The sequence below is a fragment of the Prosopis cineraria genome, unplaced genomic scaffold (assembly GCF_029017545.1).
Source record: "Prosopis cineraria cultivar Desert tree isolate PC_DT_omini unplaced genomic scaffold, ASM2901754v1 PC10, whole genome shotgun sequence".
NCBI lineage: Eukaryota > Viridiplantae > Streptophyta > Magnoliopsida > Fabales > Fabaceae > Prosopis > Prosopis cineraria.
In genome coordinates, this window is record NW_026555341.1 from 14496433 (window position 1) to 14567681 (window position 71249).

The 71249-nt window shown below is 31.3% G+C and overlaps 5 protein-coding genes across 5 annotated transcripts; 3 read left to right on the forward strand and 2 right to left on the reverse strand.

Annotated features, from left to right (window-relative positions):
• Nucleotides 1–7930: 7930 nt before the first annotated feature.
• On the forward strand, nt 7931–15380 carry LOC129322387 (uncharacterized). The gene is given in 2 exon segments (XM_054968713.1): nt 7931–8234; nt 14865–15380. Coding segments are annotated over 2 exon segments (465 nt in total). The 5' UTR covers nt 7931–7994; the 3' UTR covers nt 15090–15380.
• Nucleotides 15381–19093: 3713 nt separating this feature from the next.
• LOC129322386 (uncharacterized) lies at nt 19094–20653 on the reverse strand. The gene is made up of 2 exons (XM_054968712.1): nt 19900–20653; nt 19094–19818 (listed from the first exon to the last, which is right to left on the reverse strand). The coding sequence occupies exons 1-2, from the start codon at nt 20083–20085 to the stop codon at nt 19213–19215; spliced, it is 792 nt and encodes a 263-aa protein (XP_054824687.1). The 5' UTR covers nt 20086–20653; the 3' UTR covers nt 19094–19212.
• Nucleotides 20654–22522: 1869 nt separating this feature from the next.
• On the forward strand, nt 22523–30679 carry LOC129322247 (pyruvate dehydrogenase E1 component subunit alpha, mitochondrial-like). The gene is made up of 8 exons (XM_054968426.1): nt 22523–23442; nt 23539–23618; nt 24722–24799; nt 28219–28314; nt 28409–28480; nt 29024–29077; nt 29182–29247; nt 30178–30679. The coding sequence occupies exons 1-8, from the start codon at nt 22725–22727 to the stop codon at nt 30220–30222; spliced, it is 1209 nt and encodes a 402-aa protein (XP_054824401.1). The 5' UTR covers nt 22523–22724; the 3' UTR covers nt 30223–30679.
• Nucleotides 30680–61252: 30573 nt separating this feature from the next.
• LOC129322692 (probable galacturonosyltransferase-like 9) lies at nt 61253–63065 on the forward strand. The gene has a single exon (XM_054969028.1). It carries the CDS (start codon nt 61441–61443, stop codon nt 62716–62718), a length of 1278 nt encoding a protein of 425 aa, XP_054825003.1. The 5' UTR covers nt 61253–61440; the 3' UTR covers nt 62719–63065.
• Nucleotides 63066–67831: 4766 nt separating this feature from the next.
• LOC129284590 (germin-like protein subfamily 1 member 1) lies at nt 67832–68712 on the reverse strand. Its single transcript, XM_054920116.1, is given in 2 exon segments — nt 67832–68179; nt 68182–68712. Coding segments are annotated over 2 exon segments (666 nt in total). The 5' UTR covers nt 68678–68712; the 3' UTR covers nt 67832–68009.
• Between the last annotated feature and the right edge of the window lie 2537 nt (nt 68713–71249).

Sequence of the window (71249 nt, forward strand, 5' to 3'; positions counted from 1 at the left end):
AAATATCCATGGAAATGGTGAACAGTTTTCTTTCTCTATTTTTAAATATAAAAAAAATTATCAATTCTTACAACTTAAAAAAGTTGATCAAGTATAATGATTATATTTGAAATTAAAAAAGTTAGACTAAATTATTGTTGTAATTAATGAAATAAATTTGTCTCGTACCAATAAATATTACTTTATGAAAGACAATCTAAAAAAAATTGTGATAAATGCTTCTTAAAATTATAATTTTATTTATAAATAAAATAAAGAAATACAAAATATTTATTTTAATTTAAAAATGGGAAAAGTATCTTTCAGAAAGCAAAATAAAATACCTTGTTTTTGAGCTGCCCTAAAACTTTATCAATAGATCCATGTGAAGGAGGTTTAAAATAAAATTGTTGTGGAAAATCCAAAGCAATAAGCATGGTTTGGAAATTCAGACCAGACCGGTTGGGTCAACCCGATGACCCGATCCATTCTCCGATTTGGGTTATGGCTAAATCGGTGTGAGACTGACCTAGTTTACCTGATATAACCCAGTCAACCCATCAACTGGGTTAATTGGGTTGATTTTTTTTCAGGCTAAACCCTTAAAATGACGTCGTTTTGGGGGCTTTTTTTTTTCAAGCCCTGCCTTGAAGAAATGAAATGACCATGATGAATATTAGTTTTAGATTTTTAGACTTTTTAATGATTAACGGGTTGTAATTGTAAGAAATTAAGGATTGATATTTGAAATGTTGTATTTTTTATTGTTGGCTTTTGAGTAGTTGGATTTGATTGACTTTTTTATAATTAATATCTTTTTATTTAAATTGTATTATTTAATCATGATCGGTTTGGCATTGGTTCAACCTCCGATTGAACTACTAACCCTTGACCTAATATCATGATCGGTTCAATGATCGATTTGATTTACGTACCTTAGTAATAAAGAGAGAATGACTTTTGGCTATGTTTGGATAAGATCCAATAGTGGCTTGTGTGGTGCAAACCTTAATTTTGGTCTTAAAAGTTTATTGAAAGTTGAAAATATGAGTGTTTGGGCTTTTAGTTGCAGGTCAAATTGACTTTTAAGAAGGGGGGGCAATCAAAATATAACTTATAATCATTGATATCCTAATTCATTTTACAAATTTCAGTATATTCTAATTTTAATTTTACAACTTCTAATCCAAACACACCATTTATGTGTTGGGGTGAAGCAAATGATAGTATATATATATATATATATATATGTCAAGTGCATATTACAGTTAAATGACCAGTAAGTCAGTATCCATATTTTTTTAAAAAATAATTCTTCTAAACTAAAATCTAACGTGGGTTGTCTAAAAAAAAATTTCATGTGGGCTTATAATAAAAAAAATATAGGGCATAATATTTTTGATAATGTAGGAACTCTACTTATTATCTGTTGCTTGTATTTTATACATGTATAAGATAATTAATTGTATTATAAAATATAAATTTAAATAATGAATCATAAAATAGAATGTTTTATGAAAAAATTACATATAGGTCCCGTGGAGCTAACTTATTTACAAATAAATCCTGTAAAATTCAGAAATCATAGCCAAATCTCTTGAGACCTGATGCAATTTCAAATTAGATTACAAAGACAATAACACACCCTTATTAAATATGCATGACATTAATCAAATAATTAATTTACAACTATTTTATCAGTAATTTACAACTATGACTTCAAATTTTTATAATTGTAACTTTATATATTCAATAATAAATTAAATTGATCAGTTTAACTATTTAATTTGTGAATTTATAGTTATAAAAATTTAAATTATAATTTAAATTACTAATGAAGTAGTTATAAATTGATAAATGTAGGAACTCTACTTATTATCTGTTGCTTGTATTTTATACATGTATAAGATAATTAATTGTATTATAAAATATAATTTAAATAATGAATCATAAAATAGAATGTTTTATGAAAAAATTACATATAGGTCCCGTGGAGCTAACTTATTTACAAATAAATCCTGTAAAATTCAGAAATCATAGCCAAATCTCTTGAGACCTGAGTGCAATTTCAAATTAGATTACAAAGACAATAACACCCCTATTAAATATGCATGACATCAATCAAATAATTAATTTACAACTATTTTATCAGTAATTTACAACTATGACTTCAAATTTTTATAATTGTAACTTTATATATTCAATAATTAAATTAAATTGATTAGTTTAACTATTTAATATGTGAATTTATAGTTATAAAAATTTAAAATTATAATTATAAATTACTAATGAAGTAGTTATAAATAATTATTGTTAAACTTTGTTAGAAATACATAATTATTTAATTATTGAATATGTGAAATTATATAACTGTAAAAAGTTAAAATTATAATCATAAATTTGGTGGTAAAGTAGTTTAAAATTGATGTAAGTATATTTAACAAGGATATTATTTTTTTATAGCCTAATTTCAAATTGCACTCAGGTTCTAAGGGATTTGGCCGTGATTTTCAAATTTTATGAGACTTATTTATGAATAAGTCTATTCTATGGGACCTATTTGTAATTTTTTCATTTTTATTGTAATGAAATTACAAACTTAATTTATATAAATTATAAAAAATATGTGTATATTTGATAGATAATTTTTATTATTTCAAATCTTAACTCACAGAAATAAGAAATTCTATAAAAAATACTTTTAAATTTTATTTTAAAATATACATGATAATAAATTATAAAATAAAAATAAACTTATATGGGATAAGTACTGGCTTATTATTTAAACAAATTGCATGTTGAAAAATTATGTATGACTTATAGTAAAAATGATAGGAAAAACCTATCATAAGTTGATTGTATTTTTATTTGTATAAGATAATATCATAATAATTTTTAGTTTTACTTCTAATAATATCACAATTGACATGTACAGTCAAAACTTTGATATGTACGGTCAAACTAATTTTTATTATAGAAGAAATTATTATTTAATTTTAATTTATATAAATTAACAAAATATGTCATTTTGAGTACACAAAAATAATTTTTTTTTATTTTATCTTTTAAATTATTACCGCTCATCTATAGTTGAATGAATAATAAAATAAATTTTAAAATAGAATAAATTTTATTTAAATTTAAATATGCATAAAATAACATATCACAAGTACACAAAAATAAATTATTTTAAAATTTTTATTTTTATTTTATGCTTACCCTTCAAATGATAAAAAAATCCTCACAAATATTTAAAAAATATCTCAAATAGTAAGTTTTTACAATACTTATAAACAAGTAAAAAAATCATATTCCCATACATAGCAGGGGTCAAAGTCTAGTTGTTATTTAAAAGCTATGTATATATTGAAAAGAAACATAACAAATCAGCTTCTCTAATCGGACTAAGATGTGAAAACTAGGGCTTGTTTGATTTCTCTTCTCATTTTTATTTTTAAAAATTATTTTATAATACAATTTTTAAAATTATTTTTGAAACAAAATAAAATAAATTTTTTTTTGGTTATATCAATTAAAAAATAGTTTTAGAGTTAAAAAAAATGAACTGATAGTGATAATTATAAGTAGTTAATAATGGTGATTAATAATAAAAATGATGAAGATAACTATAATTTTCAATAACCAAATGTCGTATATTTTAAAACAAGAAAACTAAAATGAAAATGACTTAAAATTGTTTCTATTTTTTATTTTTAAGACAAAAAATGAAAATAGTTTTGAAAACACTAAATGAAAAAACACTTATTCAAACAAATTTTAATTTTTTTTATTTTCAAAAATAAAAAATAGTTTTTAAAAATAGAAAAATAAACAGATCCTAACTATCCATGAAAAGATTGTAACTTTTTCTTTGGCTGCAATTTATTGATTTCTTTGTTCATAGGCTTTACTGAGGCTAGTGGTGCTTGGCTATGATTAGTTAATCTTGTTGAAATAAAATTTAACATATGCAGCTAAACTTGTAAACATAAAAAAAAGTGTGGCCATTATTTAATTAAACATAGATAAAGTCATCTATTTAGATTAAAGTTTTAAGACTTAAGGGATGTATTGGTGTGGAATTAATGTGTAGAGACAAGAATAATATTCATATTTGTTGAGGGGTCAAATTGTAAATATTACAAACTTAAATTTATAAATTGGGGTTGTGGTCATGAATTGGCCGAGCAATTGCAACATCATCCATTCCCCTTGTTGGAAACATTCAGAAATTCTCTCTGGTGACAATTGAAAAAAACATGCCCATTTGTGAATTCAAAAATTGAATCAAGACAACAGATTCAGGTACACTTCCACATTCAATTCCATTCCTCTAAATTGATATCTAGAAGTTGAATATGAACTCGATTGATCAAGAACATCCTCCATCCTAACAAATCCTTCTTACATAACTTCTTTTTTCCTTATATCATGGCAGAGTGTTTGCTATGATAAAATTAATTGGATGAGCAACTTACAGAAGGTTAGGTGCCAAGATGTACTCAAATGAGAGCAATTTACAAGAGAATGTTATTTTTTTTTTTTTTCACACCCAAGTGGTATGATGAATTTGAAGACGTCAAATTCAAAGCTATGATGAAATTACTTAGAGGGGTTCATAAAGGACATGCAAGCTAAATAGAACCTGCAAACAGGTTGGGTCATGCTCTATGTGGATGGTTTTGTCAACTACGTGAAGAACCTAATTGTAGCAGCGTAATTCATGGCAATACATAAATTGATTGGTATCCACTCTCCCTCTTCTTAGATTTTATTCCCTAAGTTTTCCTAGTGGGGGGGTGGAAAGTGGGATTCTTTCAAGCCCAATTAACTCAAAATAAGATATGTTAGTAGTACAATTTTTTCAATAATCGAATTCTCAATGGCTTATCGTGACACACATCTTTGGAGTTCAATCTCACAACCTCTTCTACAAAACAAAAAAGTAGATCACATTCGTATCACTCAACTTACATGAAATGCACATAGTCCAAACTAATAGTTAAACATGATTTTGGAACCATTTGTAGAGTGTATTGCCTTCATGGGTTACAACCTCAGTCATGGTCCTATAGATCTAAGTTGACTTGTTACATTTTTTTTCTTTTTCAAAATGTATGCTTTTGCCTTCACTTGTAATCCCAAAGGGGAAAAAAAAAGATGGAGTATTGATTTTATTAGAAAACTCAATTTTATTTCCAATACCATGATTTATTGGTAAGGACTCTAATTAATATCTATTCACAATACTCTAGTAAAACTCTTTCAAAGAACACCATCAACGAGATTTTTTTTTTTAAATCAAACAATGTACTCGCGTATTGAAACTGAAAACCAGCGTTCAAGAATATTACAAGGAGCAAAAAGATAAACGGGAAAAGAAAGTAAAGAAACAAATCTCAATCGACATTCCTTGGTTGCAGGAGAAGTGAACACATGCACTGACTGATTGACCCATCAAGCTTTTTACTGATAATTTTAATGTATTTATTTTGATATTTCGTTCCTTGGTTGTAAGAATTTTTTATACGCTAACATAATTCAATATGTCGGTTAGCACAGTCTTTATGTGGCCTCCCATTAAAAAAAAAAATCTCAATCAATGTCAATTATAGCACTGGAAGAAGGAATAGCTGAAATTCTGTTGAACCTTCCTTAGCATTTAAGATTAGGATAGTTGACAAAGAAAGCAATGTACAAAAACCTACCTATTGGGCACACTTCCTAAAAGAAAAATACTTAGACAGATTAAGTACACCATATCATTTTTATTCAATAAAAATATAATATTTAGATATTATTAAATATAAATTAATTTTAATATTAATGATAGTAAAAAAAAAAGTTTAAAAATAAATATTCCTTCTCTTATGAAAATAAAATTAATTAAAAACATGTCAACAGATTCTATTTAAATTACTTGGAGTATTAGAATTTGAAAGAAAGTCTCACATATAATATTAAAAGCTAAATCATAAATATATAAATTTAGAAAGTATTTAACCAAATGATTTAAGCTATTTTAGTAAAGTGTTCTATCTTAAACATATTTAATATAAGAAATCTAGTATGTAACATTTTAATTGAACATACTATAAATAATATTGATGTACCTGCTCTGCCTAAATATAGACATGTTTCTATGAATTATTTTGTACCATTTTCTGTTCTATTATAGTGCTCACTTTCCTCTTTTTTTCTCTTTTCTTTTTCATTTTAAATTGAGATGTTATTGGGTAGCAAAAATATGCTAATTTTTCTTTATTTTATTTTATACTTTCTTCATATCAAATATTTTAAAATATAAGACACTTTAATAAAAATAAAGTTTATTAATGATAACTTTTTAATATTATCATTTCTATTATATTCTCTTTCTTTAATATTTTTTCATAAATGAAGTAGTAAATGAAAAATATTTTTAAAAGTTTATATTTTTTTAAAAAATATAAAGTGTATTTTATGAGTTTTATTGATATATTTAATTTTATCTAAAAATAACTTATAATTTAAGATAGAGGAGTAATTATTTTAGAATGATTAATGATTAATGCTGACATTAATATGACAAAATCAATTAAGATTGTGATTAAAAAAAATGAAGAATGACAATAACATCCTAAAATAGATAATTTATGATGGTTAAATTCTTAATAAAATTTTTGAAAAAAAGCTAAAGTATATATTTATTTTTTAATTTTACATATTTTATTTTAATTCCTTAACTTTATAAAGTGCATTTTTAGTCCTTTAATCCTAATATTATTAGTTTTATCCTGACAAATTTTTATATTAAACTTTAAAATATTGATAAAATATTATCAAATGATAACATATTAAATTTAATTTATTTTAAAATAATAATGATTGATATAAAAAATAATCACTTGAGTTTACGATGTTAGGATTAAAGAACTAAAAATATACTTTATAAAATTAAAGGATCAAATTAAAATCTTATATAAAATTAAAAGATGAAAATATACCTTAACTTTAACCTTTAAAAAATAAGTCATAAATATTGATTTAGTTGCAAACAGGAATCCATATTACAATTTGATTGATAGTTATAATTAGAATTTAATATTTTTTTTTAAATATTTTATTTATAATTAAATTTTAAATTTAGAACTATTTAAATTAATATTTAAAACTAATTTTATAATATCTTTTAAAAATTTAACGATTATAAATTCATTATTTTAGGATTTCAATGTCATTTTCACTAAAAGACAAACTCAATTGAGATACCTAAAGTTAATGATGCAGGAATCTAGTACAACAGATTGAAATTTTATTTTTTTTATTTCTTCTAAATTATTTTTTAAATTTACCTTCTTATTTAGAGATTTTCAAATTTATATGTTCCCAAATATGACTATTCAAATTTTTTATTAATACAATGATGATTAAACAGTAGTCAATAAGAAATACATGTCTTCGTGTGTTAATTTAAATTGAAAGGTTATTATATTATTTGATTATGATTTTATTTTTGAGAGATCAAATAAAAAAAATATTTACTGAAGATATGAAGATAATTTAATAAAAAATAAAGTTTTAAAATACCTTATATATAAAAGATTAATTATTTTTATTTCTATCACCTACTATCAGGAAACAATGATAGTTTCACAAATATTTAAAAATATTTTTAACATTTTTATTATGTACGATTACATATTTCATGACTCAAATTTTAAGATAAGATGATGTAACTCTCACAACTAGCAAACCAAAGATTAATTTGATATTTATGATTATAATATTAAAATAATTGTAATATTTTTTTTGACTAAAACAAAAACAAAACCAAAATTAGGAAGAGCCGAAGGGATGAGCAAGAGCAAGTTTGACGGTGAGCGCAGCGTGGCGAGCGCCGCAAGAGCTGAGCAGGCGACGCTATCTCCTCTCAAATACAAATACTTCTATGAGGACCGTCCGATTTGCTTTTCACAAATTTGAAGATTTGTCTTTCTCGAGAAAGTGTTTCTTCTGAGTTGTTGACTCTGAAGATGAAGTCTACTTGGGAATTGAAGGAGCATATTGAGGAAAATGATGAAGTCGTTTTGAATCGACAGGACGAGGACAAGGACGTCTTGGATGAAGAGGAAGAAGACGAGGATGAATGACGATGATGAATGATGAGGAATGACGAGGATGGGGACGAGGATGAAGATGAGGATGAGGATAACGACGACGACGATGCTCCTGATGGCGAAGGCGATGATGAAGAAGACGACGAGGAAGAAGCGGCTGGCGAGCTCGGCGGTGACGCCGACGATTCCGACGACGACGAACGACGACGAGGAGATGCAGAGGTAACTTGAATAAGATTTTGCTTCATTATCACTATCAGTGCATAATTTCCGTAGAAAATAGTTAACAATCTGGGGGGGCTTTGCTCAATCTGAAATTTTAATTACTTTCTTTCTTTTCACCTGGTTCGTACAGCCTTTTCCTTTTACACTCCATTTTTCTCCTTCCTGATGTGTGGGAATGACTTGGCATCTTTCGACCATGCCCTTTTCCTCAATAAGTTAAATCTCAATGCGATTATATGGTATACGGGATATAGTGTGTGCGTAGCATAGCTTATCTGAATCTTCTTACTTTGATACCTTTATTCAATACTTCAATTCTTGATTGATGCATTTTTCTTAATTTATAAATCATAATATTTTTGTGTCTATTTCATTAAACGCTCATTGCTCAGTTATTAGTGTGTCCTGAATTTATCCTTCGTAGTTCTCTCAGAATATGATTGATGCATTAAACGCTCATTGCTCAGTTATAGGATGTAGGATCATCTTGAATTTTGATATGTCATGAATTTGTAACCCTTGCACGGTTTTAACTGTATCTTTTATTCAAAAAAAAAGAAAAAGAAAAAGAAAAGAATATGAGATCACTCTTGCAGGGCAGGTCAAAATAAAGTTAAAGAAAATTGATTTAATCCATGAAAATGTTATGATGCCTATAGTGAACTTCTGGTTTAGATGGCAGTGGTATTGTCGCGTCCACAATATCCAGATTGATCTGACAATGATAACAATGCCAATTAGGCATGATCCTTGTACATTTCAAGTACGAAAAAGTTACATGTCAATATAATATTTGAGTTTCCTTACAAGACCAAATCTATCCAAAGATCCAATTATGTAATGATGTTGTACCCTGTGTACCTGTATTTTTTCTCCACTTCACTGAATATGACGTCTTCATCAAATCTCTAGTTTTAAAAAATCTTTTAGCAGTTCTTGAAGGGTGAAGAAAACGCTTCCTGGTCCCCTTGTTTACATAATTTTCGTGTGATGTTCAGCGCCTACTAGAAGCTTAAAGATGTCACGGAGTATGTGTGGGGATCCCTGTTTTCTTCGTCAACATCTACTGTTCAGATGCTTTAGTGAATTGATAGTTTGTAACTAGACATTACTTGCATGCTTTAATATGAGTATATGATTAAAATAAACAAAACCATTGTTGAAATCTCTGGTAAGTAAGTTCAATGCTCTCTGTAAATGCATTAGGTATTTGGAATTTTGGATAATCTGAATACCTCATCACAAATTCAACCTGTCTGCTTGACTGGATTTGCTGTACGGATGAGTTGAACCTCTTTGAGCGATGCGTAACCTGCAATGGTTAGCCACGTAGCTTGAGCACGAGTAATGTCAGAAAACTTGAGTTAGCTATTGACTATTATTAAGCAGTGACATCAATCTGTGCTAACAATCTCTTCCTAAATCATTTTGTGTAGCCGACTGGTGCTTCACTTATTTGCATCACACAATGCATTGGCTTTTCTAATATAAGTAATGGGAGGAAATATCTAAACTGTGTCTTTATTTCCCTATCATATAGTTCTTGATTTTTGGCAAGAGGGAGAGAATTTGTAATTCAGACAATGTTTAGTACGTGGAAAAGAGTTTTCTAGAAGTGAAATGGAAGATATATCTAGAAAGAAAATGAGATAGGTGCATTTCTCATTTCATTTCTAAAAGACATTTTTCTCTCTGTCAAATATTACATTAGTTTATCTGACACCTTTTCCTTTTGAACCTTTGGCCAATACTCCCTAATTAATTCATTTTTCTTAATTTATATCTTGGTACTTTCCAATATCCATTCATGTGACTTTGTTTTTTATTTTTAACAGATCCCCAGTCAGTACGTTGATTTGATTAGTTACCCTATTCGTTCTTGTTTTCTTATCCATACTGATTATCTGAAAAACAAACATGTTCACTTGAAAACTAATGCTTATAATACTAATAGTTTGTGGGATTGTTGAGAGAAGAAATATGATTTTTCATTGATTATAATAGAAGGATACAGGAGACTATATATACACAAAGCTAGGAGGTAAGAGAATAAATGGCTAATAAATACTAATAATTCTAATAAATCCTATTGACTCCTAATAATAAGATAAAAATTTTACAATAAATATAATATCTCCACACTCCCTCTCAAGTTGGATTATAGATGTTAATCATGTCCAACTTGCTTATGCAACTTTCAAATGCGGGCTTATGTAATCCCTTAGTCAGAACATTTGCAGCTTGAAGGTTTGTAGGTAAATAAATCAAACATATGATTTCATCTTCCACTTTTTCTCTAATGAAATTCCTATCCACTTCCACATGTTTTGATTTCTCATGTTGAACAAGGTTTAAGGTCATGCTTATAGCTGCCTTATTGTCACAATTAAGTTTTAATGGTGAGTCCACTTCAACATGAATCTCTTATAGGATTCGTTTCAGCCATAACTCTTTCATTATTCCTTGAGCCAAAGCTCTTAATTCAAGCTCAACATTGCTCTTAGAAACAACTCTTTGCTTTTGACTCTTTCAGGTAACCAAGTTCCCCCAAACAAGGGAACAATAACCAGAAGTTGATCTCCTATCAAGATGAGTTCCTCCCTAATTTGCATTTGTGTAGGCCTCTATGATTCTTTGTTTTGTTTTTGGAAGAATAACCCTCTATCAGGAGTACCCTTTAAATATCTCAAAAATCCTGTAGACTGCTTCCATATACTTCTTCTTTGGTTCAGACATGTATTGGCTAGCCATACTTATTGCAAAGGCAATATCCGGTCTTGTATGGGAAAGGTAAATCAACTTACCAACAAGCCTCTGATATCTTTTTTAATTATTAGCCTCTTCATTCTCATTGTCTTCTTCTTCAACCTCATCATAAGAATTTTTTTCTTCTTTTGACTCTTCCTTATTCTTCTTAGGCTTCTTTTTCTTTGGAAGCACAATAGGGGTTTCAGCTGGCCTACAACCTAACATACTTGTTTCCTTCAGAAGATCAAGTATATACTTCCTCCGAGATACATAAATACCTTTTATTGATCTCGCAACTTCTATCTAAAAGAAGTATTTCAAGGAACCAAGGTCTTTTACCTTGAATTGTTTGCCCAAAACAACCTTTACTCTTGTGATTTCCTCAAGATAATCTCCTGTAAGAATAATGTCATTAACATATACAATAAAGATACATCTTTTACCTCCCTCAACTTTAACAAACATTGTATGGTTTGACAATCCTTGCTTATAGCCTTCTCACTTGAGGACTTTTGAGAATCTGTCAAACCATGTCCTAGGAGACTACTTTAGGCCGTATAAAGATTTCTTCAACCTACATACTTGATCACCTTTGCCTCTATCAAATCTTGGTGGTAGAGTCATGTAAACTTCTTAGTTCTCTATTTAGGAAAGCATTCTTGGTGTCAAGCTGATGAAGTGGCCATTCTAGATTAGCTGCCATAGATAATAGAACTCTAATGGTGTTTAATTTTGCCATTGGTGTAAAAGTCTCTTTGTAGTCAATACCATATGTCTGAGTAAACCTTTTTGCTACCAAGTGTGCCTTTAATTTGTCAAGAGTACTATCAGCCTTGTACTTTGGGATGAAAACCTACTTGCGGCTTACAAGCTTCTTGCCACTTGGCCTCTGAACAATCTCCCATGTTCCATTCTTCTTTAGGGCTCTCATTTCCTCCATGACTACATTTCTCCATTTTGGTATTTCCAATGCCTCTTCGATATTGTTGGGAACTACAACTTTATATAGACTAGTGACAAAAGCACAATAACTTGGAGAAAGAGCCTTATAGGATTTGTGCTTATGTATTAGGTGTAAAGTACAAGAGCGAGATTGATTTTTGAGAGCAATGGGTAAATCAAGATCAAATTGATCACTCACCTATTTAGGACTTTGCTAAGGTGATTTAGGAGCTACCACTGGTTCTGACTCTTTTGGTGCTTCAGATACGAGTTGCTCTCCTCCCTTGGATTTATGCTTTCGAGAATAAGCCAACAAGTCTTTGTCTTTTTGCTTTTCTATATCTCCCCCTGATGTTGAGTTATCTTCTGTGACTGGCACAAGAGATGGTGATGGTGGTAAGGGTTTGGATGAGAGTGATGGTTCTGGTAATTGAGGTGGTAATGACTCTGTTGGTATGGACCAAGAATAAGGAAGCACTTGTTCTTTGTTAATCTCTTGTTCCCAAGTCTAAGATTCACCTATACTTTCCCCTTGAATTGAAGAATTGGAGTAAAAAGGCATTAAAGCTTACAAATGTGTTTGGAAGTAAGATCAAAACATTTGTATCCCTTTTGAGTAGGGGAATAACTAAGGAATATGCATTTTGTAGCACAAGGTCCAAGTTTACTAGATTGATAGATGTGGATAAAGGCTATGCACCTAAAGACACGAAGAGGTGTGTTGGTTTCAATATGAGATGTGAAGAGAACACTTTGCAATTTTTGAAGAGGAGTATCAAAAGACAAAATATGATTGGGCATTCAATTGATGAGATATGTTGCAGTTAAAATGGCATCCCCCCAATAAAATTTTGGGACATTATGGGTGAACATGAGGGCCCTAGCCACTTCAAGAATATGTCTATTTTTCTTTTTTACAATCCCGTTTTGTTGGGGTGTATGGGCACAAGTGCTTTGATAGACAATGCCATGCTTGTGAAGGAAGGTACTCAAGACTTGGTTGAAATATTCAGTACCATTGTCGGTATGTAGAACTTAGATGTTTGTGTTGAATTGGGTTTTTATTATGGTAAAGAAATTGATAAATATAGACGTAGTCTCAGACTCGTCTTTTAGGAGATACACCCAGCAAACACGAGTATGATTATCAATAAAGGTAATGAACCATTTTGATTTGGTGCGGTTTGGGATATGGGATGGACCTTATAGATCACTATGTATGGTAACAAATGGTTTGGTGGGTTTATACGGTGTTCTAGGAAATGATGTTTGTTAGTACTTTGCCAGTTCACACATTTCACATTTGACATCATGGTTAGTAGGGCAAAGGTTTGGGAACAAATGAGATAAATAATGGAAATTAGGATGTCCCAGTCTCTTGTGCCATAACAGAATATTTGTATCTTTAGAGGTTGATATAGAGTTACATACATTAGTGGTTTAATGGTGACTCATTCTAATATTTTCAAGGAAGTAGAGTCCCTTGCAATCTTTAGCACGTTCAATCATTGTACCCAATGATAGATCCTGAAAGACACAATGGGTTGGAAGAAAATTAGTACAACATTTATATTGTTTTGTTAGTTGGCTAACAGACAACAAATTGCATGCTAATTTTGGTACATGAAGAACAGATTCTAGAGTGATAGATTTAGAGATATGAATACTCCCTTTCCCCGCAATAGGAGCAAGAGAATCATATGCAATTTTGACTTTCAAATTTCTAGCACATGGAGTATATGTAGAAAATAATTGGTGGTTATTGGTCATGTGATCCGATGCTCCAGAGTCAACAATCCACAATGTTTCAGCCTTTGATGTTTTCAATGCTTGAAGAAAATTACCTCTTTGTGCTACGAAGACAGAGATTGACTGTAAAATCTGACTGACACATACTGCATCAGATTCAACAACTTTTGATGGTAGTTTTGCAAGCTTTATCACCCATTATTGAAAGCTTATGAGAAAATACAAATCAAATCAAAAAGGCCGAAACATACTACTTCTAGGATTAGAAGCCCCATTTCCCCTAGGAATTTTTGGGTGTTTGTGCTCTTTAGGTCCATTTTGTTTTGACAGTAAGCACATTCAACGAACAAGGTGAAGACTTGGAAGACCCACAGCTAGAAAATGTCAAGACTAGGCTTGAAAATGATCCATCGTTGCAGAAACAAGCTGCTGTTGTCAAAAACAGCGCTCCACATGCTCAGACTCTCCCTTTGATGCAGAACAGATAAGTGGTGTGTGTGATCGCCATGCATCGTCAACGCATGCCAAACTTTGAGGTTGTGCCGATTGGAGGTCTCTGGTCCTTCCTTGGCCAGTAATGAGATCCAGCAATGCCTCTTGTCCTCTATTAGGGTTTTGTCCATCAGCTACCAGTCTGAAACTATCCTATGTGATAGAACAAAAAACTAGCTAGGGTTTTGATCTAATGTGCTATGATATCATGTGGGATTTTTGAAAGAAGAAATATGATTTTCCATTGATTATAATAATAGGATACGAGAGACTATATATATGCAAAGCTAGGAGACAAGAAAATAAATGGTTAATAAATATTAATAATTCTAATAAATCCTATTAACTCCTAATAATTAGATAAGAATATTTACAATAAATATAATATCTCCACATAATTTATGAATTTTTACACTTTATATTTATGCTTTTTGATGGAGTATTAGATATTGTAAAATAGAATGAGTCTTAAATTTCCTCGTTAGATTATCTCTAATTTAATTGCTCCTACTGGATGATGAAGCGTGACAAAAATTTAGTTGTCTACATCTGTTGTGCTGCTTCAACGTTGTATTGTCAGCTGTCACTGTTTTGCTTCACTTAAACTACTGTGATGCATAAAACTTCTAGGAGGATTTGGGAACAGAGTACCTCGTTCGTCCTTTAGCCACTGCTGAGGAAGAGGAAGCATCTAGTGATTTTGAACCAGTGGAGAACGGTGAGGACGAAGATGAAGTTGAAGATGGTGAGGATAGTGAGAAGACTGAAGCTCCCTCGAAAAGAAAGAGGTTAGATAAAGATGATTCAGATGACGATGATGGAGGAGAAGATGATGAGAGACCCTCAAAACGATAGAGTGGGGTCATTCTTATTCGGTGGACTTTGAACAAATCACAGGTAGGTCAATTTCTCACCCTTCTTTTCTTCAAAGAAAGGATAGACTGTTTGATGAAATTATTTTTCTTCCTTTGTATTATTATGGTTCAGTATATTCCTAGGGTCGCTAGTTCATCTCATGGGTTCACCGTCAATGTTTGTGTATGAAAAACTCTTATTTAAAAGGCTGGTTGAAATTTGAGTTAGAGCCTAGAACTAAATTGGGTCCTTTGCGGGCTTTTTTTATAAAGGGTTTCTTGTGCACTTCAATTTCTGATGTTCTGGAAATGTTGGTGGATGTCGTACAGTTTTATGTTCTGTTGCTGATCTTACCATGATTCTAAATGGGTGGGAGATAGAATTTTATTTATTTGCTGAACACTTGCACCTGCCAAGCAATCGCCAATCTTTCTATTCATCGCATTCACCAGTGTAATATACTTTTTCGCTACTTTTTTTTTTTTTTTACAGCTTATGTAGGTCATTATTTTAAAGCAGAATAGAAAATTCTTTAGTACAACTTCTGAATGTTTCCATGTACAAATTAACAGGTTTGGAAGCTATTTGAATATGAAAAGGATGATATAATGTTAGTCCTTAAACTTTTCTTAATTATCAATTTAGTTTTTAAATTTTGATTTAATATAACTCAGTTCTTTACTCAAGTAAACTGCAAGGATTGGATTATACAGAGTGAAAGAGAAATATTATAAGCACTAAACTGTTCTGACTTCTGAGTCAAGAAAATATAAGGATTAAATTATTTTGAATTAAATTCGAGAATTGAATGGATACTTGAGAATAAGTTCAAGGATTGGAAGTTATATTTTTCAACATGAAATTACCAACTTTGTTGCTGCATTGATACCTGTGTTTTATTTACATTTATGGACTATTTCTTGAACTTAGTTTGTACTTCCGACTATTTTTTTTTAAATGATTTAAAAACAAGCATGTCTGGAAAATTAACGAATTGGTGCCCGTAGGAGTCACTATCTAACAGTGCATTTTTTTTTTTAATTGGCTAATAATGATGTTGATGATGTCCGGCTAATTAGCGTCTAATATTGGATTGGGCCAGATTAGTAATAAACAACTAGGCCAGACATTGGATCACCTCACAAATATTTTCAAGCAGATTGGACATTCTACTACTTACACAATATTATCCCCAATCTTGGATCCAATATATGGGTGTAAGCCCAACCACATTAGCATGACCATAATAGTTAGAAATGGAGAAGATGAAATGGAATATAAACATGATCACAACATGATCCCAGCTTCCTTCATAGCAAATGATTGTCCAATCTGTTAATGGCATAAAATGACCAGAGGTAAAAGATTTTGAAGCTAACCTGTTTGGGTTGAACTCATTCGCATCCTCACCTAAAAGCCCTGTCAAATAGTAAATGAATATTTATTTTGGTTCTATTTATAAATTATTTTTAATACTTATTTTAGAATAAAAAATCTTGAAACTTATTTTGTTTAAAAATATAATAATTTTTTAAGTTTACTCCTATTAAATTTATATAAATATATAAATATATATATATATATTAATAATATATTTTCTTTCACCAATACTCTTTTCGGACTATAATATAAGTCATAACTAACTAATTTATAATTTATAAATAATGTTAGTTGAATCTTAAATTGTTAAAATGTTTGCATATTTTCAATACTTGTATTGTAAAATCCTTGAAAATAATAATTAAAATTTTAATGTATAATTTTTTTTCAAAAAGATTGATAAATAAAATAGAGATATAGTTGAAAAAATAAATATAAAAGTTATCAAATGCTTTATATTTTGTATCAGGTAAGATTTTAAAAAGATATCTTCTATTGTGGTTCGGAGGGAGTTCTAAAAAGTTTAGAATATTAGACGCTCATATGTGAATAATTAAGGGACAAAAATTTCTTTTAATTCAAAAGATATATTAATTTAAATAAAATTTTATGGCAAACATTTAGAAAAATAATTTATGAAAAATTGGCCCATTGGACAAAAAATCTTGTGCCTAGAAAATATTAACCAAATTTTTAAAAATTAAAAAATGTGACTGGTTCATATTGATATACAAAGTAGTTATCATCAAAAATTTAAAAATTTATAAAATATTTATTATTAATATATAATTATATATCATTGATAAATATAATAATATTGGACTGTTTGTTTGGCTTGATTCTATAATATATATAGTTCCTAAAATTTTAAAGTTACATAAACTGTTAGTATGCGTTTGGTTTTCAGTTTGTCAAAAGTCAGTTTGATAAAAGTTCATTTGGCAAAAGTCAATTTCGTGAAAGTTAGTGGTTGTAATGAAATTTGTGTTTGGATATATTTTTTAAAAGTCAGTTTGACAAACTGAAAGTTGTTTGGATTAATAAAAATTTATGCTTTTTAAATGTATTTTTTAATATGTAATGACCAAAAAGGACATTGATTTATGATAATTTATAATTTTTATTATACAAATGTAATATATTAAAAAAAGGTGAAACAAATTTAAAATGACATAAAATTTAAAATGTTAAATATTAAGAATAAAAAAATAAAATTTAATTTTGGAAAAAAATTATGTAATAAATAGTTAAACATTCATTAATATTGAATAGTTACATGATTAATGGTTCGATCTATAATATACAATCTGATCTCTAATAGAATCTCGAACCCTATTCATTTCTCTATCAGAAGCTATGCTTGAAATTGCACTTAGAATTATTGATGAAAATGCAGGCTCATTAGTATCATCGATAGTGTTAACCATATTTTCATCCTCAAAATGCTTGAAGTCAGAATCAGTTACAGATTTTCTTCTAATAAAATTATGTATAGCCATTGTTGCACCAACAATACGAACTTGCTGCACAAATGGATAGCTAGGCATATGTCGTAAGATTGCGAATCTATTTTTCCAAACCCCGAAAGTCCTTTCAATCGTGGTCCTTAAGCTTGAATGATAATAATTAAAAATCTCATTATTATTTGCAAATCCAGATGAACGCCTGAAATCTGGGAGGTGGTACCTATGAGATCTATAAGGACCTAAATATCCACGTGGAGTTGGATAGCCAGCATCTAACAAATAATATTTACCTACCAATAAAAAAACAGAAATTATAAGATCCCAAAAAATATTAAAATAATTGTTTAAATTAGATAAATATGAAATATACCTTGGGGTGGGTGTGGAAATTTCATGTTCGGCCTTGTGAGAGCATAGTCAAATAAACGAGCATCATGAGCAGTCCCTTCCCATCCAGCCATGACATAAGTGAAGCACATATCCCAATCACATGCGGCCATTATATTTTGTGTTGGAATACCTTTCCTTCCAATATATTTCCCTTGCTCTTCAACACTAACCACACACGGGATATGTGTGCCATTAATTGCTCCTATGGCATCTTTAAAGAATGGCCAATATCGCGGATCATTTAAAATTTTTGGATGAATATCTTGAAAAGTGCGATCTTTTGGTTGGATATATTCTTTTGCTAGCTTCTCACAAGCATGCAATACATTTCTAAAATGCCTGTGAACAGTCTCTGCTGAATGTTGAAATCGTTCTTGTGCCATCCTATTCCCCACTCCATGTCCAACAATATTTAGGAACATACCGACCATTTCATGAATCCCTGTTCTTCTGGTTGGACGTAGGCCATGTTGCACTAGTTTGTCATAAAGTTAAAGAAAAATATCTTTTTCCATACGAAATGTATCATAATAACGTTGAGGATGCCCTTGCAAAATTTCTTGCACCTATGCATGACCTGATTGCGAACTGGTTCTACAAGGCTCTTTCAATAAAGTTGTTGAGTAATTGGATATTATAGCAGTAATAGCCTCAATCTCATCGTCTTCCGTATGTATAAGTAATTGTAATAAGTGAGATTGTGTATTGTCATCCATAAAAACTGCATAGCATAATTAAACAACCATTACACTATTTGTCCATGACTTAACGTAAGAAACACATAACACAAGAGTCAAATAACACAGTCAGTTTCAAAACAAATTAACAACATGAACGACACTAGCTAAATTTTAAAACATTAGAAGGCAAGCTAAGATGATCTAATTTCATTTTTTGCCCAAGCACCTCAAATAGGCCACTAATGCTCTTCTGTTGTCCCTAAGCCCAATATACATGTCCCTTGCGGTCTTATCTAGCAAGGCCACAGCACACTGTCCAAGAAGCACCTCATCATAAGCAATCTCCTCAATTCCATAAAGTTCCTTTGCAACCTCCAACACATTTTGGTCAACTGGTTTTGTTCCACCCTCTATGGAATTAAGAATTGACTTCAATGTTGAAACCCTATCCTCTTGTGTGGACACCAATCGACTCACTGAATCAACCATCACCGTTGCAAGACATTTTCCCTTTTTGTTTTGACCACTTTCACCTCTCTTTCGCTTGCTCCCTGAATTAGTACCACCACTATATGCATTATTCAAGTTAACCTGCCCAATTTTTGGGAGAGCTCCTCCATTAATGTTTCTTATATCATCACTGTCTCCTGATCCTTCGGTCAAATCCAATTGAGGCCTATACACATCTTGTGGATCATCAGCCGCAGGTGTCCACATGTAAGTGCCCTGTGCTGCAACTGGCTGGAACAACTGTGTCAATTCTTGTGCATATGGAAGTGGTCTATGCCTGAATTTCCTATACTCAGGATTCTCCTGCACATTTACAAGAACTGAGTCTAGTATATCTATAAAATAAAATATGAAATGTTTAGCATGCCATGTATAATTGTATACCTTAATCTTTTGACTCCACCACTCCTCTGGTGCTGAAACAGTATTCTTTTCACTATCCCATCCCAAACCGGTCTCTTTGTTTAATAGCTTGTCCCATATATTCCAATCTTTCCTCAAATTGTCCCATTTATTCTTCAACTGCTTCTTATCATAACTTCTTGAACTCAAAGCATTGAACTGTTGCATTAGTGCCTCCCAACCCTCCTTTGATAAGGTAGAGCCTTTACGCTCATTTTTCTTAACTTGCTGGAGAGCTAATTTAATAAACAATTCGGTCTATTTGGTAGTCCATAGTGCTTTCTCTTTACTCATTTTTACTATCAAAATATCACATTTTCAATACAAATGAAATTTGAGGAGTAAAAATCCATAATTGAGTTAGAGTTAAAATATTAAAAATTTTACTATCCTTTTTTATCCTTCTTAAAAATTTTACTATCCTTTTTTTGGAAACAAAAAGAAAAAGATTATTCGATCATAGTTAATTAACCACTTGTTATCTTAGCCACATATACTTGTTGAAAGAGGCAGTTATTGAAAAGCAGCCATAAGATAATTTCTGCACTCACTCAAAAATTCAAATCATATAATTCAATAGTATGTATTAAAATAAGCAAGTTTGATCAGAAATTTGTAGCCTTTCTCATCCCTTCATCAATTTTCAAAAAATAAATTAGCTCAAATTCTTATCAAAATGAAATTAAAAAAAAACAAAGCAACATAGAACAATTAATAGATCAATCACCAGAATATATTTCCAAAACACCGTGTCATATTTTAGAACATCAGCAGATCAACAGAATAATTACAAAATGCAGTCATAAATAATGTTCTTGCTTGCTTATTTTTTCTTGTTATGTGAAGCTATCAAAAGAAGGCAATTAAAAAAAATCACACCAGTCTGAAAAATAAAAAAAAACAGACCAGAATGCTTCATGGTGGTCTGAAAAACGAAAGAAACAGACCAGAATAGAATAATTACAATATGTAGTCATAAATAATCTTCTTGCTTGCTTATATTTTCTTGTTATGTGATCAAAAGAAGGTAATTAAAAAAAATTCACACCAGTCTGAAAAAGAAAAGAAACAGACCGGAATGCTTCACGGTGGTCTGAAAAATGAAAGAAACAGACCGGAATGCTTCACGGTGGTCTGAAAAATGAAAGAAACAGACCGGAACAGTGGCTTCACGGTGGTCTAAAAAAGAAAAGAAACAGATCAGAATAGAGCTTCACGATGGTCCGAACAAGAAAAGCAATAGATCACATCAAAGAGCAGAACAAAGCAGCACCATTTCCAGATCTGACAAAAAAAGCTTGAAGGCTATCATACCTTGTAGATTGAAGAGCAGATTGGAGAAGAGGATTGGAGTTCCACGAGCTGGTCGGAATGTTCACCTTTGCACTCCACAGGTTGCAAAAGCTCTTGGTCGGAGTTCTCTCAGCTACGAAATGCAGCCCAAGTCCCAAAATAAGCTTGATCCGTGAAAGAGATGGGGAGAAATTAATGGTGAAATGCAGCCACCGTTGATAAAGGAAGGAGAAGCTTAGGGAAGGAAGAGATTCAGATCTGTGATGGTAGAGGAGAGGCGAAGGAGAGAAGGAGAAGAGATGGCCAAATGGTGGACTAGCGGCGGACTAGTGGCGGACTAACGGCGGACGATCGGTGGACACAGAGCAGCAGCAAAGGACGAAGAACACTGATGTATCAGCTGCACAAATGAGGACCACGAGAGGAGAGTATGTGTGATATGTATCAGCTGCAAAAGTGAGGGGCATCATGGTCAATAAACAAATTAGGTACCAGCAATAAATGTCCATCCAACTGATCACGTTTTGAAAGCAACTGGGAGTAGCTTTGCAAATTTTTTCATTTCAAATGTATTTGAAAGTCAGTTTAAAAAGTACATTTTGTCTGAAAAAAAAAAGCCAAACAACATTTTACATTCAAAAAGTTAAAACTTACTTTTGGAATGTAAACGTAATCAAATCCAAACGCACACTCAAACTTTTAGAAATGGTTTTAAATTCTTCCTTTGCTAGTAAAAACATCACAATCATTTTATTTTATTTTTTTTCAATTTGTGAGCAATGGATTCAAAAATTTTATTTTATTTCAAGTCAAGGGAGCTCTAATAAAGCTGAAACTATTGATTAAGGCAGATAACATTATTTTAACAATAAGTTCAGTTATTTTGGTATTATTAAGGCGATTATTAAAAACAACTTTTACAATCTCCTTAAATTTTTTAATTTAATTATAACATAACAGTAGGCGAATACGGATGTACCCAATCATGGGAATAAACAAGTTATCGTGACATAGTATATCTCTGACATTTGTGAGGTGACCGAAATGAGCTGCCCATCTGCCATTGATCATAAGAACATGCTCCGGGTTAATATCTGAATAAAAGCTAATAAAATAATGCAAACTCACTCGATCTCATCTACTTTCCAATCCCACGCCACGCCACACCACACCACAGAAGACACAAGACGACGGAAAAATGGTTTTCAAAGGCTTTTTTTTTTTTTTTTAAATCTGTTTATAGAGTTTATGACGAAGTAAATTAGTAAAGTTCCCATTTTTGAGCTCATATTAATATATATTATCGTCTCTGGAATTGTGGATTCGATTCCTTAACCTTTTGTTTTCTGTACAGACCAAACCTGATAGTCAAGTAATCTCTTGTCAAACTAAGAACCCTCTTCCTCTCGATCTTTTAGCTTGGTCTGTGCCCTTTCTGTGGATTTCGGTTCAGTTGCTTTCTCTGAAAATCGTCTTGTCTGCTTAATCCCTGTCTGGGTTTATAGCATATCGATATGGCTCTTTCGCACTTGGCTTCATCTTCTTCCTCTTCTCGATACAGTCTCGTGAAACCCATGTCAGCCGCTTTATCATTCACCTCTTCTCTCCGCCGTTCACTTTCTTCCTCCGCCGATGACTCCAGCCCCCTCACCATTGAGACCTCCCTTCCGTTCACCGCCCACAACTGCGATCCTCCCTCACGCGCCGTCGAGACCAGCCCCAAGGAGCTCATGTCGTTTTTCCGCAACATGGCGTTGATGCGACGGATGGAGATAGCTGCTGATTCTCTCTACAAAGCCAAGCTGATCAGAGGGTTCTGTCACTTGTATGATGGCCAGGAAGCAGTGGCCGTGGGTATGGAAGCTGGAATTACGAAGAAGGATTGCATAATTACAGCTTATCGCGATCATTGTACGTTCTTGGGTCGCGGTGGAACCCTGCTGCAGGTATTTGCAGAGCTCATGGGTCGTCAGGCTGGTTGCTCGAAAGGAAAGGGTGGGTCTATGCATTTCTATAAGAAGGAGGCTGGGTTTTATGGTGGTCACGGCATCGTTGGAGCTCAGATACCACTTGGGTGTGGATTGGCTTTTGCTCAGAAATACTCTAAGGACGAGAATGTAACCTTCGCTTTGTACGGTGATGGAGCTGCAAATCAGGGACAACTGTTTGAGGCACTTAACATGGCGGCGCTCTGGGATCTACCAGCAATATTGGTCTGCGAGAATAATCATTGTAAGTAGTTTAATTGGTTTAAGGATGCTAGTTCAGTTCAATGAATTCAAGTTATTGTTGTATAATGAATTCAATCTGATCGAATTTAGTTATCAGATGGAATGGGAACTGCTGAGTGGAGAGCTGCTAAGAGTTCGGCCTATTACAAACGTGGGGACTATGTTCCTGGATTGAAGGTTAGAATGAGATCATGGTCATGTTTAACTTCGCTACATTGTTAAATTTTCCGGATACCAGTGTCCACATCATCTTTATGCTACATTTTTTTTATTCTTTGGTGTTCAGTAATAAAGTTCTGATCACTCTCATCAACTTGATAATATAATATTCAAGAAAGTAATGGATAAATGTTTGTGAAATGATTACTTTCTGTGACTGAGAAAGCAACCTGCTTGATTATAGAAAGTTGTTTAGATGATTGGCAATTTGTCATATAACTTGTGAAGAAAGAGCAACCCTTTAATCAAGTATTAAAAGGGTTTACGCTGTTCAGCGAATATGTTTTCGAATCATCATTCTCCACAATTTTTTTGCTAAATCATATTTTTTCGTCTTTCAATGTTTATATATTTCAAATGGTAAAATCGTTTTTAGAGATGCACTTCTATTTATAATTGTAGAATGATGAAGGTTTATTGCCTGCTGTGTTATGGAGGCATCACATTTTAGCTTTTCATTTGCTAAATTTAATACAACATATCATGCTAATGCATCCGCATTGTATTTGGTCAAGTCTATCCTGGTTGTAATTTCTCTGAATTCTGAATATTGCACAAATAGCCTAGGTAACTGTAGTATTGCATGTATGATATTGTTTTTGTTTTGCTTATTTGTATCACATTTAATTTTCTCCTTTTTTTTATTCTTGTTTTAAAATTAGTATCTTCAAGTTTGCTCTGGCAACTGCTGAAGGTAAAAAATTAGCTTGAGGTGGTGATGCTGGTGCTTTGGTGGTGTTCATTTTCCTTCATGTTAATGCTGCTTTCGAAGACTTTTTTTCTTGAAGGTTACAATTTCCAGACTTTGGTGTTTAAATATTTAGGATTATGGTGGCTTTATATGGTCTAAACTGTTAAGTTGATTTGGTTGTGTGAATGCTTTTTTAACGTAGCTTAAGTATGTGGTATATGAGCTTGTATATGGAATATTTGCGTACATGTCTTCACATGTATGTATTTGTATTCAAGTGAAACTGTATATGTGCATTCATGCCTTGTTATGCGCATATGTATTGTCCTAATTGAATGTAATTCTTCTAAGATTGTCTTGCTTTATGCAGGTGGATGGCATGGATGTCCTTGCGGTGAAGCAGGCTTGTAAATTTGCAAAAGAGTATGCTTTGAAGAATGGGCCCCTTGTGAGAAATTATTTGCTGTTCTAAATCTTTAAGTTTCTTTTGAATTGACCAATTGGTGTAGACTAAGATAGTATTAGATGTCTAAGTTCCACATTAAGTAGCACAAGATACACTTTAGGGTATTTTATCAAGTTGGTTTTCCCACTTCAATAGCTAACTTTTGGAGGGTTCCTCATTCCACTTGAATAGCTATCAATTGTTATTCGATCAGGTGCAATAATGTCAGCAAAGGAAAAATTCCATGGAGAGAGAGGTATTGAGAGGGAGGACCTTTAATAGTCCCTCCAGTCCTAAATGTGAGCTAGATAACTGATCTACAGAGATTAAGGAAATTAGTTTAGTTAGTTATTATAAAAAGAGTGTTGGTTTCTCTAAAATATTAATACAACATATCATGCTAATGCATCCGCATTGTATTTGGTCAAGTCTATCCTGGTTGTAATTTCTCTGAATTCTGAATATTGCACAAATAGCCTAGGTAACTGTAGTATTGCATGTATGATATTGTTTTTGTTTTGCTTATTTGTATCACATTTAATTTTCTCCTTTTTTTTATTCTTGTTTTAAAATTAGTATCTTCAAGTTTGCTCTGGCAACTGCTGAAGGTAAAAAATTAGCTTGAGGTGGTGATGCTGGTGCTTTGGTGGTGTTCATTTCCTTCATGTTAATGCTGCTTTCGAAGACTTTTTTTCTTGAAGGTTACAATTTCCAGACTTTGGTGTTTAAATATTTAGGATTATGGTGGCTTTATATGGTCTAAACTGTTAAGTTGATTTGGTTGTGTGAATGCTTTTTTAACGTAGCTTAAGTATGTGGTATATGAGCTTGTATATGGAATATTTGCGTACATGTCTTCACATGTATGTATTTGTATTCAAGTGAAACTGTATATGTGCATTCATGCCTTGTTATGCGCATATGTATTGTCCTAATTGAATGTAATTCTTCTAAGATTGTCTTGCTTTATGCAGGTGGATGGCATGGATGTCCTTGCGGTGAAGCAGGCTTGTAAATTTGCAAAAGAGTATGCTTTGAAGAATGGGCCCCTGTGAGAAAATTATTTGCTGTTCTAAATCTTTAAGTTTCTTTTGAATTGACCAATTGGTGTAGACTAAGATAGTATTAGATGTCTAAGTTCCACATTAAGTAGCACAAGATACACTTTAGGGTATTTTATCAAGTTGGTTTTCCCACTTCAATAGCTAACTTTTGGAGGGTTCCTCATTCCACTTGAATAGCTATCAATTGTTATTCGATCAGGTGCAATAATGTCAGCAAAGGAAAAATTCCATGGAGAGAGAGGTATTGAGAGGGAGGACCTTTAATAGTCCCTCCAGTCCTAAATGTGAGCTAGATAACTGATCTACAGAGATTAAGGAAATTAGTTTAGTTAGTTATTATAAAAAGAGTGTTGGTTTCTCTAAAATATTCCCTTATATTGTGTATTGGAAAGTACCCCCATTGATGGAAACCCTCTTTAATATGTGCAATCAATAGGAATAGTTTTGGGGGGAAATTATAAATTTGGGGGACAAAGTGGAATGAGGTCCTACATTTAGGACCAAAGCAAACTCCAACTAGCTCCTACGTTTAGGAATTTCGTCATACCTTTTTACATTTCCCTTTTTCTCCTCTATAGAATATCCTTCTCCCACTCCTGGCCTTTCCACGTTTTCTTCCAATTCATTTGGCAAATGCCGTATGTCCTAATGTTGCCAGTTTTGTATATGTACTGAAACGCTGCTTGATCATAACATTAAGTGCTTCAATGGACGTTCCCAAATGATCCAAATGAGAGGAGTTTGTGGCATTTCTTCATTCAATCTTGTGAACCAATCGCTTCACCACAATGTCTAAATCCATAAATGCAGAAGCATCAACCTCAGTGTCTCATGAAAGCACCAATGTAATGGTAGCTACACAGGCACATAATGCACAAAACTCACCTCTGAATTGAATCTAATTACAAAGAAACAAAAGCGACAAACACATTTAGAAGCAGGTTTGATAGATTATAGCAATATAATTGAAGGAGCTAAGAACACTCCTGCTGAACCAGAAAAAGAAATGTTAGAGGGAGAGGAAGAATTCTAGAGAGAGGATCTTCAACACTTTCTTCACACCCTTCTATCTTTCCTCTTTTCTCATCTTATAGAGTAGCCTTCTCTCACTCCTTGCCTTTCCACGTTGTCTTACAATTCTTTTAGCAAATGCCACGTCTTTTAGATGCCTTGATTCTACTTCAAGTGCCAGTGGTTGATCTTTTTGGAAATGGCTACTTGCAACGGGTTTTGACTGGGGAGGAAATTGAGAGAGGTGTCACAGAGTGTATCTGAAGGATGTTTGCACTCCAAGGGGGCATATTGATGGAGATTGAGTAGTATGGTGTGCTCAATGAATATTGGAGTAGGTTAGTTTTTCTACCCCAATAGCTAGTTTTTGTGGGTTTCCCATCTGACTTTATTCCACCCACCAACAAAAGAACGGGCATTTCGTTTCTAGATTTAGTTATTAATAATTACTCATATTACCAATTGGATGACAGTTATCTTCTTGTGAACTTTCTAGACCTGGAACAATTCTTTCCTTACATCTTCTTCGTTTGCTATATGCAAGCACTGCAGATCTAATTGACTTGGGGATGATGTCGTGTGACATGTGCAGTATCCAATCTTGTCCTGGCCTGGGTGTTTGTTATTTGATGAAAATTACTTGCCTATTAGCATTGGACATGTTCTGGGAAATAATAACTCTTTCATTTCAATTTGTGTCACTGTACTGCCTAGAAAGTAGTCAGAAGGTAGAATGTGCCATTATAATTAAATAGGTTGTTCTGGCCCATAAAAAAGAGAGAGAAAGCCCCCTCTAAATTTATGGACTTGACTATCTGCTTGAAAATTCTGTTGGCTGATCCCGACTGATAGCTATAATATTAGTAAGAAACAGCTGATGATACAAAGTTCATGTTTCTTGGGTTAACAGAAGACATAGTCACACACAAGGCATTGAGAAGTGGAACATTCTACACCTCTTTCAATATTGCTTTTCCGTTTGAAAGATTTTTCTGAAAAGTAATTCGATTGTGTGGCCTTGGGTAATTGATCTAATCCAATTAACTCGTACAGTTAGAAGAATTCCTGATACATGAGAATGCATCCCTAGATCATATGTCATATTTTCAGCTGTGCTTTTCCCATTAAGTACATAAAGAAAAAGATGCTTTTTTTTCAATTAACTATGAGTTAGTCACATTTTGATAGCCTTGCTTTAACTTCCACTAGGGCTAGATGATTTGTGTTTACTTTACATTAATAGGCATAAAATTGATTATTGTTGGTAGTTTATCATTTTTTATTATATTATTGAAACTTCATTGTTCATATTTTGATTAATTTCTCTATCTTGATCGTTCTGTTCAGATTCTTGAAATGGATACCTACAGGTACCATGGCCACTCCATGTCTGATCCTGGTAGTACATACCGCACACGTGATGAGATTTCTGGTGTGAGACAGGTTTATTATGCTCTCCAGAATCAAGCATCCTGTTATTTTTACTTTGAAGAATTAACTTTATTCATTTCTCTCCTTTTGGCTAATATGTTTGTAGGAGCGCGATCCAGTTGAGAGAATAAGAAAGCTGCTAACATCACATGATGTTGCTAGTGAAAAGGAACTAAAGGTGATTTAATGTTAAGTTTAAATTTGTCCTTGATCAGTTGATCCTTTCAAGGGTGAAATAATATATCAGTTTTTTTTTTTTAATGATTCATTTTTTGGTCTTATATTTCTCATTAAACCCCTGACATTTTCTCTTTAACGTAATCCATTAACAGAACTACTACTTATTTTGATATTGGACATATGGATGGACGGACCATAATCTTCATGTATTAGATCATTTAGATTGTTATTTTCCTAGCACTTGTCTAGGAGTTCTCTCTCTCTCTCTGTTTTTTTAATGAATAACTAGATTGCAGGCCTCATGCTTCACACATAGTCTAAGGCGATGCACACCATTTATGACTTATAAATAATAGGCTTTCTATTGATTTAATATCATATATTGATATATTGATATCTGATAGTTACTTCCCAATTTTTTGTAGCTTCGACAATTTTCCTTCCTGGTAGATTATAAGAATTACTTCTTTGAACAGGAGTATTTAGTCTGTCTTTTTATTTTGATGAGGCTAATGATGTTGAATGCAATTTATTATTGTAGGACATTGAAAAAGCAGCCAGAAAAGAAGTTGATGAAGCTATTGCTCAAGCTAAGGTGAAAATCACATCTTTGATAGTTTCTACTTATTCGTTGAAAAGCACATTTTAGTTATTCTCTGTATGATCTTGAGTCTGACGGTTGTTTTTTGTGATTTCCAGGAGAGTCCAATGCCTGAGCCATCTGAACTTTTTACCAATGTATATGTTAAAGGTTATGGAGTTGAGGTATTAATTATTTAATCTTTACACATTATTCGTTATTACTCCATATTGCCTGATGCTGAAAATATACATTTATCTGAACCGTAAATAAATCAAACTATATATGGCTAACTAGCTTAAGAGGAGAGGAAAGAAAATATTCTTTTATGAGGTGTCATTTATAAAAGGGCGCCTCTTGATTCAGAACAGACTGGATATAGTTGGACTCTATGTTCTTAGACAGTTGAAATATCAATATAAGAGAAGAGATGAGATTTGAGTTTTGAAGGGTGCAAGAAATAGACTTTTAGCTATAGTCTTGTTCAAGCAATATCATTGTTACTTTGTAGATGGTGGGTGATAGAGCTGCTACTTCTAAAAGATGGGGTCACATTTCTTCCTTAGACCTGCAGCAGACGTCTTAGGAAGGAAATTGACTTGATAAAGACTAATATTGCTATTCAAGGAAATATACTTAGGTTTACAACCGAACAGGAGAAAAAGTTGCAGGCAAGTGAGGGGTTAGGTGTAACTTAGGGAAAGGGCAGGGTTGTAACTTTCTGGCTTTCCAAACTCTACCTCTGATATGGAGGGAGAGCAGATCTGATATTTTGAAGTGTTGTGTGAGGAGAGTTCTGGCCTCTTGAACATCACTGACACTGCCTTTTGTGTGTTCTTGTTCTGTTTCACTGCACTGCATTTGTGAGTAATTTCTGGGTGTAATGTGGCCTTGGGTTTTTAGCTATCAGTTTGTCTTTTGGGACTGATTGTATTTTGTTATGTATTAAACTATTAATGTCAAAACCAATCAATTCCCCGTCTCTTTTTTCCCCTGTTCCTTTCTTAACTTTTGTTTACTTATTTTTAATTAAGAATTTCAAGTTTGGAACAGGTTTTGCTGGTTCCTATCAGTATGCTGTATTTAATTCCCACAATTGGTGTTCTTAATTTCAGGCTTTTGGTGCTGATAGGAAAGAAGTTAGAGCTAATCTACCGTAATGTGATTATCCGACAAATTGCATTGAATTGCCAAGAATAAGAGATTCTATGGTAGAAGGTGATCTCTCTACCTTTTGAGCTTTGCCTACTTGTATAGGAAATTGATTCTTCTGGAGGTGTGGTGGGGCCATGTAGCTTTTTGGGGGAGCTAATAGCCATTAACATTGCAATGACTGATAATGCTTCTACTGCGTCTGCGTGATATGCATATTTGAGGAGCTCAATGAGCTCAACTCCTATAACAATCAATGAACCATTTTTTTTGGTACGTGCTATCAATTAGTGATGATCTACAAGGTTTTGATGCCTGCAAATTGCAGATAATTATTGACTCTTGGTCTCTTGTAGCTTTGATTATGTGATTTGAACTTAATTTTCTGTACCGAAAAGAAAATTGAGGATTAAGCTAACAATCCAAAGAGTCAAAGACACAGGCTTGGTTTACATTTCTTTTGTCTATCGGTTCCATCAGAAATTTCTGCAATATGTTTCCCTGTTTTTCTCTGCCCTTTTATGTAGTCTTGTACTGTTTTTGTTAGTTTGAGGTGAATAGAAAATTTGGAAACCATTGGTCTAGATGAAAAATGATGAAAATCTTGGGGAAGATGATGATTATGGACTTTGTGAAGTCATTAAATTCTAAAGAATGTCACGTATAAATATATGAAATGTCAGTGAATAAATTATGAATAGTCTTAATTGTAAGTCAATGATTTAGAAACTCTCAATATCTATGAATTTATTGACAATTAATTCTTTATAAATTCACAAGTAATTGTTTTAAAATTCATGTGATTATTCTTAAACTTACTAGTAACATTGTATATTTATAAAATTATATATTTATTCATAATTGATTTTTTACAGATTTACAAATGATTTTCTTTAATTTCAAAATTAACTTTCTTTAAATTTATGCTTATTAAAAAAGGTTCTTTATGAGTGATTTTCCATGGTTTTTCAATAATCAGAAATATTTTAATTGCAAATAAAGATTATAGTTTTTTTTTTGTAATATTTTATATAATTTGTTGTTTTCATTATCATTAGTATTTTAACAAGTTTGGCAATTATCACTTTTCAAAATCTTTTGTGCGGTTGATATTGGAATGTTGAGGGCCAACTCAACCTGGCTATAGGCCGGGTCATTGGGCCATTGGATTCATAACTATGTTGGGTTGATTTACTCCAGCATGGGCCAAGTCCGGCCCATTCTTAGCCTTGACCTATTGGGCTTAATCATTAATCCAATCTCCATGTAAGTATGATATAATTGAACCCTTTTAGTGGCTGGCATATAAAGATGAAAAATACCAACAAGAGTTGGATCTAGTGGAAGTGATTAATTTCTCAAACAGTGAATTAATGTTTGAAATTTTGTTGAAAGAAGTGCCTATAATCAATATCTAATCATATCTCAAATATGATTGTTTTCAATATGAAGAATAAAAGTTGTTAGATATTGGTTTAATGGCTAATAGTCATGTGACCATTCTATATTTTCAGTTTATATATCATCAACAATTATATTAAAAGTGGTATTTTATGGAAAAAATATCTTATGAAATATCATTTTATTAATATATAATATTGACAGGAAAAAGAATAAAAAAATACTAGTGATGGACAATAATTGTGGGCTAACTATTGTTACTGATAAAAATTATAATTGCATAAATCTGAAAAATGTCTTAAAACTAGCAATCTTCTGTTTAAAACAATGAAGGTGCATTTTTTTCTCTATATATGTAGTGTCAGAAAAACCAGGAGTCCAAAGTCTGATGTGACATGGGGAGTGGGATAAAATTCTGTAGCCGGGCTGAAAAATTTATTTAATGTTGATTCCCTTTTTTTTTTTTTTTTTTTTTGGTTTGGCGAGCTTTAGTTTTGATTCCCTTACACTATTGAAAGAAAAAACTTTACATTGAAGCCAATCTAAGAGTGAAAGTTTTATTAAATTTTAATTAAAATAGAATATTTGAAGCAAAATTTGTTTAAACAACTTGGTAAACATATTGAGCGATAAAAACTTTTTATTGTATTTTCTATAACTTATCCATAATTAGATTATGGACCATGTGCTTTGTATGGACTCTAAAATAAATCATATTGATTATAACTTTGAATAGTTTGGTTAAATTAGATTTTATATTTTTTATTGATTATTATCATTTATCATTGATTAAATCATTAAACCAACTGCTATATGACACACACACACACACACACACGAAAATGAAAGGGTAGTGTTCTTAAAGTAAAAGACAAAGTGTTGTGGCTTTACAAGACCTTGTCTTACATTATAAGGAAAAATGATGATTCCCGAAGAGGGCATTGAGATCATAAAAAAAAATGTGGGCGCCATATGACCAAGATAACTGGCGTTTTCCCCTCTCAATGACATGGGTGCAAATGATCTTTTTCTAAACATTAAGGAAAAAATTATACTAAAATAGAGTACAGGGGTTTGTTTGGTTTTTGTTTTAAACAATTATTTTTAGTTTTCAAAATTATTTCTATTTTTTTATTTTTTTAAATAAAACAACTTAGAAATTTTTTCTCTTTTTATTTTTAAAGCAGCACGCTACATTTAAATATTATAAATTATCTTCAATTATGATCAACAACTATTTTAGACCACATCATCAGACCACTACCATCAACTCTCTTTTTAACTCATTGTTTTAAGTTAACATAATCAAATGGATTTTCATTTCATTTTCTGTTGAAAAATAATTTTTTTAGAAATTGGTTTACAAAATAGTTTTTCCAAACAACAAATGAGAATAAAACCAAACAAGTTTTAAGACATTAGTACTTCTAAAGGCATAATTTAAGAGCAAAAATGACACGTACCCCTTAATTTATATTATTGACAAATTTTCAACATCAATTTTGTTAGGTAAAAGAGCAAATTTGCCTTAAGTACAAAAACGTCTATGATTCTAAGTTCATTTTTTGTATAATATTTCTTTTTAACTTTGAAAACGATGCAATTTGGTCCATCACTATTAATAAATGTTAACTTTAACCGTTAATAATCAAAAAATGATAGAAAAGGATCTTAAAAATTACCAAAAAATAATAAAAATTTCTTGGTCCTTTTGTCTATTTTTTTGGGGCATTGTCTATAATTTTTAGATTTTCTACCATTATCTTTTCCCTTACTCTTTTTTTTTCGGTGTTCGGTCACTATTTTTACAATATCGCACAAGGTATGCATCATTTTGAAATAAAAGTTGTTTCATTTAAAAATAAACTCAAATAAATTTTCAAAAATGGTTTACTTTCTCAAAATGAAACTGATGTAAATATTTCAAGTGGAGTATTGAAATATTGATTTTACACAAGACTATTTATGATCTTTGATATCACTATATTTTGGTTGTATCTCACAAAATACATTAAATTTTAATAAAAGTTAAAATTTGTTTCATAGGTATTTCTTGAAAAGATCATTTACTTTTAGATGAGAAAACAATTAGAAATTGTAATGGCTCCCCAATTCCCAGTTTCTAATTGTGGCTTATAGTGAAAATAATTTAAGTGAAAATTTGAGAACTTGACATAGGTTAAATGGTTAGAATCAAAGCCAAGATAAATTTTATGTTTTGCATTCTCTCTTTCCTAGTCTCTCAACATTTTATTGATACTATGTTGTTTTGCTAATATTTTATTTGAAGGATTCCATATCATGCAACATATTTTCTCTTATAAGTATTTATTATAATCATCCCAATAATTTATTGGAAGAAATTGTAAAATCATTCTAACTTCAATAGAAGCACAACTTTTTAACAAGAACTATATGATACATTGATTACTTTATTCGTTGTTTTTATGATTACTTTATTTGTTGGTTTTGCTTTTGGCTTCCCAAAATGATGATGGTTATATCATAGTATTTTTAAAAAAATTCTTCTTTTTTTTTCAAACACCCAATTTACCCAACTTTTATCTAATATCATCAAGATCTATCTTCAATTTCCTCAAAATATTTAAAATTAGTATAAAGCTACATTTACTTTTTGTGGTTCAACTTATCTTGCAGTGTAAATGTGGTGCTTAATTCAATTTTGGAGATACTCACTCCAAAGATTCTATTGTAAGGAACCTTCAAAAAAGAGTTTTTTTTTATCTTTAATAAAAGACACATGATAGGTAATAAATTTTTTTTTTTAAGATTGCTCATATTTAAACTCATTAACTATGTGTTCACGGTGAACAATAAACACCAAGCGTGGCAGAGACGATGAGTCTTAATTGATAACAAAAGGGTCTCGAGCTCATTTACCACAATTTACTCGGATGTAAAAAGATACAAAATTTTGGTAGAATAAGTGTTTGATTGTTTTTGAAATGTGAAAATATTATAGACCTAAAACTAAAAACTAAAAAGGGCTAATGAATGTAAAATTATGAGTCTTTGATTGAGTGTTGACTAGTTTCTTCTGTATTTTCTTCTTCTATTTGTAGTGTCAGAGTAGAGGTAGCCTCTTCCTTAAAACTTAGCACGTTTTGCTGAAGAATTAGAGATCTCACGAAAGTCATGGCACAGTCTTTACTCCATACTCTTTATTTTGGTAACTAGCTCGTTTCATCGAGATACTTGGGTATAAATTTCAGCATTATTTAAGATCGTGTCTTCGTGCCAACGATCTAATATTTGCAACTGATGGGATTTCAACATGTTTATTTATTGTGGCTTTTATTGAGCCTCGGTGCCGGCCCCTTTTGTTTATATTGGGATTGATGCTTTAATTACTCAGCTCAACTAGCGTTGTGACCTATTTGAGCGATGTTTCATATTTAGCCCAAGCAATGCCCCTTGCATGCCAATGGCTGGTAATGTAAGCCACGTGGTATGTTTGAAAAAACTGAAATGTCACTTCGTTTCTGAGTGCCCTTTGCTGATATAAACTTATTTCTTTTTCTGGTAACTTCTCTTGCCCTTTATGCCGTTTCTTAAACTTCAAGCATTCACTCTTCCATATTCCTTTTACTTTTGCTCTCAAATGGCTTCCTCCACTTTTTGCTGCTTCTTTTGTTATTGCTCCATCTTCCACCTCCGCTGGGAGTCTGCCTAATTCTCTGGTGACTATCCAAAATCCCGTTACCCCACTCAGTGGGTTTGTGACGATATGCATTTAGTGGTTTAAAAACCCTTTTTTTCCTTTAGATTGGTTTCCCATTCTAATAGTCATTCATTTCTTTACAGGAGAATTCGTCATTCCATGAATCGATAGCTTTCTAGTAAGTTTTTCACTTCTCATGTTTAGTCCTTTTGTGTTATTGGAGAAGTATGCTAACTGTGCTTTATTTTCCTTTTCCATTACTTCTCCTTGGAGCTTCCAAATCTCCAATAAAAGCAATGTTGGTTACCTGACAATCTCTCTTGACCTATCCAAAGTCACAACCCCTACTCAGCCAAATCTATAGCCACTGACCTCCATTCATAACTTGGTCTTAGCCTAGACGACTTTGCCCTTCCATGAGTTGTCCTATAAAAAAACTCAAGAACTGACCCCAGTCTCCTTGCGCTTGGGTCAACTGGGTAAAGTGCTTGAAGTCAGAGTATGTGCCTCAATGGAAGGAGATGGGTCTGTATAACCTAATCCAGCTATCTTTGACCGATATCAACATCCCCGTTAAGCTTTTGATGGCCCTCCTAAGTTTTTAGGCTTTGGGCTGCAACGCCTTCATCTTCAATCTCAGCCTTATGTCCCTCATGCTATGGGATATTTTCATGTTCCTAGGGCTACCCATCACCGGGGAGGAGAATTTCTACGGATCCTCGAGAAGCATGATTCCTATGCCACCCTCCCCGTTGATTTGGAGAGCAAGATCAGGAGTGCAGGCTCTTACACGAAGATTATGGAGTTATTTTTTGAGAAGCCAACCACTGAGCCCATCACTGCAATGGATTATTTGGTCTTCATATGGATCTTATTGAGCCAATAGATCTTAGTCCCAGGGGAAGGGAAGCCCGTGCAGTTGCACTTGAAAATCACCTAGTCCCTACTTTGTGGCAACTAAATAGCGCTAGGGATAATGTTTCTGTCTCATCTCTATAACAGCATAAGGGAGTCGCTGATGAAGAAACCTTTCAGGAACTTCCACAGGCCCATCTGTTTTCTGAAGCTATGGATGACAGCTTACTTTCCACTTCTGCTGCAGGAGCCTTTCCCAGATGATTCCCGTATTAACCACCCCTTCACCTGTCTCCTAAGTGGTCATCCACTGATCAACTTGAAGAACTCCTTAAGTTCTTTAGTCAGCAAAGCTGGTCTTTAGGGAGGACCTTGAAGGCCTTTAACATTTCAGACCGTTGCCTCCCTACTTGGTACAAGCACATGGTGGAATGAAAGATCAAGCTTGCTAAGCTACTTAAGGATGAAGTTTTTCTCTCAGTCACTACTCCCAAAAAGATGTGACTGCCATACACGGGCTCTTCCTCCAAGTCTCTAAGGGTCTACTTGGAGTCCTATCATCCTTAACTAGTGGTGGGCCAGTTTAGACTATGCCAGTGCATCCTTCAGGGCTGTCCCTCTAAATCAATTTGGAGCTGCTGGATAGGGAGGCTATTGACCAGATAGCCATCCCACACACCGCTCAGAGGCAGTGCAAGGTGCAACTTATAGATAGAGATGCCTGCTTTTGCTTCAATAAATGGTGGCCTAGTACTTCAGGCATATAATAAAAAGCCACACCAATAAGTATCACCTTGATTGGACGTGATTGGACGTAATCTCACATGTTAGTAATGTTCATGAGGGAAACATTAATGACCCTGTAGCTTTTGAGACCCAGATGGCCCTTTCGTTGAGGATTATGGTCCAAAGGATAGAGTAAGATGATGCCTCATCCCAAGTATCTACCCCTCAATCTCCAGGAAGCCCGAGGCTAAGAAGATCTCCTCAAATCATCCCATCAAGGAGATGGTCCTGATAAGAGGAAGTAGGCTCTGTCTCCTTTACCTGATGCTAAGAAGAGGAAGAAGACAATGCCTCCTTCACTCGACTAACCTTTCTCTACTCTGCTCCTGACCGACCCCACTCCTTATAAAGGAAAGCACATGCACAAGCACAAGCACCAACAAACAATAATCTTATTAGTAAATTCTGATGATGGCAGGGTGAGTCCTCTTTAACATGGGGAGAAGGAGACCTAGCTCCTAGATCCCTAAGTGATCACTTTCCCCATCTTTGTCAATCTTAATCCAACACCCATCGGTCCAACAGAAGCCACTCAAGAGGTAGCCCGGGAGGTGATAAAGCATACTAAAGCTTTGGGGGCTATTATGTCCACTGCAACTCTAGGTGGTGTTATTAGTTCAAAAGACATCGAGGCTAAAATTAATTAAGGAAGGCCTTTCACTACAGCCCTGAGTAGTGAGTTGGACCTTAAAGTCTAAGGTCCTGCTTTCATTGAAGGCCTTAAGATGGTCTCCCCTATCAACTCGATCCCACCCCCTAACTCATTAAGTGCTCAAGAAGTCAAGGATTTTAAGAGGTCCCTAGAGGGATTTTAGGCAGCGACTGTAAATAATGCTCTGGTTACTCTGGCCTCCCCTTAAGGAGTCTTAGTGCGGGGTTAGACTAATTCTTCCATGCTCACGGGCTGTGTGGAGAAGGCCCTACGCTTAGCAGCATGGTCTACATGTACTCCTCCCCCTTCCACGAGCAAAGACAAAGCACTCGTGAACCCAATTTAGGTATTGACTTGTTCTGCTCTTGTCCCTCTAGTTTCCTTTTTTATCTCTTGTTATTGACCTCACTTTTTTTCTTCAGCTGGCTACATTGGAGATGGTGTCCACTGATGCCTTTCTAGCCCGCATTCATGTCCTTGAAATAGATATGGTTTGGATGCTTGTAAGGTCGTGCAATTCCAACTCAGCTGTGATCCACTCTTTATTCTTGAATAGAATTTTAAAGAGATGATTTGGGCTCCTGAGGTTATGGAGAAGGTGGTCTCTATGTCTGAGTTGGTGCTCCTAGGAGCTTAAGTCCCGGCATGTTATGGCATTATCAGTCGGTGCCATAATGAACTCCCCTTCCTGTCATAATATTTAAAAAACAATTGGTCTATGAGGGATAAGTACCTTATCGCTAAGACCCGAACGACTGCCGCCACTGATCGAGTATAAGAGATTGCCCCTTGTGTGGATCACGTCCAGGCGCTACGAGCTAAGGTGGCGAATTTGAGGCCTCAGCTAGTAGTAGCTGAAGAGGAGTTGGCACGAGCTGAAGTTAAAGACGATCCAGTTGAATCTAAACTGTAGATCGCTACTAAGGTTCTGGACGAGGCACAGGCCATTTCAAATGCCAAGCTTCATTCCATGCTTAAGTTTGAGATGGCTCTTACTCGCCATCAACCCTTTCTGAGGAGCTGGACTCGGCTTTGGTGATATAGGAGACTATGTGTGGTCTTTGTAAATAATAAATGATAAATAAATGTATTTGTTTATTCTTTATTCCTTATTCTTGTACTCTACACCATTTGTAACACGGTTTAAATGTAATAAAAAACACAATTTTTTATTATTGTGCGGCTTTCGTATGTCTAAGGCCATGCTATGCCTCAGGTTCCTTATTGCTTCTTACTATAATGATGGCCAATACTTCTTTAAATATTTTTCATTTATGGCCCATCTATACAGAATTCCGTTGATGCTAGCTAACATATATGCATTCTCTTTAAGTACTTTGCTTGCCTTAAACAGTCCTTCTTAGTTAAGCAAAAACTTACTAAGCATCCAGTCTTTAAAGCCAGGTGGCAACACAAGTTTCTATATGAGCTCATCCGCCCAAAAGTGTTTCCTTCTTATTCATTTATTATATCTCCTTGAAACCTCTTTCTTCTGGGTGATCATATGATCCAGCGCTTGTAAGAATTAACTCGTTCATCATAGCCTCGTTGTAGTCATCAGACGATCTTCCTAGACTGCTCACAATACGTAACGAAAGGACTACTATTTTCATAGGCACAATAGCCTCATGCCCATATGTTAACACACATGAGCTCATGCTCGTAGCTTTTCTCTTAGATGTCTGGTATGCCCATAGTGTCTCAAGCAATCGTACGTACCATTCTCTAGGATTTTCTTTGATTGTCTTCTTTAAAATTTCAAGGATGATCTTGTTGGAAGCTTTAGCCTGTTCATTTGCCTAAGGGTAATATGGCGAGAATGTCAATAACTTAATCTCACTTTCCTCGACAAAGGCTTTGAAGTCACTTTCAGTGAACATTGTCCCCTGGTCCATTGTAATTGTTTGAGGAATCCTAAACCTAAACTAAAACGTACAAAGTTAATAATGTCGTCCTGCTCTACTTTCTTCGTAGGGACAGCCTCTACCTACTTAGTGAAATAATTTGTGGCCACTAAGATGAATGCGTGGCCCTTGGATGAGGCCGAATAAATCTTTCCTATTATGTCCATAGCCATCCTCAGAAAGGCCATGATTTGATGATTGGATGCATGTCTGATGCTGGCACTTGTGTTGGCACATGAGTCTGGCATTTCTTACACCTTCTAACATATTTGATGCAATCTATCGTTATTAATGGCCAATAATATCCATGCCTACACACCAACCATTGCATCTTTAGCCCTCACTGATGGGCCCCACATACTCCCTCATGCACCTGTCTTAAAACCTCCATATAATTAATGAAGGCCAAACATCTAAGTAATAACCCATCGAAGCCTTTCTTGTATAATTCATCTCTAATTAAAATGAAGTGTTGAGTGCGTATTTTCATTTTATAAGGTATCATTGATTGAAATCTTGTAAATAACTCTTAAAATCATCTCGACAATCTCGAGTTAGCCCTTACGAGACCGCACCAGATTGTACTATCAAACCACGCTGAGCACATGAGGGATGTTCTTCCCGTTCTACCACAATTACCTTTTTGGTGAGTTCAGGTGACAGCCTTAGCCTTGACACTATTTGAGCCAATTCATTGGCCTCCTAATTTTGAGCTCAAGGAACATAAGTCAATGTTACCATCTCAAACTCTTCTAGAATTTGAGAAGCCCCAGCATAATACATTACTAGAGCTGGGCTCGTACACTTGTACTCACTAGTTAATTGTTTGATGACTAATTGAGAATCTCCTTCTATGACCACATCACGGGCTTTCATTTCTTGATGAATCTTGAGCCTTATGAGTAGTGCTTCATATTCCGCCTAATTATTAGTATACTCAATCTAATTGAAGAGATAGTATTATTTTTATCCCCGTAAGATAGGTTATCACTATCCCGACCCCAGATGCCTGTTTAGTACTAGATCTGTCAAACTTAAGCACCTAGGGCCCCAAATCTATTGAGAACATAGGTAGTTCTTACTCCTCTTTAAGGAGCCCGATTGAGGGGTGATCAGTCAAAAAGTCTACTAATGCTTGGCCCTTTATTAATTTTTTAGGCAAAAATATTAATAAAAATTATGCCAAGGCCAAGCTTCACTTCCCTATACGGCCCGTCATGATTGGCTGATTAAGCATGTATTTAATTAAATCAAATGAAAAACCACATACATAACTGCATTTATTATATAATGCCTTAACTTAGTATAAGTATAATATAGTGCCAAACACGCTATTTCCATAGCTGAGTATCTAGTCTCTATGGGAGTTAAACACCTACTTAAATAATAGACTGCCTACTTACATCCCCCATCAATATTTTAGGCAAACATATAACCTATGGATGTGGCGGTAGAAGCTAAATACAATAAAAATGAGGTGTTCTCCCTCAGGATTCTTAAGACCGAATGCTTTGTTAAGTGCTCTTTAATCTTGTCAAAGGCTACTTGATAATGTTTAGTCCAAGTGAATTCCTCACCGCCTTTAAGTTTTAAGAGCTCAGAAAACTCTTTCGTCTTCCCTGTAGCGTTCGGGATGAAATACCTGAGATAATTGACCTGTCTTAGAAACCTTTAAAGTTCTTTCTTATTGCTTGGTGCCTTTGCCTCTAAGATAGCCCGTACTTTATTTTGATCTACTTCAATCCCCTTTCTTGGACTAAGAATCTAAGGAAATTACCTGCAGTTACACTGAACGCACACTTAACTAGGTTTAACTTAAGGCCAACCTCTCTCATTCGAAGGAAACTCGTTCTCAAACACTTAATATGATCATGTGCCTTCTTAGATTTAATTATTATATCATCTATGTACACTTCTAGATGTTTTCCTATCATATCGTGGAAGATGGCATTTATAGCTTGCTGATAGGTGGCCTTGGTATTTTTCAGACCGAATGGCATAACTACCCATTCAAATGTTCTAATGGAACCCAGGCACTTGAAAGTAGTCTTGTGAATGTCTTCTTTTATGATAAATATTTGATTGTATCTAGAGAAGCAATCTATAAATGATAATAAAGCATTTTCAACCCTAGCATCCATTAATCTGTCTACAATAGGCATTGCATACAAGTCCTTAGGTGTGGTCATGTTTACATTTCAAAAATCTATGCAAACTCGCAGTTTTTGATTCTTCTTGATTACTGGGACTATATTCGAGAGCCACTGAGCATACCTGCAGGGCTATATGAATCTAGCCCGTAGGAGGTGTTTGATTCGACTGACATTCTCCTGGTAAGCTGTTAGTACAGTCTATAGTTCGGCTTTATAAGGAGCCTGTGTTCAACCAGCTGTCTCGCCAGTCTTGGCATTTCATCATAGTCCCATGTGAAGCAATCCTTAAATTCCAGTAGTACTTGCTTGATGGCATTCTTTTGTTCTTTATCTAGTAGTAAGCTAATGAAAGTGATCCTCAGCTTTTCTAGAGATTCGAGGTATACTTCTTCTAGTAGATCCTAGACCTCTGGAGCTATGTCTTCAAATATCAGAGGTATAAAGTCTAGCTCATATAGTTATATTACCTTTTAGGTGTCATCATCATATACAACTTTAGCGCTAAAGGTTTTGGGTCCATATTCTTCTAATTTCTCTTGCATATTATGCAACCATAGCTTTTGAATGGTCGTGGCTGCTGTGGCCTTTCTTTTATCTATCTCAGTCATCAACCAATTCTATAACGGGCTTGCGCCTCTTTGATGTTAGAGGCACTATAGCGTCTATTGTGGTTCTGTATGAAAGGATTCCTTAAGCCTTTCAGAACGTAAACAGGCCCACATAAGCATTGTAATACCTCGCATCCATAAAATCATTGACTACTGTGAATGGCTTGTCTTCAGCCCAGACCACTTTTACTTCTTCTTCCTTCCACATAAGGAGCATCTAATGTAGAGAAGAAGGTACACACTCGTTGGCGTGAATCCAATCTCATCCTAGAAGGGCCTGGTACTATGCTGTGGTACTGATCATGAAAAAAGCCATTAGTGTTGACTTGGTCCCAACATCAACCTACAATAGTAGTACGTTGAGGACCTTAAATGCAGTCCCAGTGAACCTTATAATAGACACTTCAGTTAGCATCAAGTCACGCTCCTCTCACCCCATGTTGAACATTATGCGGGCTGGCAGTATGTTTACCACCAAGCCGTTATCCACGAGGACCCTAGTCATTGGCCTCCTATCAAAATGTGCCCTGATGTGTAAAGGCTTCAAGTGTTGGGTCATCTTAATGCTAGGCTTTTCTAAGATAGCCCTCTTTGGCTTCCCTTCTATTGCTTGCAAGGTGATTTAGCAAACGAGCTCTACAGCCTTCTCTTTTTACATCTGTGTCCTCATAAGTTTATATCTCTCTTCTTTCTTTGGCTCCATTAGGCAATATTGATATGGGCCTGCCTGTGTTGGCCCTAAGGAGTCTTATTTCTATTGGTCTTAGGTACTATTAGTGGTGGACTAAAACTAAGAAGGTAGTGTTAACGAGACCACACAGTAAAGGTTAAACGGTATCTCTCTAACGTGAATAGTCCCATCTTGCTGATTTTCATTCTCACTTCCTTCATCTTGATCCTCAGTGGACTTCCTTCTAAACTTGCTAGCCTCTTATTGAATGTCGAGTCTCGTTAAGGCAACTGGGAACTTCTTTTGTCTCACAACTTTCCATTTTAGAAGCAACACGCTACCAAGCGACGTAATGAACCTGCCTGAGCCCTTAACAGCTTTTGGCTTTGAAGGAAGCTCTATATTGCTTTCTAATGTTGTTGGTGGCAGTAAAGGTAGGCCGTCAGGGCCTACATCTCAGCCTATTGGTGTCCCTGTAAATGGTTCACCTGCTCTTGGGGGTGCTAAGTACTTGACAAAAAAGTTGAATTTGCCAGACGGCTCCCTTAAGCGGTCCCAAACCATCTTAGATCCATCTAGCTCTGTCATTATCAATCCTCCCAGGCCAATATCCCATCCTGATGGTCATTTTCTATTTTTCTTCATATTCTACTGATTGTCTTCATTCTGGGTTTCTCCTAAACTATCTTAAACTATCTTGGAGCCATTTGGGCTTTTGATATTCTGCCCTTCTGGGCCCACGTCCCATCTAGAAGACTTGTTCTTATTAGACCGGCTCGTAGGTTTCTCTAGGAGTTCCCATACTGTCTTAGAGTTCTCTTCAATCACTTTATCCCTGTTCTAGATGTTCTAGGGTCTCCTATCTTTCTGCCTACCATTACTTCTCCTAGGTCGTCGTTTGTTAGAGTTTATCTCCACCATGTTGATTGTGGTAAATGGTGGGAAAGGGTCCTCATCTACAACCATAAATTCTTCCTTAAGGAATTTCAGAATTTCCTTGTTGATCCAGTCCTGCATGCCTTGGTGTTGTGACTCCATAAGTGATGGTACTTACAATATTTCTTCCCTCTTTGTTCTTCTTTCAAAGGGATTTTATGATCGACGATCAAGGAGATAAAGTTTTCTTTAAGGAGAAAATTGAAGATTTCTTCTATTTTAGTGGTATCAAAAGTGTACTAGATTGTATTTGGCCTTTTGGGAAGCTCTCTAGCCTTCCTTATTAGAGCTGGGCATGTGTAGTTTTCAGTATTCTTTAGTTCTGCCACCACCATGTCTAGGTCTCCAAAATAGGTTCTTGCCATAGTTTGTCGGTGATGGTCATCTTCCTTGAGCAGTTCCTCATAACCCCATACTTTGGCCATGAGTTCGTAGAAATCTCAAAATTCCATCCCTTGGAATTTCTTTCAAAGTTTTATATCCAGTCATGCTTATGCCAGCTTGACAAATTCAATTTCTAGAAGTGGTACGTGGCACCTGCTCCTCAAACATTTGAACCTCACCAAGTATTGGTCTGCCATCTCTCCGGCCCATTGTGTGAGTTTGTAGAGTTTCATTATACTGACCTCTGGCTCAGCCTTATAGAACTGGATATGGAACTTCTGGTCCATTTCCATCTAACTGATGATTAAGTTAAAGGGTAGTGACGTATACCATGTGAACGTTAGGCTCGTGAAAGTATTCGAAAACAATCTCAACTTTAAGTTAGCAAAATTCTCATAGTTAGCAATCTCACCACATTGGATTGTAAACCTCCCAATGTGCTCCAGTGTCGATTGCATTCTGTCCCATGAGAACAATGTGAAGTCAGGGATCCTATATCTCTAAGGGTATGGGTTGTCCCTGTCTATGTACTTTAGATATGGTTTTAAGAAGGTAGGGCTACCAATTAGCCTCAACCTTGGTCCATATATATCTTAGATGGCATTCCTCAGGGCCTTCATGTTCACCACTTAGTTTTAAGGCTCAATCTGATGCTTTGGGATTATTACTGTGCCCCCTGGGCCACTCGTGCCAGGTTCTTATAAATAATACAAAGGATTACTTAAAGGATGACTGTGAGCAAATATTTGAGGGTTAGGGATGTCTCTTACAAGTATGTCACCCTAATGGTCAGCACCTACATTGATTCCTACTTGCTGCCCTCCAAGCGACCCTAAACTTGAGCTTGCTTCTAGAAGAGTGCCTCTTAATGATATGGCTAAGTTCTTCATGCTATCATGCAAAGCCTACATCATGATTTTCTATCGTTCTTTCTCCCTACGTTCTGACATTTCCAATAATAGTGCAAAGAACCTTTGATTTTCTTCCAGCTGCTTATCTATTCGGTCTTAAATTCCCCACAGTACTTCTACCATGTTGGATATGATCAATGGGTTGGGTTGTCCACTTCTTGACTTTAAGCCTGGGCTCGTGCTGCTACCACCTGTCGTCATCGGCACTACATGCTCACGATGTTCAACTACTTCAGCATCAGGCGATAAGTGTTCTAACCCTGCATGCGTAGAGGTCTCTTCTAGTTCATGAGAACCAGCATCTGTTTCATTAGTCCTTTTGTCTCTTCGCGTCCTTGCCATCTTTGTTACACATGTCCCACTGAGCATGCCAAAAATTATTCGCGGTGAACAACAAATACCAGGTGTGTCAGAGATGCTGAGTCTCAATTAATAATAAAAGGGTCTCAAGCTCTCTTTTTACAGTTTACTCGAATGTAAAAAGATACAAGGCTTTGGTAAAATAAGTGTTTGATTGTTATTGAAATATGAAAAGATTGCAAACCTAAAACTAAAAACTAAAAAGGGCTAACGAATGTAAAATTGTGAGTCATTGATTGAGTGTTGACTAGTTTCTTCTGTATTTTCTTCTTCTCTTTATAGTGTTAGAGTTGAGATAGCCTCTTCCTTGAAACCTAGCACGTTTTGTCGAAAAATTAGGAATCTCGCGAAACTCATGGCACGGTCTTCACTCCATGCTCTCTATTTTGATAACTAGCCTGTTTCATCAAGATACTTGGCATAGATTTCGGCATTACTTAAAATCCGGTCTTCGTGCCAACGGTCTAATATTTGCAACTGACGGAATTTTGACATGTTTAATTATTGTGGCTTTTATTAAGCCTCGGGGCCAGCTGCTTTTGTTTATATTAGGCTTGACACTTCACTTATTCAGCTCAACTAGCCCTGTGATCTATTTGAGTAAGGTTTCATATTTAACCCAAATATTATGAAAAAGAATGTAATGCAAATTTAAAAAATTTTTAATTTAAATAAAAATAAAAATAAAATTTTATTATATTTTTAAATAAAATTAATAACTTGACCATCTCTCATTAATTTTGGTCAAATAATTAAAGGTGGAAATAGATAAAATTCAAAGAGGCACATTGAGGGATAAGTTTAGAAAATGAATGGTGGTACGGTGCCAATTGAGAATTAATTGAGAGGAGGAGTAAACGAAGCATATGCCGTAAATGCTGTTATCTTTGAATGAGACATTGACAGATCACATGGGAAGGAAAACATTGTCATTTGAACATGTCCTTCTACTTCCTTTTTTTTTTTTTTTTTTTTTGCCAATCTATTTTTTTTTTGTTACCTTTGTTTTCAATCTATTTTAAATTTTAAAGTTTTCCTTAAACTTTAAGTCCTTGCAATTCAATATATTTTATAATTTTTTTATAATTTAAATAATTATAAAAATTGAATGGTTTTGAATAAAAAAACAATCTATTTCATAATTTTTTTATAATTTAAATAATTATAAAAATTGAATTATTTTGAATAAAAAAACTATAGGCATTAAAATTATAGGAACTGAATTACTTAATTCAAGAATTGAATTGATATTTGAGGAAAAAAAATTAAAGAATTAAAAGTTATCAGGCATTGGCAGAGAACATGGGAAGAGAAACAAAAAAAATGGGCCCATTAATTGTTTTGTTTGAAGAGTTGCTCAAAACATGATTATAATTTTATTCAAATTCATTAAATGAGTTGAAACTTGAAAAGGTCTAATAAATAATAACGGAAGAGCCGATGAATTTTTCAATTAAAAATAAAAATAAAAATAAAAACAATAATGACAACAAGGATGAAGAGAAGGAAAAATATAATTGCTAGGTATAAGTTCCTATATTTTTATTTTGTTATTCCCAATCTTTTAAATTTCATATGTCCACAATGTTAATTCGTATCATTACCAAGGGAAGTAATATATATGTATATATAAATTTGATTAATTTTGTTGGTGAGTTGATAAAATCATAATGGGTTTGATATTGTATAATTAAAATAGTTACTAATTTTTGTATCTATCTAACTTAGCAGTTTTTTTTTTCTTGAAGTTTTATCCATTACATGTTTAAGAATTTTGATTTAATATCCTACTTGTTTATCTATTTTATATTCATTTTTTTATGCAATTCATCATAATTTTAATAAATCAATGCAAAAAATAATTAAATTTACCTATATGTTAGTTACTGTTAAGTCCTTATAATTATATTTAAAAATATAAAAACTTAATAATTATTAAAAAATACTTCCTTTATTCAAACATATAAAACATCTTTTGAAGAGTTCAATGTTAAAAAATGTAAGGTATTTTTAATCTTTTGAGATGTAATTATTATTTTTTAAAAAAATCTCTATTAAATAAATTATTTTATTTATTTTAAATATTTAATAATGATAAATATAAAAAATAAAATTAATTTAAAAATAAATAATTATTTTACTGATGAATGAAATTTGATGAAAAATATTTTATTTTTTAAAAAAGAGAGTACTGTATATTTGAAAAACGGAAACTGGGGAGAAGCACGTGGTCACATGGCATGGGACGGAGGATCTGCCAGCTGCGCCGCCTTACACTGCTGGCATCCCTCCCTTAGCTGTCAGTATTCTGTGAAACTCAAACTTCCACAGTTCCCCAAGACCATAAAACATTCCATGTTTTAAAAGTCGCATTCAACGTGACTGCCCACCCTAAATTTTAAATTGCTCGCATTTTAAATCATGAAAAAAAAAAGATTTAATTTTTCTATTTTACTTATTATATTTATTAATCTGAATTCTTGTATTTATTGTAAATTTATGATATTTTTCTTAGTTATAAAAAATTAGGATTAAAGGTAAAATATAAATAAATATATCTTTTGTGACAATAAGGATTTTGTTGATATATGTAGGGTTGCACAAAAATCTCACAATCTTGTCCAACCCAATCCAACTTATACAAATCCAGCCTGGTTCAATAAAAAAAGGGACTTGAATGACTAAAAAACTCAAAAAGGCTAGACTTTTATTTTGTAGTTGGACTGGATAGAAGATCAAGAAATTAAACTATTTGATTCAATATAGTCCTTTAACTAAAATAATTTTTATTTTGGCTACAGATTGTTATGAATTTATTATGATTAGCTTTTAATATTTTGTGATAAATTTTATATGATTATAAGTATTTTTGTTTCCTTAATTAAGCTTATCAAGTTAAAATGAATTATGGCTCTCATAGAGGGAAAAGGAAAAAAAAAAAAACAAAGTGAAATACTTGACCACCAAGATTAATCTCCTAACTCTATAGACCAAATGTAATCCTATTCAATTTTGGGTTAAGCCTGAATGAAACCAAACGATAGGTTGCATAACTTAATTATTTTCATGAAAAAGATTAAATTTCGGATCATGATGAACTTTTGTCTTGTTAGTCTTTTTTGCTGCCCTAAATATACAAATATTGTTTGAAAGTTGCTCATACTTTGAAATGGCAGGAGTCAATTGAAAAATGTAAAGGAGTTTCGGTTTTTATGATCTAATTGACTAGATTGATAGTCAAATTAATGATATAATAATTAAATAAAATTAAAATTAAAATAATATTAAATGATATATAAATAATAAATAAATACTCCCTCCCTTAAAAAATGTAAGGCATTTTTTAAAGAGTTAGATGTTAAAAAATGTAAGTATTTTTTGTCTTTTAAGATGTAATCATTGTCTTTTTTTTCAAAAGTGTTCATATTAATAATGACTTTATATTTATTGTAGAGTGTTTAATAAAAGTAAATATGCAAAGATAAAATTAGTTGAAAAGTAGGTAACGACTTTATTGGATGGTGAGATTCAATTAAAAATATCTTACATTTTTAAACGGAGGGAGTACACAGTATGTCTAATTTAAGGTTGTGCAAAAACTTGACAGTCTTGTACAACCAGATCTAATCTGGACAAACCTGATCTAGTCCAAAAATAATTGACCTAAAGAACTAAAAAGATCAATAAGACCATTTTTTTTTAGTTGGATTGGATAGGAAACTAAGTTGTTAGATCATTTAGTTTGATCTGATCCTATAAAATTATTTTAATATAATTATAATAATTAGTTTTAAGTATTAACAATATCATAGTAAATCAACAATATTATATAATATAATTTTATAAATTACCCCATATAAGTATTAACCATTTTATAGAAAAATATGACAATAGATATCCACTATTTTCTGAAAAAAAATAAAGTTAAACTCTTCATTATTGTTTGTATCAATATAATAAAATTCAGTAAGAAAATTTATATAAATTGAATATCAAAACAAATTTTAATGTTTATTTACTCTTTTTAAAATAAAAATATAGTTAATTGATATAGAACAAAATTATCAATGGAGCTAAATGATATAATATCTTATTGTTTACACACACACACACACACACACACATCATTGATCTCCTTCGATGGCCTCTCACAAGATACTGGGAGTGAAGAATAGATCCCCTCTTAACTAAATTGCTAAGTAAACAATAATTAATGGGATAATAGTTCTTATTATTATTGTTTTTAAAAAATTTATTTTCACTCTTGTATAATATATATATATATATATATATGATAAAAATACACTAACGTTGGTGAAAAAATAAAAAAACATATAAAAATGTTAAAAGTTTGTGTTATGCATGAATCATGGACCATGTAGTATATCTTATTTTTCATATTATGTATGGTACTTATTATACACGCCACCCATGTTAATTTAAGGTGAATTTTTTAAGATTTAAAACATAATTTTAGTTAGGCTGAACATGAGAAAGTGATTGAAAATATGAGAGTTGTTGGGAGAATTTATACTAAACACATGGATGATGTATTGGGAAAAAATTATTTTTTATTGTTAGTAAGTACTCTCTTATTAAAAATAATTCTATTTGAGACAAGATCAGGTATTAAATGTAAATATTTTTCTTGATGAGAATTCAAACATTTATTCATCACATTGTGAGATACTAACCTCATTGAAAAAAATTATTTTAATAAGCTATTTAGAATAATTTGTAAAAAAATTTAAAATATCTTTTCAAATTTCATGATTAAATTAATTTCTCCCAGCAACTCAAATTTTATACTTAACTAAAATCGGTTTTTGGAAAAAATTTAACCAAATTGGCTTAAATGAAAAAAATAAAATAAATTTTTTGGGACAACTTTTAAAATTAAAAATTTAATATAATTTAATTTCAGGTTAAAAATTTTAGGGAGAATGATAAAAAAGTCCCAAGGGGACAATTAATTTAAATTAAATATCAATTAATTTTAAAGTGCCAAACTCTAATAGCTTGCAAGTTCGACACTCAATTTTATAATTTTATTATAATAAATTTATAACTTATATTTTAAATTTTAATAAATAAAATAAATTTATTTATTTTTCAATTATATGAAAATTTAAAAAATAAATTATAGATTCATCACAACAAAATTAAAAAAATTAAAAGCTGAACTTATAAACCTTTAAAATTTGACACTTTAAAATTTATTTGGATCTAATTTAAATTAATAATTCCTTTAAAACCTATCATTCTCTCAAAATATTATGGCATGTCTTTAGAAAATTTATGCTAAAAGTCTCATAAATTCCATCATCCAACCCTAACCTTGAACCCTAGTCCTTAGAATTAATTAGAAAGGGAAAATGATATTTGCAGGCCAAATAAGAATAAGAATATTAAAGACAAATATGGAGTTCAAATTTTGAAAATTATTGCCCAAGAACCTCTAAAAAATATAATATTTTTCATTATGAAAATAACCTTCCTCCTTCCTTCACTAATTTTTTTTTTAACAAAAGTTATAAGGAATTTCAAATCCTACCAATTGCTAGCGACAGCGTCATCGATCATTTTTGTCATAAAGTATTTTTATTTTTTCAATAAAATAAAAAGACTAAGGTCCTTTAGAACAATTTTCAAAATTTGAGGTCTCTATTTATATATAATATCGTTCGTGGTTTGCAAATGTTATTTCCCCCAATTAGAAAAATACTTTGTTCTTCCTTTATAAGTTACAAAATTATGTTAGCTGATCTGGCCCTAATTATTTGCCAGGTTGAAGACCTGGCAAATAATGACACTTCATTTGTGGGTCCTCTAAAGGTTTTTTATTAATTACATTTTATTGTTTTAATTTAACATTGGCCCTTAGATTCATTGTATACTCTAACGTTAAAGCTTCTTTTTTAAAAAAAAAAAAAGATTATTGATCTGTCTTCAACTGAAGCAATACATTTTTAAGTTTTTAATTTACCCTTGTCATTTATTTAAATTTTTCATTTTTGTCCCTTATATGAATTTTTTTTAAAAAAAAAAAGGACATTTGAGCTGTAACTAAACTAAGAATAATTTGATATCATTATTATGGCTTGATGTTAAAGCATTTTGTTTCATGAAGCGTCACAATTTGCTGTCTTCACATGATTACAAAAAAAGCCCTACTTATCAAATATGTTATAGAAAATGACAAGTGTGTATAAATACTAATGGTCAAGGACAATTGAGATGAACTTATGTTTGTTTTCAAGTAAAGAAAACGATTCAATTTCCAACAATATTTATTGTCTAAAACCAAAATCCAAGGAAACTATTTCGTCTGATCAAAAAAAAAAATCCAATGAGTTTTTACTTAACCAAAGTTAGTTAATTTAAATTGTTGGATGTATATTCTCCTTGAAGATGTGTCTCAAATTCAAATATTGTATACAAAAAAGCCAACAAAATTGTAACATGATGAATCAATATTTAAATTTATGTTAAGAGAGGTATATATATTTAGTATTCAACTATATCATGAATAAAACTTTTTTCCATAAAAATGTACATGTAGCCATAAAAACAAAAGTTGTGTACATAGAGTAAAAATCCACTCAAATAGCTTTGTACTCATGTAGTACGTTTAATTTTGGTCTCAGCCAAAATTTGTTGGAATTGAAAGTGACTTTCAAAATTGATTGTTATTACAACAAAAAATGCCACATGTTATGGCAAAGAATGACTATGCTCGTGAAGTTTTGGTGATTTTGGTAGGTTTGTCTTTGTTTTGATTATGTTAGGATTAGTCATTTCAAGACAAAAAAAAAAATTGAAACAACACATAATGAAATCATGATTAAAAATGATGTCAGGATGGGACGGGACATGAGTTGAGCACCGTGGCATCCCGACCCGTCCCCCCCCCCCCAACACACACATGTATGTATGTATATGTAATTATATATGTATGTGTATTAATTTTATTTTTTTAGTAATATATATTAATTTTGTTTTATGGATAATAAATTTTTTTTCTAAAGTTAATATTTCTAATATTCTATTACTTGTGATTTATGGTTGATTATTTGTATTGTTTTAAAAATGTTATGTGATTTGATAAATATTATGTTGAATTTAAGTTATGTTTTTTTTGTCTTTATATTGTGTTAGTTTTATTACTCCTTTGACAGTATTCATGTTTGCTAGCTGTTAAGTGTATTTTAACTTGTAATTTAAGGTAATATGTTGATGATTTTTGAGTTTACAAGATGGTATTTTTTGTTTTAATGCCAGATTTTAAGAATTCTCATTATTTTATATCTTGAGGAGATTGTTGAATGATAATACTTTAAAAAAATACCTAAAATTTGAATATATTTTTAATCATTTAACTTTACATAACGTTTCATTTTAATCTCTTAATTTTATAAAGTGTCTTTTCAATCCTTTAATCCAATATCATCATTTTTATCAACCAAAAATTCATACATTAAAATTTTAAATATTAACAAAATATTTTCAAGTGTTGAATATTAAGTTTAATTTTTTAAAATAATCAAATGGGTATAAAAAATAATCATTTAAAACTAGCAACATTAACGTTAAATGATTGAAAACATATTTTATAAAATTAAGAGATCAAATTAAAATCTTATATAAAGTTAAAAAAATTAAAAGTATATTTTAGTGAAATTTAAAAATATGGATATTGACAAAGAAACTAGTTGATTAGTTCTTAATTTTTCATATATTATTTTTCCTCACTTTTTTTTTTGTTTTAACCGGAGTCTTTCGATTTTGTTCCAATTCCAAACAAAATGGGATACATTGGGACATATCCCAAATGCCACTAGCATAAACATTTGTTTATAAGTGGGAAAATCCCACATGATCAGGCATATATAATTTTAATTATGTAATTTTTTTTTAATTTTAATATTTTCAACGCACTTGTTCATCTAGAATTCCCTAACTCTAATAAGGATGCCATTAGAATGTTGAACTAATTATAAGACTAAACAAAACTATGATATATATATATATATATATATAAATTATTAAGTAAACACCAACATGTGCTTATTTACCAAATGGCAAATGATATGATTAAAGTCAACTTCAAGGGCCGATAATATAATGTATATAAAATATCTCAAATATTAGCTCATCAAAACTAAGATTGCAAGTAGGAAGAAGAGGGATTAAAAGTCTTTGGTCATATGCATATTAGTGAATGATTGAATTAATAAAGAAAGACTTGGACAAAATGGATGACCTCAGAAAAAGCACCATAAAAAGGAATGGTCAATGAATGACCTTAATTCTATCGGTTGATAGGTCGATTTGGAATAAGGTTTGAAAACTTCCTATTAATATCAATAATAATAATAATAATAATAATAATAATAATAATAAATAATATTAAAATTGCTAGCCTGACAAACATCTAATGTGAATTAATCAAAGTTTTAAATATCAAAGTAGTTGAATGAATAAAAATCAAGGACAAATGGATACGTAGTAAAAAAAACCAATAGCAATTGGGCCTAATTGAAAGGGATTTGATACCACTTAAGTAAGGTGAAAATTTTAAATTTTGTTAATGAAAAGAAAGTCATATCATATTATTAAAATTAATCTTGTTATGATTCAATGATGAATATACATCCTCAAAACACTTCCAACTTTCTTTTGTATCTTTCAAAATTTTGGTTTGTAAAAATTATAATTATGGGATAATGAAATTTTTAATCTCTCAAATTTGCTTCAGTTATTGATTTAATCTCTTAAATATTTTTATTGATTTGGTTTATTAAAGTTGTATTAGTTATCAATTTGCTCATTATTATTTAAAGAAGAGGTAACATTATTAAAATCTATAAACATGGATGATGGAATATTGAATAATGAAAAGGAATATAATTATTTAGGCAAAACTAAACTCTCTTTTAAAAAAAAAGAATAAAACATAAAGTATAAGAAAATAAGTGAAATAAGGAGAATAAGAAAAAAAAGAGAGAAAAAGAAGACTAGAAAACAAAGCTGATTATTTATTCTCATTTAATTACAAATATATTTTAAATTATCAATATATTTTATAAATCAGATTAATTTGACGATCATTTGTGTTTCAAAACTTAAAGCACTATGATAATAACTTAATAATACATAAATAGCTAAACTAATAAAAATTAAATTTAAGTGGACAAATTAATAAAAGAAGAAAACTTGAAGAACTAAATATTTCATCATCTCTAAAATTAGCTTTTTCCCGTTTACGTGTTACTCTAGATCCATGGTAATTTAAACATGATGGATATATATATATATATATATTGATTGATTGTCAGAATAGTATTCTCTACCAATAATTTAATACCAATCTTTTTTTTTTAACGTACGGACGTCAAATGATAAAATCAATCTATTCAAGGATGATAGTTCCTTCCAACCAATATAAGCTGTACTATATTAAAACCCATAAAAATAATAATAATAAGTTGATTATTATAAAAAGAAGCTTTTATTAATACATGTAATGTACACTAAGTTCCTCATTAAGCATGTTGTTTTTACTGAAAACCTCACTTTAAGCACGCCTGAAATTGTACCTTCCTCACCTCTTGACCTAATTAATCCTAATTAACATCGAGCATGATTTGCTTACGTCCTTGGGACCAACTTTATGGCTACCTTAATTAGGTTTATGTTCAATGATATTGGTTCCTGTATCCTTACATTAATCACATTGTCACTAAAAATAATTAATATTTTGATACAGAAAATTAATATTGTATAATGAATTTATATTTTTCAAATTTAATTCCTATTTGGGATTGTTTCTGGATCCATGAATCTTTCTTTGTTTCTTTCTTTTGGATAAGAAAAGATTCCTTCTTTCTTGCGTTTATTGATAACTATAGATACGATTAATTTTACTTTAAATTGATTAATGAACCTACTCCCTCCATCTCATTTTTATAAGGCATTTTTAAAGTAAAATTACAATTACTTTTTTCTTTTGATTTCATTTCTATCGTTTGATATCCTGAAAAACCTGAAAATATTATCATATCACATCCAAATTAATTTGAACCCCATTATAGAAAACTGTTATTATCAATGATAGCCTTAGTCTATGAGTATCTTAGGAAATTGAGAATGTCTTCAGCATATTTATTTAAGAGAAAATCAATCAACAAGTCCTCATAGTTTTTCTTAATTTTGAATTAAGTTTTTATAATTTATTTTATTTTAATCAAGCCTTCATAATTTGATTCATTAAACATATTAATTCGTAAAGGTTAAAATTAATAATGAATTATTAACCTTCCCAAAACAAAAACTCTTTTGAAGTTTATAGAAAATTTGATTTAATATTTTTGGCCAAAAATAAAAAATAAAAGTTGATTTAATACAATATTTGCATTTGTATTGATTTTTTTTTGAAAATTTTATGTGTATAAAGACATTTAGAAGACAATCTAATTATATAAATTTTGAGTTATAAAAATTATGTAATTATATAATATTTTAATAAAAATGTAAATGTTTTAAATTTTTTTAAAGGAGAAATTTAAGTTTTTTAACTTTCGAGATTAAAAAAATTAATGAATCAAAATATAAGATCTCGATTAAAATAAAATAAACTATAGGAACCTAATTTAAAATTGAGAGAAACGGACATCTAGATATATTTTTTCCTCTTGTTTAGACTAAAATATAATTTTTGTCCCAAGCCTAACTACTTGGGCTAAAAATAATAATTTTAGATTAAGTTCACAACTTCACATGAGTCTTCTAGATGAAAAGTGACTGCATGCTATAAAAGAGTGGATGAAATTATGAGAAAAATTACAACTAATGGCCTTAAAAATTAGAGCATGAAGCCATGAGAAAACTGCTTTCTTGTGTTTATAAAAGGAAAGCCACCACACCCATGCCCCTTCAACTCTACAAACATTTTTACATAATCTCTCATGAGACTTCAATAGACACAAATCTCAATCAACTCAAAAGTATCACAAAGCATCAATACTTGATTTGACTAAACTAGATAAATTTTCCTTTAGCAAATTTGACATAATGTCTTTAACATATCACGCATCTAGCAAAGAACACTGAAGTTCAGTTCTCTAACAACTAATAGAGTGCTAGCTTCTAATAAATAGCAATAACAACACATTAGCGTTGTTCCTTTTAGATTTTTTTTTTTTATTTACTGTAATTTCCTTTTTATTATCACCATGCAAGTCTCACGTGTTTCTCTATCTTTATTCATCAATTTGTTTTATTTTTAAGCACTTATATTCAGAAAATTATAATAAATACCCCTAGAAACTCAGCATTTATTTTAAAAGTCAGAAATATCACACTTTTTTGGAGGCACATTTCTCTGGGATGCCCGCACAAAAAATCTGCCAAAACGCCTTTATTTGATGCAGCTCCACATCCTAGGACTTCAAGACTTAGGATAGAGCTAATTTTTTTGTTTTTGGTAAAACATGATAAGTTCATTTAACTTCTTCAATCAGTTGAAACTTGAGCCAATTGTCCCTGGATAAAATTGCAAATACTAATGGAATCAATTAAATTCAGCTTTGAATCTTCAATTTTTCAAAAAAAAATTTTAAACTTTTAAAAATATCATTAATTTAACAAGGGAGTTAGAGAAATATAGTTAATGAGAAAATAATTAAGAGTACTTTTGAAATAAGCTTTACAAATAAATTCTTATTTTGATCAAAATATCTTACATTGCATGACATCAAATTACATAAAAAAAATCTTATAAAATAGGATAGGAAATTAACATTTTTTTATATGACTATTTAATTAGGTTAAGTTTAAGTATTATCAAATCTAATCAGAGGTGACTCTCTCAAAAATATTTTTTATATTTATATAAATTCAAACCTGAAATTTCATATTCCAGCAGTGATGAGTCCATGACCCTTTCCACTAAAGCCAATCTGGATGATACTTTGTTTTCTCCTTCTTGGGACAATATAATTATGATTTTTGGAGTACGCCAAATAATGAAAGACTGTATTTGTGATGCCCACGGACATGTCTCTCTCTCTGTTCACACCTGTCATCTTGTTGCTATGCTTTTGGTCTCTTTGGAACTTTCCAGTTCTATTACTCATTTTTTGAATTCAGGTAAAGTTATTTAATAGGTAACGATGTCACTTACTATTTCTAAAGAAAAAGTTAAAATTTTGGATTTATATTGAGAAAAATATATGGGAATCAGATAATTATTTAAATTTGCCATTCTCTGCAAAGAGACATTGTTTGTGTTGTTGGACACATTACGTATTCAATAAATAAATAAGAATTACGCCGTCTTTAAAGTAAACAACGGCCAAAAATGTAAAAAGAGAAAGAATAGACATCCAAATTCCTTATTGGATATCTGTTTCGGAAAATCAAGTTATTTTGTTATATTCATCCACATCTCATATCCCAACATTCCCACAAGAAAAGTATTCATATTTTTATTTGATTTTCAATTAAAATATGGTGAATATGATTTTTTTATTATTTAAAAATATAATATATATTTTTAATTATATATTATCATGCTACCGTAAAAAATATATTTTTTATTTTTATTGAAAATTTATATTTATGTATAATATAAAATTTATTATAATTATTACCCTATTTATAAATTATGAATAGCATAATTGTTTTTTAAATTTTTACATCTTTCATTAAAGAACCGCACTAGAATTAATAAATAAAAATAAGAAAAAAATTTTAAGAGGTCTGCATGAATTTCAACCTACACCACACTATTACAAATTCACCATATGTAAATAGCATGACATTTATAATTCTATGAATATATAAATTAAAACATGATGTCATTTATATTTTTATTTATTTTCAAAAATAGATTGTGAATTCTACTTGTATAGCGCCTAAATCAAGTTACTCCCTCCACAACATAATATAAATTATTATTAATTATTTCATGATTTTAAAAAATAGGTAAAATTTTCATCTCTTGACAAAATTTTTTATGTTCACATCAAATATTATATATAAGTGTTTTGATATTAATAATTCAAATTTTAAAATATTTTTGCAAAACAAATAGTAAATGAAATAGATGTATAACTAGAATTTTATACTCGTGTAATGCATGGGATATTAACTTTCAGTTGTAATATAAAAATAAGTTCAGGCTGGGGTGGCATTAGAATAAGGATTTGTACTTTAAAATGATGATTTATATTACTTATTTTGGATTTTAAAATATTATAATTTATATTTTAAACAATGAATATATAACATTACAATATCAAACTTAATTTTTTTAAAAAATTTAAAAAATGGCTTTTTAGGTTTGGCCTTGAGCCCATTTAATAAATATTTGTTTCAAGAAATAACTAATTTTAAGGTTGAAGGCTTTAGAAGTATTAGTCCATAAGAGTCAGATTCACCTTTTTTTTGATTATGTATATTAGAAGTTATTTCAATTAGCAATTTATTTTTGATGATATATTTCTCTTTTACATGGTGAAAGAATAAATAATTTATTTTATTAAAAAATTTATTACCTTTTACATGTTGAAAATAAACATCAAATTATTTTTGTAGAATTTATTTTTAAGTATAAATTAAAATTCTAGAAATGAAAAAAAAAATCACTGCATTGTATGCCTACCAATTTACAATTTGTGTAATTTTTATTTAAATTTTGTTTCACGTTTCACACATATTTTTATCATAGATTTCATATTCATAATTTATTTTTTTGGAAATTTTTATTTGAAATTGAGATTCATTAATTTTCACAAAGTATTTCTTTTTTGTATAAATATAAAAAAAAAATAAGTTGTGACATATACACTCCCTCCATTCCAATTTATAAAATACGTTTGGAAATAATTTAGTATCTTAGTATACAAAATATTTTAAGATTTCATTGATTATATTTGTTCAATATTATCCTTCCTTTTGTATTATATTTTATTCTCTATTTAGATTTCACAATTAAAGTTATCTTAAATTAGGGATATTTTTAAAATTTATTAGTATACATAATTTTGTAAAAATAAATTACTCCCACTAGACCATAATACTTTAAGTATTATATAAAGTATTATGGTTCTCAAAAATTCTAGTTAAAACCTTAATCTTTTAAAAAATTTATATCTTTTTAATTATACCTTTATTAAATACTTTATATAAGCATCTTGATAATAATAATTAAAATTTTAATACATTCTTTTTTTCAAAAAGTGTAAGAAATGAAGTAGAGGTATAGTTGAAAAAAAATTATAAAAATTATCAATATTTTATATTTTAAATTAAGTAAAAATTTTAAAAAATATCTTATATTATAATTCAGAAGGATTATTTTATAATATTAGTTCCATATTTATTATTCATTTTCCTTATGAGTCCCATGTCCACCTTTTTCTATTATAAATCTTTCTAATCTTTTATTTTTTATTTACTATATAATAATTAAAAAAAAAAAATGTCAATAAAATCTATCAAAATTATATAAATGATAATCTAATCCCTTGAAATACCATAATTTCAATAAAAATCTTGAAAACTTTTGTGTTAATAAATTTTAAAGTGAAAAGACTATTTTACTTTCACTGAAAATAACAAGCCCTAATCATGATTTTCATTTAAGGAATCACAATTTTCATTCTGTAAATCATAAAAGTTGAATAAGAAATCATAATTTGTCAAGTATAATTTTTGTTATAAAAAAAACCCCAATCATAATTTTTGCTTAAATTATAATAACTTTTATTTAGTGAATTACAAGAGTTAAATAAAAAATTATAATTTCTTAAGTGTAATTTTTATTATTAAAAATTAAGTTTTCAAAATAACAAATCTCATTCACAACTTTTGTTTGAAGAATAATAACTTTATTTAAAGAATTACAAGAATTGAATAAGAAATCATAACTTGTCAATAAAGGTAAAATTATCTTTTTAATTTAAAATTTATTGACAAAGAAGTCTCTAGTCACTTTAATAAAATTATAGTATTTTAAGAGAACAGATTATCATTTATATAATTTGAAGAATTTTATTGTTATTTTTCTTAAAAAATTCTATAAAAAAAATAAAAAAGAGGACGGATGGATGCTAATTACAATACAGGGTAGATTGCAAAAATAATTATAAAGAGTACCAAATACTTTGTATATTATACAAAGCAAGATTTTTAGAATATGTTTTACTCCCTCCATTTAAAAATATAAGACATTTTTAAAGAAATTTGATGTTAAAAAATATGAAATATTTTTAATTTTTTAAGGTATACTCATTACTTTTTTTTTTAAGTATCCCTATTGAATATATCACTTTATATTTTTTTTAAGGTGAAACACCCTATCAAATAGAGATAAATATAAAAAGATATAATTAATTAAAAAATAAGTAACTATTTTTATTTAAAATAAAATTTAATTAAAAATATTTTTTATTTTTTAATGGAGAGAGTATATTATATTTTGGGAGGAGTACATTATTTTCTTCTTATCACTAACAATAAATCCGAGATAAATTACACCATTATTCTTCTTATCACTGACGCCGAGGAAAAAAAAAAATAAAACACTAATATTGAAGAGTCCAATGATGGGTGGCATAAAATAAATATAAATGAAATAAAAGAGAAATAAATAAATAGGGAGTCATGGACAGAGACAGTAAAACGAATCTTGTATAAGTACATCAATAAATTTCTCTTTTCCTCTGTTCCTTCCTTCCCCCCTTACCCCTACCCTTTTGGCCCTTGGCCTTCTTCTTTCTTCTGTCTCTCCGATAGCGAAACCGTGTCTCTCTTGCAGAACGCGCAGAGGTAGAAGAAGAAGAAGAAGAAGAAGCCATTGAAGGTCAAGCATATTATCAGAGCAATCTGGCTTTTCTCTGGTCATACCCATTTCGTTTCATGCCAGATGTAAACCCGATTTCACCTTCTTTGTCAGCTCCAACTTCAAGAACTCTCTCTGTTTCTTTCCTCTGTACTCATTTGCTTCAATATCTCGCACTTCTTTTCTCTTTCAAGGATAACGAATCTGAAAGAATGCTTTCTCTCCGGTTAAGCCTCGTCGTTTCGCTGCTACTCCCCTTATTCCCTCTCCTCTGTCTCGGGATTCGGTCGTTACCGACGAGGGTTGCTGTCGGAGATCGGTTGGAGTTCGATGGCTTGTTTCAATTCGCCGAAGCTCCGGATTACAGAAATGGAGCCGGGTGCCCGGTTTCGTCAAATAAGGGTTCAGTTTTGTCTTGTGATCGGTCTCTGGTTCACATAGCTATGACTTTGGATTCGGGTTATCTTCGGGGCTCCATCGCCGCCGTTCATTCCGTCCTCAAACACTCCTCGTGCCCCGAAAATGTGTTCTTCCACTTCATCGCGGCGGAGTTTGACCCGGCCAGTCCACGGGTCCTGACCCGAATCGTCCGATCCACTTTCCCTTCCCTCAACTTCAAGGTCTACATCTTCAGGGAAGACACCGTCATCAACCTCATCTCATCCTCCATTCGCGAAGCCCTAGAGAACCCTCTGAACTACGCGAGGAACTACCTCGGCGATATCCTTGACCCCTGCGTTGACCGGGTCATCTACCTGGACTCCGACGTGATCGTCGTCGACGACATTGAGAAGCTCTGGAACGTAAATCTCACCGGGAATCGAGTCATCGGAGCGCCGGAATACTGCCACGCCAACTTCACCAAGTACTTCACCGACACGTTCTGGTCGGAGCCGGTTCTTTCTCGGGTCTTCGCGTCGAGAAGCCCTTGCTATTTCAACACGGGCGTGATGGTGATGGATTTGGGGAAATGGAGAGAGGGGAATTACAGGAGGAGGATCGAGACGTGGATGGAGTTGCAGAAGACGAAGAGGATTTACGATCTGGGTTCGCTTCCGCCATTCTTGCTGGTTTTTGCAGGAAACGTTGAGGCTATTGATCATAGGTGGAATCAACACGGTCTAGGTGGAGATAACGTGAAGGGAACTTGCAGGTCGCTTCATTCTGGTCCTGTGAGTCTCTTGCATTGGAGTGGGAAAGGGAAGCCATGGGCGAGGCTCGATGCCAAGCAGCCTTGTCCTCTGGATAGTCTCTGGGAGCCTTATGATCTGTTCAAGCCTCAGAACAGTGGAAAGGATCAACAATGGGGCTTGTTTTCTTCGATTCTGGTTGGGTATTCGAATGATTTGTTATGATTCTTTGATAGATAATTTGTTTACAGTTACTGTCCAGATTATTATTCTTTGATTAGCTGTGTACAGAGATGGATTAGAACACATTTCAGGAGAGATTGAAGGGAGAGAAGAGGAGAGTGGGTTTATATTTCATTTTTTGTTTAGATTCTTTCGTGTAATTTTCATGTATTAAATTTCCAATTCTTCTTCTTCTTCTGGGGATGGAGTTCTTGTTACAATCTGAATTTTTCTACAGAGGTGGGATTAAGTTGTTTGTTATGGGACCATTGATCATTGCATCTACGAAACAAAGTGGAGAATAATAGTAGTAATTATAATAACAGAGTTGCTGCATTCTTTCATTTCAATCTAGTTTTTTTTTTTACCAAATCATTTCAATCTAGTTTGAATTTATCTTTCTAGGGAATCCTCAATCGACAAAAAATCAAGGGATAATATAATTGTTGCTGCTTGTAGTGTTAGCGCGTTTTAATTATAGTTTCTATATTTTCAACGTTAGTGTTGTTAACAGAGTTAAATTTGTTGATATATATACCCCTCCCTCTAAAAATATAAAATATTTTTAAAAAATTAAATATTAAAAAATATAAGATATTTTTAACTTTTTAAGATGTAATCATTTTTTTTAAGTATCTCTATTGATAAATAATTTTTTATTTATTATAAGGTGTTTAATAGGGATAAATATAAAAAAATTAAGTTAATTTAAAAGTAGATAATTACTTTATTGCGAGGTGGGATTCAATTAAAAATATTTTATATTTTTTAATGAAGGAGTAAATGACATTATCAATTTTATTGTTGAGCTGGTTAAATTATGATTAGATGTATATTGTATAAGAAAAATAACCATTAATTTTTTTGTTTTTCTGTCACCGTTGGTCATCCGTTTCTTGTTTAAGAATTATAATTTAATGTTCTACTTATTTTTTACATAGTGTTTATTTTTATACAATACAATATAATTTTAACAAGCCAAAATAAAAAGTGATAGTGTTAAGTTCTTGAGGCTTTAGCAAATTTAGCCAACATTATATGATTAAATAAAATTAATAACTCACTTTTTTTTAAATTAAAATAATGGCCATTTTTAATTTACCTTTAATACAAAAGATAAAATCACCCTTAAATATCACAATACCCTGGTTCTCCTTTTTCACACTGGTTTCATTTTCACCCACTTGAAGACGTAGAGATGACACTGCATTCTCGATTACGACGATGAAGAAACTGACAGTAGGCAACGAAACATCTCACACTAATGGATAAACGAGTTAGAGATTCAACTAGGAGACCGTAAGAACACGAGGCGAGGCGAGGTAGACTGGAAGCTACAAATTCAGGTTGAAAAATCACAAATGCGAGATGAGGAAGTCCAAAACTGCAACTTCTACATAAAGCCACACTAAAGCTGTAGATCCAAGGTGAGAAAGTCTGATTAAACTCTGTTACAAAAGCCAGAGTTCAAGCAAAGATTTTTTAAGATTTTGTTTGATATGTTTTGGGAAAATAATTATATTTTTTTGTGTTACTGATCTACGATAATACATCATTAATATATGATTATATATCAATTATAAACAAGTTTATGTTTGATTGTCTGGTTATGTTGATCTACGATAGTATATTAGTGATATACTATTATATATCACTAATATATAAGCTACATGAGTGAAAACTTATCAATTTGTTTATCATTAATATACAGTCATATAATATCACAGATTAGTAATAAAATTTCCTTTTCAATGTCTAATATCCTCTTTGTAATATCTGGGAAGAACAGAGAGGGAGAGAGAGAAAAAGCTCTGCGATGAAGACGGTGATTCAGAAAAATTAGATCAAAAATTTTGATGAAGAAAAGCACTGTACGAGAGATGAATATGATAATCTAGAAAAATTAGATCAAAAATATAATAAAAAAATATTCAGAGATGATAATTTGAGAGGGAGCACACATAATATGATTTTTGATGATAAAAATAAAAGACCTAATCAGCTAAAGATTGGTTAAATCAAATATATTCTATTTTAATTATAAATTTATTCTGAGAATACAAAAGAAAAATACATCTAATTAATTTTATGAATGAATCATATTTTAAAATATTTAATAATCCCATCCATAATTTATGAGAGCCATTGAACTAATTTTCTCTAAGTTCTTAGGGTTATATTTAAAAATTTATGAACTAATATAGTGTACATATGAAACTTGATTTGAAGTAATGAAAAAAATATAAAGATGAATACTTAAATATCCTAAAAATATAAGGACTAATGGTTGTATTTTTTTTCAAAAAATAAAAAGATTTGTTATTAAATAAGTCAATGAAGTGATTGAATAATTAAGTAATAATTAAAATTGTAGTTGAATTATATTCACACTGAACAAAATATTTATAAAAGCAGACAGGTCATTAATTTAATGATTTATTAATTGAATCAATGAAATTGAATTGAATTTTAATACAACACTAAAAATACAATAAAAAAGAGAGTTTGGTTGGCACCGATGGAGAGTATGATTGAGTTGTGATATAATTCATGGGTTCTCTGTGATTCCAAGGGAAGATAGGATTAAATTAAAGTGGAAAAGGACGAAGGAAAGAATATATACACTGCCACGTGGCAACGCTGGTGGGGATGAAGAAGATTGAAGTTACTTCCAGGACTTTCCCTTTAGGTTAGAGGAACCTCTCCCTCACGTGGTTTTGTTGGACCCCACATAAATTGAGCTTTTATCAATGGCTTTGTTCTACGTGTAAAGCTTTATCTTCTTTTTAATTAGTAATCTTGACCTACAATTCTCTTTCTCACTTCAATATAATTGAATTATGATAGAAAAATCAAACCAATATTAAACCAAATTAAATATCTAAGCCGATTCAATTGATCTTACATTGGTTTAAACTAGTTCCTAATTTTTCCTTTTAATAATAGATTAATTAGGTATCCGTTTATTGATTTTTCTAATTGAACCAGTTAGTCCAATGTAGATTTTTTCATCTATATATTGTTTATTTGAAACACAAAGATAAATTATACATAAGTCCCTTATAGTATAATTAAATGTTGCAAAGTTTGTTGACAATTTAGTAAAATAAAATAAGATAAGAGAGCAAATTAGCTGTTAAAGTATAAGTTCAGAAATATATGAGATTTTAAATTTATTTTTAGAATAATATTTTAATTTAACTTTTGAAAAGAGTGCAAGATGACTTAGATCATTAACAAAAGTTAAATTTAACTATTAGTTGGCTAGAAATGATAAAAAATAATCTCAAAATTACCCAAAAAAAGACAAATAAAATCTTTTTAATTATTTTCTATAATTTTTTAGGTCTTTGTAATTAATTTTTTTTTGTTATTTTCTATAATTTTTTAGATCTTTTTTATCATGTCTATTAACTATAAGTTAAAGTTAACTTTTAATAATGGTTAGAGTCATATTGCATTGCTTGTAAAAATTGAAGAGAAATGCTATACAAAAAATAAATTTAAGGTTCTAGACGCATTTGGCACTATAATTTAAGGATTATTTATCATTTAATCTAATAAAATAACAACTAAAAATAGAGGATCCCAAAATATAATTACTAGATATGAACTTCATGTACATAACTTTAATGACCCTAGACAATCTATTTTCATTACTATTATTATTATTATTATAAAGTTAGCTCAAGTCAATGAGATAATTAGCATTTCAATTCATTTTATCAGCATTTCAAGGGAAGGAATATTCAACGACTTTATATATGAAATTTTATTTTCAATTGTCATTGTGACGCATTTTTCTTTCATATGTTGTCCCCGAATATGCCTAGAAAAGAACTCTTGAGGAATTTTTTTTTTTAAAAAAAAGAAGTAAAGACGTGTTACACGCTGGACCAATGTGCTACAAACGTGGGACAGCTGTACAATAAGAAGTCATTAATGGCTACCTCTCCCGGTTTACCAAAGTTGACTTCCCCAGCCCCTAGCCGTTATAAAAGCCAATTCAAATCCAATTTCTTTTATTTGCTTACGAAATTGAGTTCATATTTTATATAATGAAATTTGGATTCGGTGATTATAAATATTAAATATCTGAATTATTTATATCATTGAAATTTATATTATCAATTTGATAAACTCATTTATTTAATTATTTTAAATGAAATGTAAACTTAAAATCATTAATTTAAATTTCAATAATTAAGTTCCTGTATTAAATACAGTTACCAAATTCAATAATATAGTGTAAAAGTCTGATTTATTATCACGAATTAGTAATTATAATAATTGAGAGATTCAACAACTTAAATTAATAAATGACCCAATAATGCATTTATTAAGAAATGAGAGGTAATGAGAGAGAAACAGCCTATCTCATGACAAACATAGGAGTGAGAATGGTCACAAGAGGCTCAAATTATTATTCTCGCTTTACTCCTTTCCATTTTAATATTTGAATAACTTTGAAATTTTTTTTATTAGAGTAATAATATTTTTTTCTTTTAATTTTATTATTCCTTATTTATTTATTTACTATAGTTTGAATTCCTAGACAATAATTTATTATGATTATTAATTACAAAGAATAATAAAATTGAAAAGTTACATAGTTTTTTAACAAATTTAAGAATATAATTATCATTTTTTAATAAGTATGAAATTGATTAAATTTTCCTTATATTAAAGATCGGAGGGGATGTGTATGAATCATTTTGATTAATTAGGTAATGAATAGCATAATTATCTTTTTTATTAGTCATGTGTAATTGTGATGAGAATCCGTTCACTACAAATTGGGACTTTAACTTAATTAATTAATAGATTTATGAGTAATTCAACCTAAATGAATTGCATGCAATTAACTTGGATGCAGTTCACTTTGGGTGTATCGTGTAGCAGTCAAAATAAAATTGATTATCTAATTATGTATTTAAATTTAACTATTTTAATATTTCACAGTAAAATTGATCCAATTAATTAATTGATCAATTGTTTAAGATTTGTTACATGTCGATTCAAGTGGGGGTAAAAGACAAACATACATACTGAACTCCTTCACGGGACCTTAGTATATGAATGGGATTAAGCCATTAATAGTTTAATTAAACAAATAACCGTTAAAATGTCTCTTTCCATTTTTTTTTAAATATAAAGCCAATAAACCATCACATTCCAAACCTTCTCATTTGGATCCCAAGTCACGCAATTGCTAGGATCAATAATACAAACATAATAGTGTTTGGGCATTATCATAAGACATAAATCAGATACAATATTATATTTTTAATTAATTAGCCTGCAAGTTTTTCACGGATTGTTTCCACTTCTCGTCGACTTATCTGGAAAGCCTTTTCCAACACTTCATCAGGAACCCCTGGTTTACTGGCAAACGTAGCAATTGATGCTATTTGGGCACCTGGGTTTTGACTATTAAGCCCAGAAACAGCTAGGCAGGCTTTCTAGGATCAACATTGTATAGAAAATGAATCAAACCCTTGGGAAACACAAAAGACTCACCAGCCTTTAGATTTTGTGTGAAAACCCGATTTGATGTGTCAATAAAGCCCACGAGGAGTGTGCCTTGGAGGCAAGTGGTCACTTCCGAGGCTCGTGGATGGGAGTGAGGTGGCACGATTCCATTGGCTGCTAAGTCAACTCGAGCCAAGGTCAGGCCTAAGGTGTTAAGCCCAGGAAGATTAGCAATGTTGGTGAGGATGACATTAAACCCGAATTGGCTAGTGCTTGTGTTCCCAGGCTTGGACAAAGAGGATGTGGCAAAATGAGATGAAGTGGCTAGTTCTGGGTCAATGCATGGAGCTCCATTGAGATAAAGGGCTTGGGGCTTTTTTGTATCTGCAATGCAATAGTCTTGAAGCGGGTCAGGGTCGGGTTTGGACAGACCTAGTAAGAGATACAATGAGAAAAGGAATAATTGAAGAGATTGAAAATTTCTTCTCATTTTTAAGGTGTTATATAAGAAAACAAGACAATGAATGTATGTCATAGGTTTTAAGTTGTGTGAATAGAAGTTTTGTATATTTATAGGGGAAGAGAAGTTGGTGGATGGTGAGAAAAATGGTATGAAACAAATGTGAAGCTTTTCTTCTATGTGGGGTATGGATATTGAGTAGCTTGAGAGTATGGAATGAGAAAGACACAAGGCAAGCTTTAGAGAAATGTGATCAAATCGGAAGAAGCCACTCAAGTTGATGATGTTCAAGTTGCATTTAACTTGAAAGTGACTTTTGATAAGTATGAGAGAAGCATGTTTATGGGGTTAGTTTCTCGAAGTCCACAATTATTTGTGGCTCTATAGCTTCTTTATTTTGTCAAATCATGTATTTTCTCCTAATTTTATCCTTATTTTTTTTTATCATGCATGGTTTGAATTGCTAACAGTAATTTATTATGATTATTAATTGTAAATAAAGATAAACTTAAAAAGTTATATTTTTTTTTTTTACAATTCTAAAGATAACTAATATTTTTAAATAAACATGAAATTGATTAAATTTTACTTTATACTCTCCCTGTTTAAAACTATAAAGTATTTTTAATCGAATTTCACCCTTTGATAAAGTAATTACCTACTTTCAAACTAATTCTATCTTTTCATATTTACTTCTATTAAACACCCTACAATAAATATAAAATTATTATCAATAACGGCACTTTTGAAAAAAAAGTAATAATTACACTTCAAATGATTAAAAATGCCTTACATTTTTTAACATTTAGCCCCTTAAAAAGTGTATTATATTTTTAAACTGGATGGAGTATAAAGTAGTAAAAGGAGTACTTATTTAAATAGGAGAACTAACTAAATTCCTCCCTCCCTAGTCTCTACCCTCTCCATAATATATTATTTCATATATAGTTTAATCAATCAGAGCATTAATGATTTCAATTAGACAAATTAGATGGGATAAACCACCGTGGGTTCTAGGTTAAATATGTGAGTTTATTTAACCCATCTTAGACTGGGGACTTGATGAAAATCAAAACATAATATTAGGTAAGTTAAATGACCGAACATGTATAAGCCATTATTATTTTGGATTAATTTACAATTTGAATTCTAAGCTATAAGTTTAGAAGTGATTTGGACTCTAAACTTGTATTTAGTATATTTTAATCTTAAATAATTAAATTTAGAATAATTTCACTTCTACCATTAAATTAAAAGAAACATTCGTTACTTTTTTTTTTAGAAAAAAAAAGGGAGCTTGATGTACAATTTTTTTCAAATTTCACTCCCCCTTTCTTTTCCATTCTCCTTTGAAGAAAATTGAACATCAAGCCCTATTTTTTAAAAAAAGTTATGGACATTTCTTTTAATTTAATGATGGTGAAGTTGTTCCAAGTTTAATTGTTTAAGATTCAGAATATATAAAATATAAGTTTAGGGATCAAATTGCTTGTAAACCTATAGTTTAAGGTCTAAATTACATATATACCCTTCATTTTTTTTAAAAAAAATATTGTCCTTGAAAGAAGCACAAAAAAATTTAAATGCATTGAATCATTCTAATGTCTAAAATTTTGATAATATTTGAATATTGTTTTGTAGGAATAGTTTCACATATAGAATCTTCAATTCTTCATCTCTCCCATATATTCTACTACGTTGCAATGTAACAAATTCATTATTTCGTTTCTAATGATTAAAAAATCAATAAGGAATAGGGGCTTTTGTAAACATAATTCATGTTATAGAAGCAAAAAAAAAAAACAGTTCAATATTATTAAATTTTACATTGTGGCTAATTTATTACATTTGTTAATGATATATCATTATATATCAATAAGAAACCCCTTGTAAAATTTTAATTTTTAATAATAAACTCTTGTATATTAATGATAAAATCCTATATATCAAATAAATCGATCATACTATCAAATTTTCAAAATTTAGTCCATAATTTTTGGTTATGAGATTTTTTTTAGCCAATAGCTGACTTATCCAAAAATATGGTAATCAAAGTGCGAGACGGATGGTTTTGCATTATGCAACATGAAGATGAAGGCTTGCGTGTCTTTGAGTAAAGTTGGTAATTTAAGTCAAAGCTAAACAAGCTAGTTTGAATAAACTCAAAAAATTAGGATTAGATTTATAATTTATAAAATTTCTTTAGCTCTTACTTAGCACTCAAAAACCTCTCCAAGACTCTCAATTTGCACTCCTAAATACTCCCTTTGTTTCTATATATAAAAGAAACTATCATTTTTTAATTTTTTTTATATAAGCAAAATCACATTTTTCAATAGACATTTATTGTAAATTTTTTAAATTACCTCTCATAATTTTATCATTTATAGATATAACAGAAAATTAATGAAGGCTTAATTAATACAATTAATAAAGGTATTATAGTCCAATTCTTTTATTTTTTTGACATAATTAATATAGTTAATTTAATTTTCTTAAATGTGTGATACAATTTTTTTTCTTGTACAAATAAAAACGGAGAGTAAAGTTTTAAATAACTAATAATGTTTGTTGTTGAATATTTTTTGAAAATATTAAGAAA

What these genes read in the sequence shown, in the direction of transcription:
- LOC129322692 (XM_054969028.1), top strand. Translation starts at nt 61,441, where the DNA reads ATGCCAGATGTAAACCCGATTTCACCTTCTTTGTCAGCTCCAACTTCA.
- LOC129322386 (XM_054968712.1), bottom strand. Translation starts at nt 20,085, where the DNA reads ATGCAACAGTTCAATGCTTTGAGTTCAAGAAGTTATGATAAGAAGCAG. An exon ending in GGTGGAGTCAAAAGATTAAG is followed by an intron (nt 19,819 to 19,899) that starts GTATACAATTAT and finishes GTAAATGTGCAG; the next exon opens with GAGAATCCTGAGTATAGGAA.
- LOC129322247 (XM_054968426.1), top strand. Translation starts at nt 22,725, where the DNA reads ATGGCTCTTTCGCACTTGGCTTCATCTTCTTCCTCTTCTCGATACAGT. An exon ending in GGTCTGCGAGAATAATCATT is followed by an intron (nt 23,443 to 23,538) that starts GTAAGTAGTTTA and finishes TTTAGTTATCAG; the next exon opens with ATGGAATGGGAACTGCTGAG. An exon ending in AGATTTCTGGTGTGAGACAG is followed by an intron (nt 28,315 to 28,408) that starts GTTTATTATGCT and finishes ATATGTTTGTAG; the next exon opens with GAGCGCGATCCAGTTGAGAG.